This window comes from Lepeophtheirus salmonis, chromosome 3, assembly GCF_016086655.4.
Source record: "Lepeophtheirus salmonis chromosome 3, UVic_Lsal_1.4, whole genome shotgun sequence".
Lineage (NCBI taxonomy): Eukaryota > Metazoa > Arthropoda > Copepoda > Siphonostomatoida > Caligidae > Lepeophtheirus > Lepeophtheirus salmonis.
Window position 1 is genome coordinate 22,947,643 of NC_052133.2, and position 72,089 is coordinate 23,019,731.

A 72,089-nucleotide genomic window follows, 5' to 3' on the forward strand; every position below is an offset into this window, starting at 1 on the left:
CCCACTTAGATCATTGGCAGATAACCAAAAAGGGAGTTCTGGCCCAAATGAGTAAACATGATAAAATTAATTAATTGTCTGGCTCCGAGTATTGTATTTAAATGTGACACTGTAAAACTAATAAAAACAATATTTTCCCCCTTCATATTATGTTAATTGTAAATTTATAAAAAGGATATGTTTCTTCTAGCGTCCCTTGTTACACGGTCTCTATTTATTTAGACTTTGAAATTACAATTGACTAAAAGTAATGAAAGCCCATTTGATCTATTTCATGCACCAAATCCCCAAATAGATCGGGTTTGGGCAAGAGATAGGGGAGATGTGGAACCCACTCCAACGGTGAAATTTCCTCTGAAAATTCAGGTTAGGGCCATTATCAGCCACCAGGCAGTGTCAGATCTTCACTTGATTCCCCGAAACCAAATTGAGATGGCCAAGTACTACGTAACGGGGATCCTCAGCAAGTCTCTGATGTCAGCTTTGTCCCGTACTGAAGAAACTGGAACTCCTTTCAAGAGGAAAATATTGTCTGACACATCACAAAACAAAAGATACATTGACAAAGGACACAAAAGTAGTATTCATACAATTCAGATTCTTCCTAGGGCAAAGGCACATGGCCTACCAACAGTCCTGATTTGTCTCCCATTAAAAATTTGTGATCCTTGGTCCAGATAGAACACAATGAAAATGCGTCAGCAACTTCAGAGGATGAATTTTAAAAAAAAACTGACAAAAGCTTGGGAAAAAATTCTCCAAATACTTTGAATAATCAGTATGAAGGGATGCCAAAACGCAAAAAAAAAAGTATTAAGCTTCAAGGTCGATAATTAATTCTCCCAATTTTGAAAATTTAAACGTATTAGAAAGTAAGGAGCACAATACTTTATTCAGTGATATATTTTAGTATTTATATCGTCCATCAAAGTTGCCAACATATACTGTGCATTTTTCTTTATATTATACACTCAGAAGTATTTAAATAATTTTTTCATCTTTACTTACAACAATTCATATGTTTTCTATCCACAGAAACGAAATAATAATAATGAAAGTTTGAGAAAAAATATATTTCTTCCTACTTCTAAATGCAATTAATACTGGTAATAAGTTTTGTTTAAATTATTTTAAATGTAATTCTCTTATTTGACTCATAAATACATAAACTATATCCCCAAATATTTTCTAACTTTCCTAAATCGTTATTGCCTCTAATGGCTTAAAAAAGAAAAGAAAAGACCTACACAAATATCTTTGCCTAGACTCTCCCACACACGGTAAACCAGACCTTGAGTATATTTAAAAAATAAATTTTTTGTCTATTCCACCCCTAATATCGATTCTAATATCCTTCATTTAATATCAAAATAATATAGCACGATATTCATTAATATAATATGTACTTGTATATTGTATATACAATTTTATACATTTTTTGACAAGTTAATGGCTTAGGTTTCAGTGGTTCCAAACATTATGTACATAATCATGCTTAAACATTAATATATATGAATATACAAGCACGTCTCCTGATATATGTATCCTAGTGTTTCTCATTTACCAGAAAATAGTCTTTGAGCGGTATCCCAGGAAACAAGTTTTTAAATTTCGGGATTCCGTTAATAAATACTATAGGGTTTAAACATTTATTTTCATATTTTAAGAAGAAATAATCAATTGTAAGCTAGTCCTACCCATATATATATATTCTCAATTCTTTTGTTAGGCATAGAGGCATGTTTTTTAGAGCCTGCGGTACCACTTTTTTGAATTCCGTGACTATATACGACTTGCAACAAAAAACTCTCATATAATAAGATAGGTGTAAATCCTTGGTAAATTCAAAGAAGATAGAATCCCTGAATCTCATGTAGTAAACCCTAATGTTTAGCATTATTCCACTTGAAATATAAATTATAGGAAGACGATAAGTTATATTGAATTTATTGTCCTTCTACATTCAATTATATTTAACCACTGAATAATCATTCTTGTGTGCTCATAATTGACAACCTTGACATTTTATGGCAGAGTTATTATTGTTAGTCCTTGTAGGACTCAGAATAGAATTGAGGGTTGATTTCGAAGTAAATCTTATCATTGTTCTTGTTTATTTCCTTCTCCTCTTATGCCACAGCTTAGTGTAGCTGATCTTTGAAACCTCATACTAGCTAAGGTACTTTTCTTAAAAATATTCTTTGAATAGTCTGGGTTCCCATGTTGATTTTTGGTTCTTTTTTTTATCAAGCCCAAACTACACACGATTTTCATCACTTCTCTTCGTCAATCCCTTGCAACTAGTGCAAAATATCTTTTAGTATATTTGTCTTCCGCGAGTGTTATCTCTCATCAACTGTTTTACTATAAAAATACTCTTGAACATAACTCAATAAAGTTACAATTTAGATTTTTTTTTTTTACTTTCTAAAATATAAATATTTCAAAGCATATATGTATTCCTTGTATTCTACATTCTGAGATGGATTGATAGACCCAAGAGTACAAATATTATGTCGTTCAGGACAATTCTTCTCAAACTTCTTTTTAAATCCTAGAGCACATTAATACAAAGACCAAATCTAATCATAAAGTGTAGCATTGAACACAATTTTTGTTCTGTTTCATTAATAGATATTGGAAATACAACTTTAGCAGTGCATCTAGCTATTTTCTGTAGCACAATATTTGAGAAACACTTATCTAAAGTTCTCATTCGATTTTTTGAGGCATCAGTTGGCTTTCATGTGGCCTTTTAAATAAAATATATAAAATGATTTTTTTCTTGGATTGTAATCAGGAATTTTTCCAACTTTGAAGTACCATTTGTGACACCTCCAAAAGATATTTTATTAGCAAAAATAATCGAGTAAATTTCGTAGAGACTATATTCCATACTTATTTTTGATAAAAATTATCCTCACTTCTTGCTTTTGTTCGGATAAATTTATAGGGTGTTAAGAATGTCATTGAGGCCTCATTTTTAGGCAAATATACTTGAAAATTGGCTTAAATTCTATATAAGAATATTAAAAAGAGCTTATTTGATATATCCGCTTCCCACATTAATCACAGCATGGATCTGGGCTCAAAAGGAGGTGTAGGGGTTGATGAGGTAGTTCTTCGGCATTTTGGCTATTGTCTCCTTGATGAGGACAATCAGAGAGTAAGGAGATAACAATGTTTAATTTGTTTTAGATTCAACATGTACCAAAACAAAACTATTCATCCAATTAAAAGCCGCCATGATATCCAAAACTTGACTGAAGTTTGTTGATTCTGCCAGTTAAACGTTATCAGACAGCTACATCATAACAAATTCGCCAGTACACGTAAGCACGGATTTGATTTTAAAGCCTTGTATATTTTTACCAAATCTATCGTTTTTTGTGCCTATAATACTAATCAACAAAAATTTTGCCCCTACATGGGGTACATTCCTAATTGTTTTACCTCGAGAAACAAAAAAATTACCTTAAAAGCCCTAAATTGTGACTTAGAGAAAGCTGAAACAGTTTTCATATACTATAAATCAAACTAGGTAGATTAATAAATATTAAAAAATATTTTTTCTAGCAATACATCATAATTAATTTATAAAATATTTATATTATTAAAAAGTATTTCCCCCCTCTTATGGCAAATTTTAATATTTGTATAGGAATAATCAATAATTGGTCTCAGGAAAAAATGGCAACAGAAAAAATGTCAAGGAAAATATGGTTGTGGAAAAAATGGCAGGAGCAAAAAAAGGAAAAGTGAGCAAGTGGAAATAATGGCAAGATTCTTTTAAACTGATTTAATATCTATCACCAATATATTATATATAATGATAAAAGAAAAATAAACAAACACAACAGCGATTCCAATGGAAAAGGGCTCAATTTTCTGTTATGAATTATAAAATCATTAGATATAATGGATTATTCATATTGGACAAGAATCTTGGATTAACGGACAAGCATTTGCATATATTATATTAATTTAAAAGAATCTTGCCATTATTTCCACTTACACTTTTCCTTCTTTTCTCCTGCCATTTTTTCCTTGACATTATTTCCCTTGCCATTTTTTCCTAAAATCATTATAATTATATTATTGCAGGTTACATTGATATCCCCTCTCCCACTTCCAAACACACGCCTGTAAAAACCCAAGGATGATTAAAATTTTAGAAGTTCTCGTTGACAAAAAAAAAAAAAAAAAAAACTATAATGGTGGAGTGCAAAACCTCCGCCTAAAATCAAATTGAATTATGAATCTCAATTTATTTCGAAGTAATGGGCGGTTATATATTTTTTACGTTTTGTGTACCTGTGGGTAATTCCAGCGTGATGGATGTTACACTCAGAGATAGATTTGGAAACTAAGCTTAACATTGACTAGACATTTAATTGAATTAGATTATTGAATATACATATTTAATTACACTTATTTGTATAAAGATTAACCTGCAATTTTAAACGTTTTGAACCTTCAGATTTTAAGATAAGTGACAAAATACTCAGTGTTATGAATGTTGCAGAAATGGACAAGCTTTTTAAACTCACTGAACACATGATGAAAACTCTGTTAATTTATGTCTTAAAGACTAAAATGTTTACTATCATTTTGTAGGGAAGGGTTTGAGGTACAAAACAGCACATTTAGGAAACCTTTTTTTTTTTTTTTTCCTGTTAAAGAAAGAATCACAAAACATTGATGTTATGGATGTTATATTTTTTCGTTATGGATTTTACATGTCTGAAGTAGACAAAAACACAATCATAAATAGGGCATTTTACCTATTTAAAAGGTCAACCCAGTCTGGAGGGCTAACTCTTGCTTAGTTATATTGCTTAGTTTAGGCATAAATTAGGAAGAAGGTTCTGTGGTTCTTAAGGTGACTGAGCAAATGGCTAAGGTATCCCTATATTTTCATTCCTTCATACAGAACCACACATATCTAGACCACAGACAGCTATCAAACACATAAATAAATTCACATACACATCATCACACTGTCACACAGGGATTAATTTTTTGGTGATTTTTATATATTTTTTTATATGCTAAAAATCTATGCCTAAGCATATAGACATATTGAAAACATATAATCATATTTTAAATAAATATGAACATCTAAATTAATGGAACCAACAACAAACATACTGAATATTTGTAATGATAGTCAGTCCAATTCACTTGGACTGGTTCGCATAAACCTTTTCGTAGGATTTGAATTTCGGGCCTATGTCGTCTTTTTGGGTGACCAATTCCACAAACTGCCTGTTTGATCTCTTTTTTATTAAATAGAGGTGTAGACCATCCCTTGTTTTGATGAAAGTTGAGCAACAGTCCTCCATGTCAGAGGAGACAGGTGGTGGGTGTCTCAGCTCTTCAATAGCAGAAATGAACCCTTGTGTAGAAGATACAGCTGAGATGCTGATGGTTGAAGAGAAAAAAGTGTACTGGTATGATTTCTAACCAGTAGAGTACATCCTGTGTTTGATCCATCCCCATGACATCCCACTATATGATGCACTCCATGTGTGTCATGAAGGGAGGGCAAATCCCACTTGGCCTACAGCTCCTATGTGTCTGTAAAATTGTTTCGGGTACTTTTGTGCAGCGACTCAGGTGACATTGGTAGCAGTGTGTCAAAATCCCTGTCAGCTAAGCATAGCCGTGCTGACAGCCTACTTTACCGTATCTCCCACACCGTCGTCTTTCTCTCTTGCTATGGCTCGTGGCAAAAGAAATTGCCACTCAACATGGAGGTTGGGCAACATGTTGTGGAAAATTGATGACAAAAAGGTCCACAGATCCATAAAATTGGTTCCTAATATGTTCAGATATATGTATCGTTGATGATCAATTTTAAGTAGATTTTGTTAATCATACGGCTAATTTAATTTCCCATGAAGAGGTTGACATTGCCCCTTGTCATAGATCTCTCAAAATATGATGGCCTCTTGCTTCAATCATTTATAATCTTTGATCAAAATCTATCCTTAGCCTTTGCTGTAATCTTGGTGACTAACAAACAAACAGAAGCAAAACATAACTTTAACTTTAACAAAAACATTAACTTCGTTGCTGACTTAAAAATGTTGTGAGAAAAATGAAATGAATTTGTTGTCTGATAATTGAAATTCCAAAATATATAGAAGCTTTATTTAAAACTGAACAATTTTTATTTTATAAATATAAAGAAACGAGATCAGATTGTTTCTACGCCTAAAATGCCCATAAAAATCAGTTTTAAGTATACGCTCTAAGTTATTACAAGGATTAAGAGGACGAAATACAAATATATTCACATTTCAAATATGTATTTGTTGACCGATTATTGAAATTCAAAATTAAGTAAAAGCTTTAACTCTAAAGGAATAATTGTTATACTAAACAAAATATCTGAAAATGGCAAATACTTCTATAACTAGGTATAAAACTCAATGAGAGCATTAGTATGAATATAATAAAAATAACAATCCAAATTAATTTATTGATTAAATAAACTTATTATATATTTTCCGATACTTGTTAAATAGGGTTTTTTATTGTCTGTATTTTACAAAAAGCTGTTTAAAAATATCAAATAACGTATACAAATTATAGAAAAAAGCTGAGGTAATTTTCATTTTTATTGATACATGGGTTGAATGAATACAAATGGAAGGCAAAAATCAAAAGATAAAAAATTGATTGAAAAGGCAGGTATATATACTTATATAAATATATATGTATACTATAAGGTTATGTTTAAACATTTTTAGATAAATTGTGATGGATTATTAGAAAGTTTGTAAGTGACGTATTTTTCCATTGATAATATGTGTTTTTGAGTCGTTGTTTTTATGTCATGTTCTATAAATAGAAGAGGGGGTAACGTGAAACAAATTTATAACATGAAAATATAATTATTTATAAAAGGGTATAACAAAAAAGACTAATTCATTATATTGATTATCCAATTCGATGCTTATGTTTTTTTGTGAATTCTTGAGTCATTTTATCTCCAGAACGGCTTTCAAGTGCATTAAGTATGGGATGCTCTGAAAATATATATTTGAAAAATACATAGAATTAATTTCCAATACTTTTTAAACCCTTTGACGGTATCATTCTTGATATTGGAAACACCAATCGCATACTTTTGATACAGTTCTTTTTGAGCACAAGATTTAAAATATATAAACATATATTTTATTGGTATCTTCATATAAAAACTTATTTGGAAAAAGGTGACCTTTTACACTCCTAAATCTATATAAATTTATTCATAAACATTACGTTTCCAATACTAATATTCCAAAGGTAATTATACACCCATAAAACATTCACATTTCAAATATGTATTTGTTGACTGATTATTGAAATTCAAAATTAAGTAAAAGCTTTAACTCATAAGCTCATTTTTTAAACAATATATGGTTGCCAGAGTTCTTTCTTTCTGAAGATATTCAATACACATACATTAAGTTTTCTTTTTTGTAATCTCATCAATGTTTATAGGGTATTTTTACTGACGTCACACGATGCATAATCCTCCGTTGGAAGCGTATAGTTCTTAGAAAAAGTATATGGTTATTTTAAAAAAATGAGAAAAACTGAACTATTCCTTAGTATCCAATTTAATACCCAAGAAAAACAGCGACATTTCAATTTAATCAAGCTAATAGGTGGTCTGGGCTATAATAATTAGAGATACATTTTCGGTAGATATTAAAAGTTAAGCCCTTTTATTTACAGTTCTATTATGACATCCGAATACACAATTACAATTCACCAGTTTCTTTAATCTAAAAGGAGTTTATATTTTTATAAAATTAGGTTATTTATGTCTCTATAAATTATGAAGATCGTGAAAACGCTTTATATAGTTACTTACATTAAGTATAAAGTTTAATTTTCTGAAGAAAGTTCATCATATATCAAATTACCTTTTTGAATATTTAGAGATCTTTTTCACTTTACTTTCTTCTAAAAAAATATTAAATAAATTGGTATAGTTTTGCATTATTGATTAATTATTTTTTTCTATAAATTGCATATATATAATATTATTATTTATATGAGGAGATAGCTCAAATTATATTTATGTAAGTACTTTATAAGTTTCTTTCAACTAATTTAGACATGAATGTAATTAAAAGACTCACCTTTATTATTTTGGAAAAGTAAGGGCAAATGAATCAATTTGAGTCCGTGGAAATTATCGATTGAGCTATTTTGACAAGAAACACCGGGTATCGTTGCTAAGGACAAATATGCTTCACCTCCAAAGTCGTCAAATGAAAGAACATCATGATCCATAAGAGTAAAGCAAATCATTGAAGAAGGCTGTCGACAAGCTTCTAATGAGACTGGGAATTCAAAAGATTCATCAAATACTGGGTTCAGTGTTGCTTTTTGGATTTGTGTTTGTTGGTACATTGAATGATGTAGATGCTTTGGAAGTAACTCTATGATTACATATGGGTCGCTGAGTCCTAATCGAGATCAAATGCATATTGAGGATGAGCAAGTTTGATAATTTTTAATGGATAGTATATTTTATTACCATTTGTATCTAGTGGAATAACATCTCTAGCTTTGAGAATATCAACATAAAGACATTCATGATTGTAGTGCACTCGTACTGTTAGAGTACCGTAAGGGGAATTTTCCGTTCTTAGAGTCATAGCGAGCCTCTCTCTATGATATTTATCAATGAGTGCTTCAGTGCTGAGTTTGTTAAGACTAAATAGTAAATGAATTTGTTTGTAGTTAGAGCTATGTAGCTTTGTTTGAGGGAGGCCAAGGGTAAAGAACCCTGAGAGGATTTCTAAAGCATCATCGAGTCTATCAAAAAACAATGGCATTTTTTCCTAATCATAATAAAAGGTAGTATAAATTATTATTATTTTCACACTCAACGTTTGGCTTACCCCGGTCGAATTGTCTGCAATGTCTCGAAGCTCTACCAAAATTAACTCCCAAAAAATATCCAGAGACCTATAATAATTTCCTTTTAAGAAACGCTCTGCCAGTATAGCCAGATTGGAATCGAGGAACTCCAGGAGGGGTGAAATTGAGTCAATAGTGGGTAAAGTATCTGGTGACCAAGCTAGATGAAATATGTGTTTTTTGAGCCCATGTCGAAGCTGAAAGTAGGAGTTCAAAATTGTAAATGAGTTCTAAATTGTAAGGTCCATAAAACATATTCCAAACTTACTTTGGCAATTAGATGTTCTAAAATGGAATAAAGCGTATCATCAATCTTTTTTGAAGATGAACATATGGCATTCTTAAGTTTTTCATCACAATTATCCTCTTCTGAGTTGTATCTCTTTATTATGTCAGAATTACTATTACTAGATGTGGAGGAAACAGATTCTTTGATTGTAAACCCTAGTTCTTGAGGTAAACATATAATATGAGCGTGAACATGTTCCAAATTATTCACGACGATCAAAACCTAAGTATATGTTGTGATATGAAATTAATTGAATCTTAAAAATATTGTGGTTTTTTTTTAAATTACATCATCATCCAACTTAAAGCCTGAGTAATCTTCGAGAAGGGTAGAAGTTGAGGCAAGTCTTTCATTCATAAAGTCTGCATAAAATTCGGCTTTTTGAGTTATCATTTCTACTAAGGGTACAATAAGAACCTTTGGGTTTTTAACCGAATTGAGGCCTAACTGTTTCCAGAATTCCTTAAGATAATGAAAAGTAGTTGTAAGGTCTTGACAAGAAGATGATCTGAGTACTTTTTCCATGGAATCATCTTCATAACCTTTAGACTTAAATGGTATAAGCCGATCGAGTTCTGTAATTTTTTCGAAGCGATATTGGAGCTGAAATTTATATATAAATTATTTATTTCTTATTGAAAAAATTGAAATACTTGGAAGAATTAATAAAAGCAGCCTTTATGGCCTACAGTTCATCAATAAAATCAATCAACTTTGTTAACTACATATATATATTTATAACAAATCATAGAATGTCTCCAGATATTGGCAGATAAACTTTTTTACGAATATGTTGAGGAAAATTAAAGGTTGACAGAAGTGACTATGGTTACATTCTGACTATCTTTACATTGTTTTTAAATGAAAGTTTAAGAAAAATATAAACCAATTAATTCGCCATCCTTTCCCCCCCCCCAAATATTTTGTATCGGACTCAAAAAATAATTATTGCTTGGGTTATTTTGAAATCCATGAGTTATTACAATAATAAGCCCAGAAGATTAAATTAATTTTTTAGAGGGGCAACTTCAATATAAAGACCAAATATAGAAAGTTAATTGTCCGTATATTTCTACTTATACTTGTATTAGCAATATCAATACTGCAGGAGAGGGGTGGGCCCTTTGATCTCGAACGCCTTTTGTTACAATGAACTCAAATGAAACGTCTCTTACCTTTTTGTTAGCTTCCTTGATCCAATTGTTATAAATGGGAATGAACCATTCCTGATAGTGAATACTAAAGGTTAACAAATGCAAACTCCGAGAGGAAACATTAGTTCGATGATTATAAAAGTCTCCTAAAGCTAAACAGACTTCTGACAAAAAAAAAGATATATAAGCGTCTTGAACTCGACAACTTGCAATATGTTTGACTACATAGCTTGCTGACGTTGTTCGTTGAATAAGAGGGCAAAGGGACTCAGTGATCTAAACATACATAAAAGAAAATTGATTAAAATACTATTAAAAGTACACACAAATAAAGAAAAGTATTACCAACTTATCATATTGTTTGTATATAATTGTGAAATATCCTATTTCAAGGATGCTATTAATGAAAAAAAAAGTGTATTTAGAAAAATATGAAGAGATGTAATTTACTTAGAATATTATATTTTTTTTAATCTTTTCATGAATGTTCAAAGTTTCTGACAACTTTATGTAATGTATAAATGTATCTATTTATTAGTTCGACCACATAAGATACATGTACAGAAACTTTAATGTTCTTTCAACCATCAGGGAAATTAAAGGATGGTAGTGCAAGTTTAACACATTAGAGAACACGAAATATGTACTTATACGTACATAAAATCATCCGTTGTTTAATGTGAGTACATGTCTATATTGTTCAACCTGTATGTAAATATACCTATAGTGTTGTGTGGGTCCTAATTTGTTTAGTTAAGTACATGCCAGTCTTAAGACCAGTCATATTGGTCTTTTGAAGTGGTCCTTGGGACTCTCAGTAGTAGAACTGTTTAAACAAAGAAGAAATAAAGTTGAGTGACGTCATTAAGGACCAAACTTTAAAAGTTGTAGGACTGAACTAAACGGGATTATATTCTTCAGACCTAACTTAGGACGAGCATAACACTATGTATGCATATATTAAAACAAGCTGTTGCAATTACATCTCGTTTCCCAGAGATTTTTCGGCGTTTTAATCCCGTATTCAATTATTTCATAATATAAGCTTAATTCAATTATAGTAACATATTGAGTTGTATATTATCCAGTGTGTGGGTTATGTATTTCACAATGATACAACTCCACCAAAATTAACTCTTTTATGACTTAAATTTAAGTGTTTTATTGCGGGTTGGACACGTTGACATAATTTAAAAAAGTAGGACCCGCAGGCTCAAAAAAAATTGTGCACTATAAGTAATATCCTATCTATATTTAAAAAGCAAAGTTTGTCTTGATGTCTGTCTGAATATATAACAAGTCACTGGAGGCACGGTATATAGTGTTCCATGATGTATATCATAAACATTTTCTGATCTTAGAAATAACATTGTAGTCGTATTAATCAAATATTGTGGGTGTGTATGTGCATGTAGCATCGAACGTGTTTATAGAGTACATTGTATATAGTGATCCTTGATGTAAATCATGGAATTAATTTTGATGTACGAAATAATAGTGAGGGGGTATTAACGAAATATTGTAGGGGTGTACATGTATAGCAAGAGCACTGTTTCTCTTTGTTTTTGTTATTGTTCTCTTTTGTATATCATAGTTCATGTGTATTTTCAGTATATGTTAAGGATTGAATTAAGTAATAAAACTGGTATGTTATAGTGAATTAACTCGCGCGTTTTGTATTTAGCAATTTAGCATACGGAGAACACTGGCTTGTTTGTTTTTTAGTAAAAAATATTTATTTATTCATCCATATTTATGTTCTCCCTGTCAAAGCAAGCCCCTCCCCCCAGATACAATACATTTGTGCCAACCCTTTTTCCCCAATCCTTGAAAGAGTACTCATAAGCACTTTTCGGTTTAAGCCTTGAACTTTTCCAGTGAAGCAGTCTTTATCTCCTCTATCGTTTCAAATATACAATTTTTCATAGGTCTCTTCAGTTTTTGGTAGTTTCATAGGTGCCCCCCTCGAGAAAGCACAGACAGATTGTATAATCACTTGTAACGAGGGAGGAAGAAATAAACAACGATATTGGTAAGAATTATTCCGATCTCGATTCTTAATTGAGTCTATCAAGGACTTACACTTATAACCCCCCAACAAATATTCAATGATGTTATCTGTCATATATGAGCACACACATTCGTGGTTAGACTTTTAACTTGGAAGTTATCACCTCAAAAAGGAAAAACTAATTATAAGAGCATAGGAAAATAAAAATAAACACTGTTGAGGTTGCCAAGCACAACAAAAACTGACACGATCAAAAAAGCTTAGGATTTACAGCCATAACTATAGGATAACTTCTTGTTACTTATTTAAAAGGTTCAACGATAGAGGAAAGTTCCTACAAAAGATTTGTTCAAACAAAGTATTAGTCGACGATTAGTTAAGCACATTAAGTACTTACAAGATTTTTCTAAAAGGTGGGTAAAATATAGAAATATGGAAAAAGGATGAATTTTAAGTAGTTGAGTGAATTGAGTAGTAGAGGGTGCTGTTACTAACATAAAACAACATTATAATTTAGAAACAAAATATGTACATATATTTGCATATATTAATTTATTTAAATATTGAGCTGAATAAATGCAAAATCTTAATTAAACAAGTTGTAAATAGTCTCCAGTGTGATTAGTAGTATACAGGGTGGGGATTTTAAGTATATTAAAATTTAGTGAATTTAATCACTAAAGCCAACCAACATCAACAACAGCCTCCAACTTGGTCCTGAACTTGCCTTTATAAGAAATATATTGTATAAATATATTTATATTGTCCATGATGACCATTACCTTGAGAATGGAAGCTTGTAAGGAGTCAACAGTGTTATGTGCACGTATATTGTACTCTCTCTCTCCAAGACACGCCACACAATACAGTCACAGAGGCTCGGATCCGGTGAGCTATTTCCTTTGCCCTTTTACTTCAGACCCCACATTTCAGACCCATCAGACTCCATGAAAGCCTTGGCAACATCGTAAACAGTTGATTTGGGCAGCTTTGTACATTCAATAATATCCTTGGGCGTGTGCCCAGAACAGAGGTACACAATAATGCCCGTATGGTGTTCATATTCAGAGGACATTTAAAGGATTTTGTAAAATATTTTATACAGTTTTGTCACCCAATCTGATGTAAACACTTTCATAAATATGGATAAGAGTTGCCAAAATACTGAGGTCTAAGCTTAATCCGGATATAAAATTCGCACCTTTAATATTATGTTATATTCTTTTAATTAATCTCCTATTTTGACTCTCCTACCCCTATAGTATATGCTCATAAATTATCAATAATAAATCCATATGAGAACCTAACTATTCGCCGAATGACAATTTGCCGAGCCGCCATTTTGCCGAAATACCATTTGGGGGACATTTGGCCAAAAAATGAGATGTATTAGTATTATGTTGTTTCTTCTTTATTCTGTCCAGTCTAGTCTTAGGGCCGGTCTTTAACTGTCAGTCCTTGGAATTTTTAATAAGAATATCGATGGCTTATTTAGACAAATAAGATATATGAAATATGTATTGAGATTATTGCACATATCTTGCAAAAAATACTTTTTTTTTTCATTATAATACAAACATGTTATACTGTTAATTAGTTATATAATGTATTCTATTAAATAGAAGGGAATAATTAAAAAAAGGAAAAACACACTCATTGACGTCACGAGGGATCAATTTTACCTTCTGTAAGGAAGGAAAATGGGACTGGATTGGAACGGAATGGACTGGACCGCAATTTTCGGTCCAAAATAATATGTACTATATTGATATGTACGACTGCATATATCAATTCAATTTAAAATTATAGTTTGACAAAAATGTAAGTATTTTTCATTTGCTATATATGTTTTATGGATAAAATGTAATTAGTATTAATTTTACAGAAAAATACTTTTTTATTTATTAGATTAATTAATTATCATAATTTAACCACAGCACAGCAGTAAGTGGTTCGAATGTATTCAAATCTTTATCGTTGTAGTACTTTGAATAAATTATATAATAAACAAACACGACAGCAATTTGAATGGAAGAAGTCCTAATCACTTCTCTGCTATCAATTAATTATCATTCAAGATGATGTATTATGGATATTGGAAAATATTGATGGATAGACGAACAAGCATAACATCAGGCAGAAGCAGTGGTTTTTTCTTAGTTATGATCCACACAGTTTCATAAAAAGAGACAGTTGGCTAACGCGGGGCAAACCACTGATGGGAAACGGGGAGTCAAAGAAAGATCGTGGAGCACAAGAAAATGAGAGACGTAAGGGAGGAAACCTGTAAAATTCAGTACAGTTGGAGCAATCTGGAATCGGAATAGAAAGAAAAGAAGGATGGTCGTCGTATCTTAATAGCATTTATTGTTCAAAGAGTACAAAACTGTTTTAATTAATTAGTCATGCAAGGGACTTGAACCCTCTGAGTTGTATATCTAGCATTGTAATTCATACCTCCAATAGATCTCAAGCCAAGTTATGAAAACTATAAAAAGTGACAAATATGCTAATTCAACGAATTTTTAAGTGTATTTTTCTTATATGATACAATGACATTTGAATGTGTAACTTCATTTTTAATAATTATCTGAAATGGTATTTTATCAGAGAATATGAATATTAAAACTCTATATGTTCCTTTAATCAAATGGACTAATTAGAATGATAACCCAGCTACAACTTCATTAATTTTTAAAACAAGTTAAAGTAAACATTAAATATTGTATTACATCAAGTAAAATTCTAGTAAATTCATTTATCAGAGTTTAATTATATCCCTGATTTTATTTATTGAATAGATGTACATACTTATTTAATGACTGTAAAAACGGCTCCAAAAAAATGTCACAGATACTTCATGTAATTAGGTTAATGATGAGGTCAAATCTATAGGATGGTTTCAGGCCCTCAACTTTCGAGTGCCTTATATTTCTCTTATCGAGATTGTATTTTAAATGTTGGTTTATATTTGAGAAATATGATCTTTTTTTTTTTTGGCAAAATACGATAAATTAATTTACTTATGTTATTTGATATGATAAATATACATAGTATATTAATTATAAATATTTATCATTTCAAATTGGATCAAAATATGCCATCGCATATATCAATAAACTGAATTACATTTTTCGGCCAAATTTCACAAACGTTCCTTTGGCGAAATGTCCTTTCGGCAAAAAATGTTTACGGCTAATAGTCCTAGAACTTAAGAACAATACCTACATCGTTCAATTCCGGAACAAAATTATGAATATTCGTTCCAAATATTTGGGAAGCTGGAATTCTACATTTCCACCCCCAATCCCAAAATTTTGAAATACGTATTAATTTCAAAAATTTATTTTTATTTTTACTTAGTATCCTTATACTTTGTTAAAGATGTATTTTTGAACAATTTATTATCATCTAATATTGATGAGTTAGGTTAAACTATACCAGTTTGACCTTACCACATTTTTTCTATCTCAACCGCAACAACAACGAAAGTTAAAATTCATTATTACAAACTTTTAACCACAAGAAAATGAATTTTATAAAGTTAAGCAAAGTGACGTTCGATACTTAAGTGATTCTTAATTATATAATATTTTAATATATTTCTAGTTCGAGGCACTCCTAAAATTAATTTTACTCTAATTATTTAAGGAAGATGAAAGAAAATGTCGTGAAGAATTAAATAATGAGATGTTATATACTTTAGCTTCGTACCTCGGTCCACAGAAGGACTCCCAGTCTCCCCCAATCCCAAATACTTCATAAGAGACAAACTCACAACTTTCTATAAATAATGATACCATCAATCTTCAAATATTTAAAAATCATTTTTTAAAGTGGTAATAGTTCATATTTACATAAAAATTTAATGATATTAATAATTAATTTAAAACGTCACAGTTATTTGAAGTTTGAAAGGAAAAAATTAAATTAATAACACATGAATGATTTTGATTAATAATCTTCTTCTTTTTTTTTTCTTTATAATGGAGGTATGTAATTTAAACCACTCTGTTTCTTTTATGAGTATATTAAATTTGTTAATATACAAGTAAAAGTTGAAGTAATTTATAACAGTTACCTAAGTATGAAAAAGCTAATGGTGAGTTTCCAGATGTGCGTACACGTATGTATATAAACTGTATAACTTTGAAACGGACTTGTAGGTAACACCATGCAGCAAAAGTTAATTTTTGAAATGCCCTTCGTCTAAAACACACATTTTTTTAATGCTATTCGACCCACAAAACACAAAAATGACTATTAAAACTATCGACCACAATAAGTTTGGCCTTTAGAGCCTTTCTATGAAAGATCATGTTTTCAGATTATAGTTATTATTTAGAGCCTTATATAGAAGAGAAAAATAATAAAGATGAAAATTAAAAGTAATAAAAATTGATAAAAAACATTACAGCATTTGGAAAATAAATTATTTGTTAAGTTATCCGAAATACAGTTCCAATAAAATGAAGGATCTTATTTCAAATCTAATATTTTTTATTATTATAGCAAACACTTAAGAATAAGATTTATATTTCCACATAAAAATATTTGACGTCAAAAAAAAACCAATTTCGGTTGATTTTTTTAGTTGAAATTTTAATTTTCTCATGGAATTTTTAATAAAAAATGAAGGATAAAATAAATATGTTGATTAGATTACTTACGTCTAATCAATAAACACTAATAACATACATTAGATATGAAACATAGTTAAATTGAAGTTAATATTACTACCTCTACAATATGAGTTGCTTATTACGATTAATCAATAATAAAAATAATTATATTTAATTTAAGAACTTTTCACGCAACCTTGAATTACCTATTTATTCAATATTCTATAAGAAAATTAAAAGTTAAACTTAAAAAAAATCAATCCAAATTGGGCTTTTTTATCACAACAAATCTTTTCAAGTTGTAATATAAGGTTAATTCTTTAGTTTTAGCTATAATATAAAACAATTCAAAAAGAATATTTTTCATTTTACTTGATTTTTGTATGGTTCGACCCATTTCCATTAACTGTATTTAATACAACTTAATAAATATTTTATTTTTCGAATACTGGAATGTTTTTTATCAATTGTTATTATCTTTAATTTTCATCTATATAGTTATTTCACTTCAAAACAGAACTCTGAATAGAAATGATACTATTAAAAAATTTGACTCCTAAAGAAAGGTTTTTAGGCCAAAGCTACTGCAATTAAACAATTGAGTTGTCCTTTCCGTGTTCTATTGCTTAAACAACATTAATTAATGTGGTTTCTTGTCGGAGACCGAAAATGATGTAGCATAATATAAATTATTTCTTTGAACTTTGCATATTTATAATCTTCTAACCTCAACCATTATCCCTATTAAGCTAAAGATACTTTGTAATTTAAAAAATACCTAGTAGTTTGTAATAGTGAAATGACATAATAAATTAAATTTTGGAAGCACAAAAATGATTAAAAGTGGTATTTTCTCTCTTCCAAACAAGAAATATTTTAAATCCCAGAATTTCTTTATTTTGATAGGGAAAATGATTGAAGTTAGAAGTTAATATGCAAAGTTCTAAAAAAATATACACATACACCCATGACAGCTGTGGTAACCCAAACTGACTGTTGTACTATAACATAAAACTAATTTGAACTCAAATTTGACATAAAATTTTGAAAACAAGGAACAAAAGTTCATTTATTGTGGATAAGTTTTTTGATAACTCTTGAAGTCATCTTTCACTCCAGCTAATTTATACAAAAGTAATTCTTTCATCCGTTTTTTTTTTTATTGAAAAGTCAGAACTTCGTTTGTTGTGCTGATTTTTATTTAGGACTGCAGTCCAGTTCAACTCAGTTCTGTATATCAATCCTAAAACTGATAAAGTACGGTACTTAATGAGGTCACGCAAGTTTATTTCTTCTTCTTTTAATCAGTTCTAAGGCTGACAGTTTCTAATATCGACAGTCTTAGGTACGGATCCAAAGATTGGATTGTACTAAATAAACAAAGACGAACACAACAATTGTTGTATATATAATTTGCTTTATCTATTAAAATCAAAGGTAAAATTTCCATTTTTGATTGATTTATATTTTTTTTAAAGTATATTACATATCTAATTTTAAACTAATAATTGTAGTTCACATGTTTAAAAAAAATTATTGTAAATGAATACCGCAGCGAACCCAGAAGAGTCAGTGCTGAATCCTGGTGCATAGTGAACCTTATACCTTATTTTGTATGTACAAAAAAGTGACTAACCTTTCAAAAAAAGTATGATAGTATTGCAAACCGATTTCTAAATCCGTGGTTGTAATTATGAGCAGATCCATTATATCTTGCAAAGCCTCTCGTGCATTGCCGTTGGATATCAATCCTTCAAGGGCTGAGAGATCAAAGTTATTACAGAATCTAGATATGAATTACAAAATGAATGGATTAAAGTTATAATATAAATAAATATGTAAATCATGATAAATACACATTATTTATCAGGATACATGTATCATTCCTGGAATGCAATTAAATAAATTTGACATACAAATCAAAGTAATTTTTACTAAAAAAAATCATTGAGAAAATTAATGAATAGATACATAGATAATTTAGGTGAGGTATATTACATAAATCAAAGTCAATACACTGTATTACTCTACGAATTGATTATATTATTGCCATATTTATTTTAAACGCATATACATTTGAATATAGGACCAGCAGAATTAAATGAAATCAAAAGAAAAATTAGTCTATTTGAAATGTTGTAGTCTAATTCAACCAATATTTGATGGTCTCACCATCTTTCAAATAATAGCTATTGGTCACTTGATCTTTTTTTATTTACCCATTGAATAAATAGCTGTGCTCCTTGTACTCCTATATTCAATCCAAGGTATACTCATAGATAAGTATAAAATGCTTGAGTGCTCTGATATTGCATTAACCCCTTCCCACTTTATTCTGCGTAAATCCCTCAATAAAAGCACAAGTGAACTTATGCAATAACAAAAAGTTTCAAGAAAAACTTCGCGCCCACTCATATTTTCTTTAGATAACCTCAATAATACTAATCGGGAGCACTTTGGGTACGTTAAAAAAAATTGAAAATGAATATGGTAACCCTGCCCATTTGAAACATGTGGTAAAGGAGAGAAGCTTAGCTGTCATGACATTTCATTAGATCAGTTAAAAGCAGTTGTGACGAGGAAGGGGAGGGGGAAAGACAATATCAAGAATTACTCCCATGTCGATTCTCAATTCTACTCTGCCATAAATCCTCCCACTTTTATGAGTATACACAATCGAGTTGAATATATATCAATCCTGGCTTGTATGTAGTAAAAAAGAAGTTCACTCCTCAGAAATTAAATAATAGTGACAATATCTTAGGAAAAGAACATTCACCCTTCAGTTTGCAAAAACATATTTGAAATAAGTCATTCTGCCATAAATATTTTAATACTATGAGTATATTTCGAAAACTACTCCTTCTTATTCAAAAGAATAATAACTATACAGACGCTGTGGATACCAATCTGAAAATTCCTATTATACAACAGAACAATCTTCGAATTATGTCTTGCTCTAATTTAAAATTTAAACTCCTTTCTGCATATTCATTATGTCATTTTTTTCTTTCAGTTTTAATTTATAATGTAACTGTCTTTTTAAATTTAATAACATTTATTCTAGAAAAAAAGGTAATATTTTTGCTAATTTATAAATATTCGTTGTTAGACCATTAATTATGACAAGCTCAATTACTTTGTTTTATATTTAAATAGTTTTTTGAGATTTAGAATTTAATCCGAAAATTATCCAGATATCTTTGCTTTTTAATGAAAGTCATAAAATCTCCTAAATCTGAACAGTATAAAACTATAAATATCCATGTAATTTGAAACTGAAATTACTTTTGCCAGGTTTCGACATTCAATAAGTTAATAGGGTATGAGAAGACAAAATATCTATTATCCAAAAAGTGGTGTGACAGTCTGTAGCTCGTTGTTTAAAAATGGCACATGCTCAAAAGAATTTTTACTGTACTTTATATATGAGAAACATAGCCTTTAAACCAAGTAGCGAAACACGACCATTAGCGTGAGGAGATATAATGGTATTTAACACTTTTTCACAAGATGTCACTTTTCATATGACGTCACTCTATCATTCTTACTACTCACTTAGGTTGGAATGTAATAAAAACAGTTATTGATGAAGCACGCCGAGCTCCCATTCTAAAATTACTGTGGGGAAAGAAGAAATTATTTTATTCTTTGATTTTTCCTTTATTTTTTTAATTTCTCACCAAAGAGAAGAGACCAAATTTTTAAATTATACTTACACTTATGATTAATTCAATGTCAATATAAGAATAAATGTACAATTTAAGTTACAATGGTAAATTATTGTCAGAGGTGGTAACTTGGACTCGAAACTTGACTTGGCCTCCATAGTTTAATATAGAATATATTTTTTTACATTAATTATAAATGAAAAATTTTGGATTGAAAAAAAATTGGGTAGAGAAAGTGTTTCAAGCCAGGAGTGCTACAGATATTACCGTTAACATTTTTTACAAGTCAATTCCAAAAAAATGAAGTTTAGATCGAAAATTTTATCCATTTAAGCGAGTAAACATCTTTTTGGCAAGGGATGTACAATATTATATAATGTAAATCTTTAATACATAATTAAGTTGAGAGAGGATCGAAGGGATTAATAATGATTAATTGATTAATAATATTAATATTATATTAGACAGTACTGTGTCTGTCCCATTTTCATTTCTTCTCTGAGTTTTATTAATTAATTTTGCTTTATAAAAAAAGAACATAATTTTTAGTATACTGGAAAAGATTACATTCTGTTTTATATGAATTTTTTCACATCTCAAGGTAATTATTAATTACCTTGAAACTTGATTCACTCCAGATATTAGTAGAACTCATTGAAACAACTTTCAAGCTTAATTCCTTGTCAAATGCATTAATAAAAACTATTCGTGCACAAGAGTGTTGCTATTAGAAATGTGTTTCTTTACTTTCTTATCATACTGAAAGTGAAGGTTATGTATGTTAAAAGAAAATAAAAATATTTTCCAGTTTATTAGGAGACTGAATTAAAAATGCATTTACCAAAAAACTAAACCATATATTTTTTCTTAAAATTCATAAAAATTGAACATATATTTATAACGCAAACATCTGTTGTTGTGAAAGAGAAAATAAAAGATCATATTTGAATTAGCACCCTCAAAATAGTATTAAACTATTCTGTAAATTCATTAGAAAGAATAGTTTTCTTTTTCTTTTATTGAATCAGTTTAATCATCATCATTCGTTAAGAATTTTCCTATAGAGCAATTTTACTAACGTCATACTTTGCATCATAAATAAAGAAGACGCCAATTTGGGGGCTCAAAGTTGATATTTTTAGCACATAAAATATACAAATATCCAATAAATTTTAATTAAATTCCATCATGTTACTTTATTAATAAAAAAAGACTTGACACCTACATTGAATACTACTTTATGCCAATGACAAACAGTGATATTTAATTTCAATAAAAGTAATATGTATTGATAATCGCTAAAAATGGCTAGATTTGTACAAATATATATATATATTTTTAGTTTAATTTGTGTAGAGAAAAGTAGGATAGTTTCAGAAAATATTTTATTAGTTCCATAATAATAGTAATTTGTAAACACAATACGGAAATAAGATTGTGTAACGATGTAATAATATATTTTTAATACATTTTAGAGTCAGATGTATAATAAAACAAGGCAATAAAAGGATAAAATTTTGATAATAAAAAGTCATGGCAGCTAAGCTGCTTTCCTCCAAAACATTCTTCAAATCGTCAATTCTTGATTTTCGGCTTCTTTTTTACATGCTCAAAATGCTTACGATTTTGACCCTTATGATGACAGAGTTATCCGTCAATATGTCTAAAAAAAAATAATTACGTGACTTCCTGATAATTTGAAGAAAAGGGCAGCTTATATGTCACAACGTTTAATTAAATAAGTTGCAAGCAGTCATGAGATGAAATAAATACACACAAACCTCACTCCGTATCTAGCAATGAAATTACTTTGCTGTCGATCCTCAATTCTACTCCGAGGCCAATAAGGACTTACGCTTATATATCGTCTCTCAGACTATCTTCAAATTAACAGTAAAGTTTAAGTCCTTCTATTTGTTGGTTCCATTTTGACATCCAATAGTTCAAAGCTTTCCTTTATATAAATGAGAAAAGGCTTTCATGTTTGGCTTTTCGGGCCCCAAAAGGGAAAAATTAAAGTTAGTTTGAGAGACGAGATATAAGTGTAAGTCCTTATTGGCCTCGGAGTAGAATTGAGGATCGACAGCAAAGTAATTTCATTGCTAGATACGGAGTGAGGTTTGTGTGTATTTATTTCATCTCATAACTACTTGCAACTTATTTAATTAAACGTTGTGACATATAAGCTGCTCTTTTCTTGAAATTAGTAAAGAGAAAATATTTTAAAAGTTTCTTGGAATTAAATATAATGTTACATTAATAATATCTGAGGTAACTATTCCAGTTAAATAAATAGAAAGTTTTCACAGACGTCACATATTATGTTATAAATTGAAAGCAAAGTCATGTTGAAGACTTAGTTGTTGTAATAATTTATGCCGTATTATATATATACAACAGAATGTTCGTTTTTGATTTCCACAGGAAGTTTTTCATATGAAGACCCATTTTGAAATTTATAAAGTCTTGTTAGGGCCATACGAAAAAGTACATTTCCATAACTATATTTATAAGATCATTTCATATTTGTTTAAGATAGAACTAAAAAAATAGCAATACAATAAGATCACTGACTACAACTTTCCCTAAAAATATTAAGAAATTTTATCTAATGAGATTAATAATGAAGAAAAAAAACTAAACTAAACTATTGTGATATGGAGGAAAGGTTTTTACTCTTTTAAAATTTGATTACTTAAATAATTATTGTTTTATTGGGTTGTTTAGATTATGTGTTAATAAATTCCAAAGTATTTAAACTGTAAACCAGCCAGTATAATGGTATTAAACATTTAGTGCTATAGGAAAAACATAATAACCCATAGCTACAATATTTTCTTTAGAATAGTACTAATGAAAGGAGAAAAAAAACCACTTACAAGTCTGCTGTACTCCTCTCGATGGATCGAATAATTTTATTCTTCAAATCCATATCAATTGAAGAGCAGCAAGTAGAAACGAGCTTCATTTTCGAAATTTGTGATAGTGATTTAAGCAAGTTTTCAAACTTGACAAAAGCGGGTTTATTTCTTGGAGGGAATAGCTGACGATGATAGCGAATGAGAGTAATTCCATACTCGATATATTCAACAAAAGACTCAGCTAAAAACGTTTCCTGTAATATTTTCATTTCATTATTTATTTTCTTCCTTTTTTTTCTTCTCACCTCTCGCTTAGTTAATTGAATAGGATCGCTCCATTTTTTCTCAAGAGACTTTAGACATGAAAGTATGAGATGAAATCCAATGTTTTTTGTCTTGATTTTTTCCAAAAGTACTTTCCAACGAATAAATTCAACTTGAAATTCGGAAAGGTCTCCTTGGATTTCATGTTGATGAAGTATTGCTTCTGCAGACTCATCAAGTTGCCCATCCCACTTTTGAGCACTGGAGTCCTTTTAATCAATAGAGTAACATATAAAAAAAGAACAATTAATCCTTAAAATATGTACATGTATAGTGTTGTGTCGATCCTTATTTAGGAGTGAAGACTGCAGTCTTGTCTAGTTTAGTCTCGGTCCGGTCAAGTTCAGTACTGCATATCAGTCCTAAAACTGATAAAGTTTGGTCTTATATAATTTCAATCAACTTTATTTCTCCTTTTTTTTTAACCAATTCTAGTACTGAGAGTCCAAAGAATTCAAGGTCTTAAGGACCCACCCGTCCTAAGACTGGAATGGACCGAATAACTAAGGACTGACACAACAACATTCATATATATTCACTTACCGAGTAATGAGATTTTAGTCGATAATCAATAAATATACTATAAATGATTTGATGTTGCTCTATTTCGTTCCAACGGTCATCCTCATCCGACAAACCCTTGTTTTCCCGTGTGGACAACCATATTTTCAACTTAATAGAACCAGTGATTTTAGACTTTGTTGATCGAGCCTCTAAATTGTACCATTTTTCAACGACTTTACAAGGCAAATCCTTAATTAAAATATTAACAGATCCAAGGAAATCATCTTGACTACCCGCACGAGCAGATTGAGCAACCTGTTTGAAGTAGCGTCCAAGACCCCTCATTCCTTTTACTTCATTGAGCTTTTTAACTGCATCAAAAACGGAGGATTCGTCATCATGATCCCTGTTTGAAGATTTAAAAAAACATGTACTCTTTTTAATTCTTCATTCACAAGTTTCAATAAATACTATTCACCAATGCCTATGTTGATTTCTTAGAATAATAAAACTTTATAAACATTATAGATAACGTAACCAACACTTATTGTTAGAAGAATAATTAATTCTTTGCTTGGTTTTGCAAATATGAAAAGGGAAAGGGGGAAAGCCTAGTAACAAAAGAAATACGCGTTGCTGATATATTTCTTAGGAAATCCAAATTATTCTATAAATAATAATGATTCTATTATATAGTTTAGCTTTGAGGAATAGTTTTTTCAAAATAATTTTGTTTAATGTACTTGTAGAAACATTGAACCTAACAAAAACCCAATTTTTTTTTTTTTAAATCCGTCTTCAGGATTTTTGTTTCGAAAAAACAGGGAAATTTTATTAATAACAATAAGGCTAGATGAAAATAATACTATGTAGCCATTTGTCATTTTTAAAAGAAACAAAAAATTAACGTGTTCATCCTGACAATTTGAAGAATGTGTTGTAGGTGAGCAGCTTAGCTGTCAAGGTGTTTCATTAAATTAGCTACAATCAGCATGAGATGAAGGAAATAAACATAAAACCAACTCCGTATCTAGAAATGAAATGGGTAGAAATTACTCCAATGTCGATCCTCTATTCCATAGCGAGTCCAAGAAGGGCTTAGAATTATTACTCATCAGTGTTACTCTCCTTCATCACGAGTAAACATATTGTGGTTTCATTTTATGGTTTATACGAATAATATGTTTTCCCCTCAAGAATGAAAAAATAATGAGAACTGCTTTAGAAAATAAAAAAGCAGATATTTATGTAGCAACTACAAAAAGCTTCTTCATAATAGTTTTTTTATCTATGACAATAAGTCAAAATTTGAGATACTAGTTGTAAGTTTTTTTCTTGTTTTTTCTTCAATATAAAAAAGAATGTGTACTCTTCTTCATATCTACAAATATTGGATTAAAACTGATTTTGAAAGTGTGAAAGTAATTTTTGTAATAATGTATGCTTAATAACAGGGTTCTAAATCTAATTATTGTGAAAGTAAGCTGAAAATAACATCGAAAACCTTCTATAAAGTGTTAGATTACAACTATAGATCATTCTATATCTTAATCTTTAAATGCTCGAATATTTTGAAAATTGTAATGAAAAGTAGAAAAGTCTAGTTCAATATATTAAAAAATATATTTTTTGAATCCAATTTTCTCTATTTCTATATCAAATTTATTTCATTTCTCATCTGTTCAAACTGTCTCAAAAAAGACTGTTTTAATTGCATCCTCCTATATGAACAGAAACAACATTTGAACGCCAATTTGTGAAAATAATAATTTTATAATCTTCAAACGAATTTAATCTATAAAAAACTGATGTATCTATCTTGAATAAAATTTTGGCATATCTAAGTCAATAAAAGTCCTAGTTATTGAGTCAATACGAAAAAAAATTTTCAACTCTCTTCGTCGATGACTCTTTTTCAAATCTATGTTCACTGAATTTATTTATTGTCTTAAACATATATGTGCGTCGATCTAGTATATAAAGAAGAAAAAGTAATAACTAGCTTACCAAATATCTAAATGAAAAATATCTGTTTCTGAGTCCTCAATATCCAATCGAAATCGTTCGTTCCATCTTGGAAAGAGTGTATTTGGTTTTACCGTAGTTGTTTTGACAAATTTTGCAGGTATTGCAGGGATTGCAAGGCTTGATAAATCGGTTTTACACAAAGAAGACTGTATGGAATGCTCTTCTTGTGAATATGATCCAAATCCGTCTGGTGAATCAGGAATTGTTGGAGATTTTGAGGGACTTTTACGTCTGATAAATTTTCTAAAACTACTGCAAATACAAATATAGGACATCGAATAAAAGATTGGATATGCTAATAATTTCCTGAATAAAGTATTATTTATAAAATAAGATATAAGTTGACTATTGAAAAAATAATAACACATTTGTTAGCTTTTATTTAGTTTAAATCATGTATTAAGGACTAAAAAAGATCCGAAACTCTAATAATAATCTATAAATACTAAACGTGACAAATATAGTTTAAATATAGATAAATGATTTGAATCTACTAACTACGGTAATGGAATTGCATAATTATGTTCCTGAAAAACGTATAAACTGAATTGTACAAAATACATAATATTTATTTTGAATAACAATAAATGAATAAATACAGCTAGTGTTTATTAAAATTAATATGCTTTTCAATCTAAAAGTGATTTTACCTGTGACGCTTTTTGTTTTTTTCAATTTGAATTCGATTTAATGTAAGGGATTCACTTCCACTACTAGATTCAAACTGATCTGAATATGGATCTAAACTTGCACGTCTTGTCAGTTGACTAAAAAAGATTCATATACATGAATAAGAAAATATTTTGTAGACAAAAATCAAATCACAATTTTGTTTAATTAAAATATAATTAAGAAAAGTTTTAACTAGAATTGTGATGAAAACATCACATACTTATTCAAAATTTTATTTTGTTAATTAAAGAATGTGATATTTTATAAACAACTTTAACAATTGCAAAAGTATTTGATTGTGGAGAAATTTTTAAGAGAAAACAGATTTGACAATATTAGCAGTAAACTAACTCAAAACTGAAATTTCGTATCCTTAACCCAATACAACTCTAAGTTCTTTAAGATGAAAAATTAAAATTTCAATGAATTTTTTATTAGTGATATCTCGGAAACCAAAGCAATAATTGACAATCCATCATTAAAAAGCTATGAATTACCAATAAAATTATATTTTTTTTTTATTTGTTGTTATAAAAACACTATGACTATGTTTTTGGCCTTTCATTTATATAGTTTAAAAAAAAGTTTTCATGGAACATAAATTTTCCACTCAAAAGTTTTTTTTTAAACATTATCAGGGTTTCATTTTTATATGGTTTAAAATAAAAATAAAATTGAAAAATTTAAGATAAAAACAGGGTCTTGGGTTTTTTTTTTTTTCAAGACCAAAATAACAAAAAACCCCTAGGTTATGTTAAGCTAACGAACAAATTATTAATGCTGTATTATACTTGCATTATTTTGGTTTACATTTGAGTAATCAAAAATTCATCAAATTGCTTATTTCTTCATCTTTAAGACATCAAAACTCAAAGTTGGATTGTAAAATAGATCCAAAATTTCATTTTTGAGTTAGTATACCACATACAAAATTTTTGTTTGCTTGTGAAAATTTATCATGGAAGATATATTTTTATTCAATTTTTAGAGTGTACATATACTATAAAATGATTTAATTTAAATGAACTAGCTTGATTGATTTATAAAGCGAAGAATAAATACTCATGAGGAACAAAAATTTAATTTTATTGTACGGATCACACTGTTCAAATGTAGTTAATTAATTTACATACATATATACAAGGATGATGACTATTTATTTTTGTGCAACCACAAACAATAGATGAACATTTATATACAAATTTATAAATATTAATTTCACCTTTACAATTTAAAAAAAAAAATCCCCTTCATGTTGATTAAAAAAACTGAAAAAATAAAAAGGAGGGAAAAAGGAGGAAAATGCAAATTTTGTCAACCAATTATTGAAATTTAAAATCAAGTAAAAGTTTATGGGTTTTATAAGTGTAAGAGTATTTTTACAAAAATCAATTATCCAGTTTGAAGAAATGTTTTTACTTGAATTTCAATAATCAAACAGCAAATAAAATATAAATGAAAACGTTTCTAAGGGATTTCATTTGTTAAATCCAACAAAATGGCAGAAATAATAATGTATACTCTGCTTGTTTTTGACTTACCTTTGAAATTTATTCAATTGTCAATGAATTTCTTTTTACTTACCTAGGACTTTTTACTGTAAGGTTATTTCGATACAGTTTATCATGAATCAAATGCTGGGTTGAATCACCTGGACAAATACCCAACATACAATAAGGATCACTAAAGCCATCAGGGTCTTTTGCTTCCAAAGAATCTGCTTCTATGACAACAACGTTTAAAACAACGATAGGGGACTGAAAAACAATGTTGAACCAGATCAAATAATTTACAAAGATAGTTTTTAAAACCTTTTCTTCTGAGGCCAAACTCAGTAAGTAATTGTGAAGCTTACGATCAATATGAAAGGCGGATTGTGCAAAGTTATAGAGATCCTCTTGTTCACACCCTCCATCCATATCATTCCATCCTTCAGTCGTTCCTATTTTATTTCTTATGGTGTAAAGGACTTCTTTGTAAACGGATTTAAACTTAAATATAGGAACATATAAGTAAATAAGTTGTTAAAAAAGCCAAATGAAGGGAATATCTCACTTCTTCGACTGTTATTTGGTGGCATTGGGCCTTAAATCCAACTGATGATTCTAATGGTGCATCATTTGATTCCAAAGAGTTTCGCAATTGGATAAAATATGCATGTTTTTTCTCATGATGGTGCGAGGAAAGTCCTCCGTAGAGTTCGAAGAATCCGTCATCAACATCTTGAATCCTAGAATCCAATAAAAAAACACACAAAATTATGTCTTACAGAATATAAACTTTTCATCAAAACTAACTTTGATCCAGTATCTGCAAATTCAGGCCATTTATCCTTTTTATTATTCATTTTAAAAGCTTTTAACCCAGGAAAATATTCAGCTATACATCTTCCATCTATTAACTGCTTCTTAGAATCAAATATTTCGTCAATAGAGGTTCTTCTTGAGCAAAATTCATAGTCATCATCCCAACTTTTATCCGTTGATGAGTCTTTTCGCCTCCATTTTTTACTAATTTTTTGAATACTCTCTGATGTGTAACAACTAATATCTGGGTTACTTGCTATGGTGTTGCTTCTTAACTGTTGCCACATGGGCATTTTAGGAGTCACTGTCTTGTCTTTAAGACTGCGGACTCGTTTAGTTTTAGCATTACTGGAAGGGCAAGATGATGATGATTTTGATGAAGGAGAAAAGAAAAACTGGTTTTGTTTTGTGGGGCTCGTTGAAGGAATAGGCGATGGTGTTTTTCCTAGAAAGGAAAGCAAATAATTGTTTGACTTATGCATAAGTGTTCAATGGGCTTTTTAAACTGTGCTTATTATCTATTTACATAAATATATACAGGGTGGGGATTTTTAAATCCATAAAATTAAAGATAATGTACATATATTACAATTTATTTCCCATCATTAATTTAGCAATTCACAAATATTTTGCTCTTACATGAAGTTAATCTCTCCGGCTTTAACTGCAGCCTGGCCCTGAACCTGACACTGGCCTTAATGATGAATTCCTCGTCCATGTTGAGCATTGTCTCCAGAATGGAAGCCTGCAGGACTCAACAGTGTTATGTGCACGTTTATTGGACTCTCTTTCTATGGCATTCCTCAAATAATAGGGGTTCAGATACAGTGAGCTAGGATGCCATATTTCCTTTTCCCTTTTGCTACTGGTGGTATGGAGTGCATTTTTTTAAATCTCAGAACCATCATGAATTTTCCTAACAGGTGTTCCCGGCCAATCTGACTCCTTGAAAGCCTTAGCAACATCATAAAAAGTCGATTGGAGCCGCTTAGTAACCTCATTAATCTCCTTGTGCGTGCGTCCTGAACGGAAGCGCACTTTAATGGCCCCAGGGCGTTCGTATTCAATAATTTATTGTTTCTTCTTTTACAATTTTGTCAGCAAAATCTGATGAGTACACTATCTTCAACATAGATTTCATTATTTCCAAGATATTGAGATCTTAACTGGTTCCGTATTTGCATCCGCACCCTGCATATAGGTGCATACATAGAGTCCTTATAATTTAATTTGCATTTATAAGAAGAAATTACTTTGATCTTCACTTAAAAGTAACTAAAAAGTATCCTAAAAGCTAGGCAAACATTGTTTGAACGTACAATATAAGTCTTCTTAACTTATAAAATTATTTTTGTATCTTTCTCAAAGTGAAATTAAATATTTAGAGATACCAGATCTAAATTATGAATAACAAATTCATTTTCTTTACAGAAACCATCACAAAATATGTTGCCTAACAAAAATGTAAATCTATCTTTTTAATGTTGCACATATTATATTCATTGTCAAAAAGTTGACAATGGATTTATCGATCAGAAGGCTATGAATAATATTATTGTATAATAATTATATATTACAAAAAGCATTGTTATCTGAAAGCACAAAAAAACAACTAGAGGAAAATGTATAAGTTTAAAAAAATGATGAAGGCAAAAATAAAAATACACAAATTTGTAATAATATATATATATTTTTTTAAGTAGCTTGACTATACTTACAGTATATTATGTATTAGACTGGTTCTTTTCCAGTCTTTTGCTTTTTTTTTCAAAATCTTAGATGGACATATTGTAAAAATGTTCCTTCTTATAAAAAAAATTAAGACATATCAAGTTTAAGCCATATTAATCAATAATTAGAAGCTGTTTATAGTTTTTGATGTTGTAAACTTCACAATTTCATGAAAAGAATAGCACTCCTAACTAAAAAAATAGTCAAAACAAGTCAAATATAGCTTTACATATAAGGTTAGATATTTTTCTCTTTTTTTTGTGTGTGTATTTCATAGTGAATGAGCGCATACTGGTATTTTCAAACGTTTATGTACTGATTTGAATACGTTATTGTAAGGTTTTTAGTAAATCAATTCTAAAGTTCCTCATATTGTTGGAAAATTTAGTATATTAGCTGCCGAATGATATGCATTTTTTAAAACAAAAACAAGTAGTTCAACATCATGAAAAAGAAAATAATTGAAGCGACAACTTTACTTTGCGCCAGGCATCCCATTTCTGATGTAATAAAGATTACTGTTATGTCCAGAATGGTTAACGTCCAAAAACAGCCGCTGAATACCTCAATGACCGCCCCTACAGTGGTAGACCAGCCAAGTTAAGATCCAAGGACGTGGAAGTGCCTTCAAAGGCAATTCAAAGATGAAGAGGACGACTTTTGTAAAGAAAGGAAGGTCAGTATCCAGGGTGGTGAAAAAGACGGGGGGCAAGTCTCTCAGACATGTGGAAATCTAGCTTTTAACTCAGCAACTGCAAGAAGTCCGCCTGGATTGTTATAGGTGCCTTTGGAACAGCTTGAAGCATAAAGGTAGACGAATTCTCATCTTCAATGATGGGAAGACCTTCATTGTCAATCAAGTGATAAATAAGCAGAATGATAGGCTCATTTGCTTTAACAAGACCAACTATGGCTCAGGAAGGTATCAGCCACCAAATACCCGGCATCTGTGATGATGTTAGGAGTAGTGGCATCAACTGGGAACAAGATGCCGCCAGTGTGGTTGCTGATGGACTACAGACTGTTTTCATTCAGTTGCTTCAGAGGACGCCTGGAGCATGATTTGTTAAGTCACAAAAAGGGCAAAGACTTTTGAAAAGACCGGTATTTCCATTAAAATAATTCAGTATAGATCTTATTTTATGCGCAAATCACAAAATAATGGCCACTTTACCGGGTTTTATTTGTCATTTTTGTACAAGAAAAACAATTTTGTAGGAGAAAACTAGTTTGCAACTTTTGATTTTTTTATTCGTTTAAAATAGTTACTCTTTATATTAGGCTAACTAAAAAGTTCTGAGAGTTTTTCAATTATCAAGAATAAAAATAGTTGAAAATATTTGTGACACTAATACAATGATGAATTTCTTTCTCTATGTACTAGTAAGACAGGTTAATGAGGGAGTTCTTTAGTACTGGAGTCTGCATTATATTTTGCACGCTTTAATATTCAAGAAGTTGTGTTACATTTTTTAAAATGAGTGTATAGATTATTTTATTTGTGAGAACATAATTCTTAATTTATTGTTAGTTAATAAAATTTTGGCAGCAAAAATTATAATCAATAGTCAATAGAATATTCCTTTCTACGAGAGTCATTTTGACTCATAACTGTTAAGAAAAACTTCATTCTTAACATTCTATGGCTGAATATAATCGTATTCACCAAGACTATTAATATCAATATTCAGTGTAGAAAAATAATTATTTTATCTCTTGTCGATCATATAAGTTTGTCAACTTATAAAGATTTTCGAAGAAATTGAGGTCTGGAGACTGGTCACGCCACTCCATGACCTTAACGTCTTTCTTCTTTTATGGTTAATCCTTTTTTACCATGGTCATAATTTTTGGGTATTCTTATTGCTGTGCTAGAAGATCCATTTTTAGTTCCCTGCCCTGAGTTAAAGAAGTTGTCACCCAAGATTTCCCTGAGGATAGTCCATCCTCCTTTTGATGTAGTAAAGTTTTTATCTCCCTTTCGGAGTGAATACTCCCAAAACATAATGTTTCCACCCCATGTTTGAGGGTGGGGATTTTTCTTTCTCCAAATACTTTTGTTTTGTTCATGAAATCAAATGTTCCTCAAAGTATTTACAGGAACAGCAAATACATATCTTGGATACTTAAATCTATATAATGTGTTTCTTATAGTATCTACTTGAAAAAAAATGTGTAATATTTGATGAAGATAAATTGTAGTCAAGTTCATTACATATGTTGATCTTTTGAGCCCACCTCTATCCATAGCATCCAAAAATGAATTTAATATATAATGTGTCCCAGTTTCATCAATATAAATAAATCATTTTCAGATGAACAGACCAATTCAACACAAGATTGTTGTTGTAAACATTTCATTATTCTAAAGGCTATAAATCATCTGACGTAATAAATTGTATTTTATATTCTGGTAATTTCATTTAAGTCTGTGATATTTATACGAGAAATCATTCACAAAAATGTTTAGGAATCATCTTCAACGTTTTATGTAGAAGAGTTGAATGGAAAAATTTATTTTAATTAACTTAAGGATCTAATGTACATTTTCAATAAGGACCTAATTTCATTTTTATTTTTTTTCGGTATCTAAAAAATGTCTACAACTCAAAAAGTAATTACCACCACCAAGTTGACGATACCATCCGAATCTCCTTTGAATAGAGCCATAACTTATACAGTATCTCAATGTTCTCAACCTCGAGGCGTGTCGGACTTGAGTTTTGGATATGATTGAAAGACTATTATGTGTACACAATATCTCGAATGTATGAATATATCTAACTTTAAATAAACAATGGCTGATTAATATCCTTTGAAAAAATGGAATCTATTTACTAGGTTTTTGGAAAAAAAATATGAAATATATACTAGAGTTTAATAAATAATAGACATACAATAAATACTGTTGATGCAATGTTCCTTAAAAAATCATCTACTATAATTAAATGTTAGTTTAGAATAAGGAAAATTAGTGGGCTTTCCCTTCTTAAATCCCTAACTGAAACCATAGTTTTCTTCTCCAGGAATTATATATATAAAAAACTTCTTTATTAATTCAACCAGCAGGTTACAAAGCAACTCATTAATAGGAAAAAGCGAGTTTCAATTAATGTACTAAAGGCACGCTCATATATGAACTTATATATTAAATTTTTATCAATTTATTCAAAATTCACATTTATATATTTAAATTAGTAAAAATTAGTTAAAAAAACAATATAATAAATTTTTTTAAAGTATTTAATATAATATTAGAGGCGTTTCTACTTCCTCGAAGTAAAAAAAAATTTTCCCAGTTCAGTTTCATGGACTCTCTCAGTCAAGGATTATCAAGTGAACTTCATAAGTTTATATTCTTCATTTTATTAGCCATGAGGTATGCGATTAAATGGTATTTCGCCACCTCCCAATCTTTAATTTACTCATTTTTCTTACCTACATGTATCAGCTTTTTTAAAATGCCCTCTGAATCGTCACTTTTCTTCCTGTCCCGCGTGGGTCCAAAAGGAAAGTCTATTCTTATTCTTTTCATTCCGATATATCCAAACCCCTCTACGCCAACACCCTAACTTCTTCATTTTTGATATATATTTAACTGCAACCAAAGTGGGATAATTTATGTTTGACCGCCTTCCAAGTAAAATAGATACAGGAAAGGCGGTCTGCTGTTTATGTGGGATTCGACCATTTTTACCCATCCTTAACATTTTTCAATGATCTCTATATGGCTACGGTGTTGCTAATCTACACCCATTTCTAGTATATTACAATGTGTTCTGATAAGAGGATTTTTAATTATATTAATACAATAAAGCCTTAAGATCTTAAAATCTTGTGTTTCATTGGCTCTTCTAAAGAGTGCATTTCTAAACTATACTTGTATAGGGCTTTACCAAACTCTCTTATGACATTTTTTTGAAAGTTTGAACTAAATAAAAAAACTCTTCGACACATACAGTACCATTTTAAAATCTGAGCTTTGCTCCAGATCTACCATACATGAAAATTTACTAAAAAAATTCCAAAGTATTTTAAAACGATACGTTCTGAAGAGTTCATGAATTACGCACATGAAAATTGTTAATTCTACTTATAAATAGGATAAGTTAATAGAGTGAACAATTTTCTTGTCTGTAACTCTAGTACTTACTTAATAAAATACAAATGATATAGATTATTTATACAGTTATAATTGGATCTTGGCTAAATAAATTACTTAATAAAAGTAATAATAGAAATATATTATAACCCATTAAATTTTCGGGGAAGATACAAAATATGGGATATCTACTTTTTTTCATCCATGTTTGTGACATTAATATTTCATACAGTAATATAATATAAGGTAATATATTTGTAGGTTTTAATAGTTTTTGTTTGTTTTCATTCGCTATAAATGACTTATGAAAATGTGTAACTGATATTAAATTGAATAATAAACGTAGCATGAAACGGCAGAAATTGCCCAAAAATCTATCTCTGAACAAATAAAAAAACGACAAATAATGATTATGTATATTTTTCCATACCTGACTTATAAATGGGTAAATAGGATTTATTTGACCTCTGTGTGTGAAACTGATTTGAACTTGTTGAAATGGGACTTGCGGGTAGAGCACGATCATATTCTTGAAGACTTGCTTGAGGAGAGAATGAAGATGTACTCCCTGCTTTTGACTCTGTCCATCCCGTCTCATCTGTTCTAGTAATAAGCTTTCGTGCAGACTCTGGAAAGTTAAGCTTATTAAGAGTATTTGAGGCACCGGATACGAGATTTTGAAATGAAGAAAAGAAACTCATTTTCTAACTTTTTTTTGGAAAAACGAAATCCCATACAACATTCAGCTCCTGAAAAAATAATAATTGAAAGAAAAAAAAGGTATATTAATTAATAAGCTGGATCTATGCTCTTATATGTATGACTTTTGAGAACTCCTTTAATTAATACATATATTAATAAAACTACCCAAGAAGATTTATTAATACATTTATATATTCATATATTTATATCCTTCTTCCAATAAAAAGAGATTGAGGTTTTTGATTAAAGGTGATATAAGATCTTCATTCAATTAGTTTCTCAGAAGGAGGTTCCAATTAACTTTGATAAACAACAGATTTAATTAAAATGAAAGATATAATGAGGTGTAATTTAGTCTTGTATTACAACACATAATTAATTTAATCCCTGGTTCAATTGTGTTCTAATTAATTACGTCTGCGCGCCTCTAATTACAGCCAAGATACTAAGAGACAAGATAATTCAGTCATCATTTTTTCTACCATGTAGACTTCTAAACTTGACATAAGGAAAATTAAATCAAATATTTTCATTCTTGGGTTGAGTGGAGGATATGTTTTCTTATATAAAAGTATAATTTATACTTTTTACTCACCAAAATTAGACTTGCTTTTCAATCTTTGTTCATGAAAATAGCATTTTGATTTTGGTTGAACCAACAGGCAAAGTATAACTATACTTTATTGGCCTATGGGTCCTTCCCTATAGTCTCTATCGTTATTCCTGGATTTCGTAGAGTATGATTTCATAGTTCTACGTTGCCTATTTTTCCGATACTCCGCCAAAAATTGACTTAAAGACTCAAAGACAAACGATACCAACAATTGTGATGGTTCCAAAAGTCAATTAGGTATAATTATACTTTACCTGTTGCTTCACCAAAAATCGACCTAAAAATATAGCATTAAACTGGCGTGAGGCTTGCAACCGGGAGAGTGTTTTTATTATTTTCCAAAGATGTTGTCAGTATTTTTGAGTGGATAACATCTAAGTATTTTTATGGACATATAGCCCTACTATGTACGTTAATTACGAAAGCAATATTATGTGTAATCAAATATACCAAAATATGCTATAAACAATAATATTATGTAAAGATTCAACTCAGTTATACTAATAACTAATAATTGTTGTTTTCGGGATATGTTAAAAATTATTCCTGAAAAAAGAAACAGTGTTTGAAAAATGGTTTTTTTTCATTTTGACGAATGGTGTACACAAAAACTTGAATTATTAAAGTATCTAGATAAAGTTTCAATTCAAAGATGGGCCTCTGCCGGGGACTGTTTTCAAACAAAAGAGGGTTTCTATTATCCAGTTCCCGGCTATTTTATTATCAGAAAACTTATTAACTATTATTAAGGATAAAATAAATCCAATTATGATGGATGAACAGTTTATAAGGGGATATTTAAAATTCAGGATAAATTACGACTTCAACATTTCAAAGAACATTTTGATACTAAGAAATTTGAGTGGGTTTGGAAAATTACAAAAATATCGAGTTAACGCTAAGTGTGAAGCCATAAGCCATAGAAGGGAAATATGTTTTATAATGTGATATCAGAAGATGTTTTATTTGGAATTATGATCCACTTTTCCGAATTTATGTAATAATCGCATACAAGAAATATATCATTCTAGATACATATATAATTATGAATTAATAATTAATTAGTCATAATTAAAAATAGATACATGTATTATACATATGTATAGTAATCGATTCATAAAAGCTACATAATATAAATACACTTTTTTATTAAAAAAATATAATTACAATAAAGAAAAGAACAAAAAAATTCGAATATGTAGGAGTATCAATTAATTAAGAAGTACTATTACATGCTAAATGGAATATAAATAAAGAGCGATAAAGTAAGTACATGGATAGCTGGAGATCAAAATTGTTGGATTATGAATCATTGAGAAGTCCAGTCTTAATAACGAGTCTAATTTGGGAACATATGTATATTTATAGAATGTAAATATCAAGGAAAAGCTCTTCATAAAGGCATATAGAGGTGATGATTGGAAATATAAAACAAATCATGGAATGTAAAAGGATTAAATATTGGAATACAGATGATAATTCTGGCTTGTGTAGCTATTAGTGAAGATAATATAACAAAATTAGTTTAAAAGTTCTAGATAAATAATCATTCATCTGATCTAGAAGATCTCAGAAAAACGGCATACCAAACCTTGGCAAGAATTAGAATTAGAAGATAATAAGTAATCTTAAATGATGAACCAGATATTGAACCTGAGTATTCCTTGGTATATTTTATTCGTTCTCGCATATACAAAGAGATTGGAAAAGAGGATGATATAGGAAGAGTACGTGTTTGAGTAATCAATTAAGACCCGTAAATATTTTTTTCGAATACTGAAATACATTTCAAAGGAGAATATTAAGGATATAATTCATGTGCCCACCTCATCGGGCATTGGAGTAATATAAATTTTAAAGAGAAATTGAAGATAAAAGGAAATAAGAATGATATACTCAAAAATATACAAATCCCTCTAATATCATCTCACTAAAGGTGGTGGGCTTACTATAGTTTGATAACTAACTCTGCACCAACCAATAGTTGGACTAGACAAAATGGAATTGATCATTGTAATATAAGGCATAGAGAGAAGATGCTATTCATCATTTTCAGAAGGGTATCTACTTGGGAAAAACAAGAGAGAAGATAACAAAGATTTCCGGACGCCCCCTTGATGACTGTACAGCAAATTTAAAGGTAGAAAATGCTCAAATTCTAAAATACACAACAATGTTATGTATGATTCTCTCAAAAATAGAATACAATTGAATACAAAAAAAAGTATATGCTTTATTCATATAATGAAAAAAATAATGATTTTAAAACTTTTTAAAAATAGTATTATTTTATAAAAAACATGGTTGAATCATTATGCAAGTTTAAATTGGACATGAACACATATCAAAATCTTTTTCAACCCCATATCATAAAAAAATATTTCCGAATTGGATATTTTACAAAATGATTAGATTTACCCGTATTACTGGAAGAATTAGATATATTTTTGTCACATATGGCTTGTTTTGTTTGCCATTATATCCTAAAGATGTCCCTTAAAATAACCAAAAGTAGATATTTTTTTGTACCTTTTTAGTGACAAAATATATCTAACTATGAAAATATGTAATATTTCAATTAACTAATCGGTCGTGAATAACCAGTATTGATTTTTTATACTTAATTTGTGTTTGTATCACTATTTTGATAACTCATGAACAGTTTTGAACAAAATTTAGTAAATAAGAGTTTTAAAAATTTTATTAACCCTGATAATAAATCCATCTTATCTTAGATTTTTTACTAATTGTATCACATAAAATACCAGAGCAAATGTCGAAATTTCTAAGAATGTTCTCCAATACGATGGAAAATCTGGATATTTTGCCCGACATATCGGGTGTCCAATTTCGATCCAACTTATCAACTTATGTCTAGTTTATGCCCAATTATCTATTCGTTAGAATGTTTTGTTTGGACATTATTTTAATTGAATAGTAACATAACATTTTCGAAGAATATACTAATCTTATAAGAAAACTTTTTATTTTCTTTGCAAATGAATATATTATTAAGATACAAAAAAGAGTTATAAATAATTGTTTTTGAGGAAGCCATTTTATACATAAGTTAATAATAAATTATTATTACTTTTTGGAATATTTGGAAACGAACTGTACCTTAATATTAATTAACTCATAAAAGTATGGAGGACCTTTAAAAGCAAAATATGTTTTAACTATGAGTATGGCATTTTATTGCAATGTAAAAACAAATATCACGAATATTTTTTTCAATCACAATCATAAGACATTTAATCATTTAATAAATCCGCTAAATTTTCCCCTTGCTGAGGATCTACAAACTTTGCTGGTGTGTATGGTGCATCCCAGAGAGTAGCCAAAGTGGAGTATTATTTTCCTTCTGCATAAAATATATGTTTAATTGTTGTCCCAAATTTTGTAAATAAGTAACAATCTGTAAAAAATTGTACTCATTAGAAGTCCATTTTAATACTTTTTGTGCTTCCTAAACAGTTGTTTTGTATGAAAAATGTAAAAAAGGATTGTTCGTCATGAAAATAATATTAACTGGCTTTTTTTGTAAAGGTTTTTTTAAAGCTAAAGCCACATTTAGGACTTTCAGATGTTTTCATAGCATTATCATTACACTCAAAGGGTTTTTCAAAAAATTGTGAGTGTGCTAGTGAAATAGTAAAAAGTTTGAGCTATCTTCACAATTAATATTATTTCTAAATATATATTTTAAATATTCATGATTGGGGCTATATTTTATAATACTTAGTCTTTTTAATTTTCGTTTGTCTACATGTTTTAATTGTGTACAGTATATTGTGTTATATTATTGTAAATATTTAAATGCATGCTAATAAAGGCATATAAAAAAATCTTTTTTGTGCCACTGTTTAAGCATAACATATGGGCATCACACATAGATGGTGATATTTTTTTAAATAAGTTCATTTTGAGTTAGTAGTAACCTCTAAAAAATATCTGTCTAAATTGCATGACAATCTGAAATTTAGTTTGTGATTTATTGTATTAAGTTTAATGCTACTTTTTTTGTTAAAAAAAACAATGAATAAAAAATAACTTCATATTTTAATTTTATTCTACTTCTGAACAAGAATAAATACCGTTCAAGCTAAGCAATGCTAGAAAATTGTTATGCAAACTCTGCTCCGTAAAACGAATAAATATAATAGTATTTTTATATTATTTGAAAAAAACCAATTTGGAATGGAAAATAACTTGTTTTCTTTTGCTAAGACCGCAACTTTTCAGCCCACGTATTAAAGAAACCAACTGCTGTTATCTTATGATCATATCATGATGCTTACATACAGTACTTTACTGTCTTTTTGTTCATCTTGGTGAATTATGTCTATAAGGTTTCCAGCCTTGAACCCATTCAACTAGTGTAAATTTCATCACATTTTTGTACCTATTATATATTTTTTCTTCATTTTTTTAAGGAAAGCTCAATTTTTGCTCTTTTTTTGAGCGTTGAAGACTTAATCCTGATTTAGTCCACCTTTGAAAAAAATTGTCAAAATTAGCTTGTAAATACTTTTTCTTCACTTCTCCCTTTATTCAACGTAGATCTTTGATATAATAAAAATCATAATCATAGCCTTATTTAAGGAGATTACTCACTAATTATAATGCACACACTTTATTTTTAAGTTATAATTAAGGCTAAATAAAGCTTCATTTGGGCAACTTTATAAAATAAGTATAAATACTTATAGTACATTTTCTGAGAGCCAAACTTAACATACTATATTATTTTTATACTTTATAGATCCCCCTCTAATTTTTTGAATATGATTGACTTATGAGTCAAGCTTAGAGCTGATATTGGGATCAAGAAAAATCCGTGATATTTTTAGTTCTGATAAAGGGAGAAATTATTTTTCAAAGGTCCACTTTTTTCCATTTTTCATGTTTTTAGTTTGGTTAGGACAATAATCAACATTTAATTCCTAAATAATTATATAAAATAATGTATGACAGACTATATACTTGTAAAATTTAATCCTAATTGGGTATTTACTTGATTTTTAATCCAGTCATTTCTATACTGTAGAATTTAAAAATATAAACTTCACCAATACTTTTTCATCAACCTTTTAATTACAATTTTGAATAATAAGTAATAACTAAAAAGTTTAGGTATAACTAGAAAACCCTCTTCCCTCCTCCTGTGCAAAATTATACACTTCTATGATATGAATTTCTAGGCATATTATGAAAGAAATCGTCGATAATTACAAAAATTCTTGTTTACCTAAATGTATAGTTTTTTATAATTAATTATCATAACATAAAAAAATGGTATATGAGAGGAATATACCGCAATATACGGGAATTCAAAATAATTCCAAACACTGGAAATGTGATATCCTCAGTTTTTGAAATTGTGTTTATGCAAGGATCTCTTGTATTCTATTAAAAATGAGCGAAATAAAAATGTCGGCATGTATGAGGCGGCATTTTGAACTTTTTGTTAAAATTTGTCAATACCATTTTGATCTTAATATTATTCTATTTATAATTCAAAAATAGTCCTTGATTTTACAAGAAATTAATTTTAGATGAAGTTATGGCCTTTTAAACCTAACTTGGCCCCTGGGGTCTCTCAGACCTAACGTTTTGGAAATGAAGTGAATAAACTGACAAGAAAATATCAAAATATGTGACATGAGTGCCGTGACCATATTATATATTTTACCTTCTTAAAATTGTGTACCCCTCATATCTTCAGATGAGCTCATAAATAGACTCGTTGCACTTTTTTTAGAGACTTTGTATTACTTTTTGGTAGAAAAGTCAGGAAAAAAACTTTTAAAAAAGTGCAATATGTCAAGTTATAAGTTACTCTTAAAATGTTGTTCCTTATTTTTTCTTTGAGACATTTTCGATTAATCCTGGCATCCGAAAACTATAATTAATTATTAAGTACAAAATACATATCCTAATAAATAAATCATCACATCTAAAGCCAAACTTAGTGCATCTTTTAAGTAACCTAGTAAGGGGGTCAAAATATAGTATACAGTATGTGAGATAAAATCATGAACTTGACTCTACATCAATCTAGTTTACTTTAGGGGGAATATTTTAAAATACTTGTTAGCGTTATTAAATGTAGGGACTATCTCAGTTAATCAACAATAATATAAGAACTTTCAAAAATCAACAGTTGTCAGCAGAGGTGTTTTATTTTCTCCACGCCCAAGTGAGTGTCTAGGAAATCATGAAGGTCATTGGGCGCTCCCAGAGTCTTGTTTACATAGATTAAAAGCATAGCTACTTTAGGTCAGAGCCTTGAGAGGTCCCTTGGAAGCAGTAGACACCGTAAATCGGGTTCATGAAGGAGGTGAGCTCTGAGATCACCGAAAGTCTGGCTAAGTCGATAAGGGAGCATGTCAAGGCTCTCAATGTCAGTGATCGAAGGTATGAGAAGGATTCAGGGGACGGCAACACTGTCAACTATTTTCAACAGTTACCTCTGTCAAGCAGTAGTGGGCGGCCATGTCCACAGTTTTCATCGAGAAACGCTGAGCTGCCTTTAGGCTGTGTTTGAGGCCATGATAGTAGCCAAAGTAAATTATTTTGAAAATAGAGAGATATATCAATAAAGAAGTCTGTGATAAAGGTTCAATAATTGTACTCTTTTTTCATTTTGGTAAAACTTTACTCTATTTGTTCGTTATCAAAAAGTCCACGGAATTACCAGGCCAACTCTAGACTCTTATTTGTTTTTATTTATATTCTTAGAGTTGTTATTTAAAAGTAATCTAATAGATCTGTAATTTGTATTTCAATATTTTTCCTCTTTTTCTGTGTGTTTTTTTTTTTTTGTTTTTTATGAAGTAAATATAAATATTTGTAATCCAACTTTTCCTCCTATGTCTGTTTTGTTTTTGTGTGTTTATATGTTCCTCATAAACATGCTTGTATATATGTACATTGTACACTGACAGAGTATGTGTGGAATTATACGAGAAACAATAATACTCTAACAATTCTATTGAGGAATGCAGAATATGTTTTAATAAATAAATAAGCTCTAATCAACTGAGCAATATTAGTTCCTCCCTTGTGTACTTATTATTTGGTATATATGAATATAAGACACAAAAAACTAACCTGGTAATAATGGCAATTCTTATTCTGTTAAAGAGGAGAGCAGTAAAGCTATATTGACGTTGTATTAAATTAACTGCAAGCGGCTGTGAGATGAAGTAAATAAATACTAGTCCCACTTCGTATCAAGCAAATACATAAAGGACAATTGAGGGGGGTTTTAGAGGCTTAGAGACAATGTAAATTGTGACATTAACAAAATGTAAGAATACCAAAACTATCAATAAATTTGGATTCTTATTTATTTTGTCAACTGATATATTTTATATATTTATATTTATTTTGGCCCTTTTTTTATTAGACAGTTATTTTAAGTAAAATATAATTAACCTACAAAAAGTGGAAGTATCATGAATTTATAAAAAAGGCTTTACAAGCTGTAAAAGTAAATATTCGGAGAAAAAAGTACAATTGATCATTTGTACTTTTTTTCAAAGAATATTTTATATGTTTTTAAAATATCGGAAATCCTGAAATTGTATGTTTATAACAAATCTAATATATGAAATCTAAAATATCACCTCATAAAGAAGACCTCGTACTTATAATATTAATAATTTATTGATGGGTGACGGTAACAAAAATGATTTGCTTTTAATGTAATTATGTATCTCTCATACAATCTCTTGACACTCGACTAGTGATATGTGTCAGTCCTTATCTATTTAGTTAATTCTAGTCTCAAGACAGGTCCTAGCAGTCCTTGGGACTGGTCCTTCAGATCGTCGGTCTTTCAGACTATCAGTACTAGAACTGATTAAAAAAGAAGAAATAAAGTTGAGTGACATCATCAAGGACCGAACTTTATCAGTTTTGGGGCTGATATGGAGGACTGAACTCGACGAAACTCTAGTCTCTGTCCTAAACAAGGTCCGACACAACACTACACTCGGCTCCTTTCATATCATTAAGTCATCAATATCTAACTCGTAAAACATGTGATATTGGAATGATGAAAAGAATAGGCTCTACTACCCATAAAACCAAAGTTGTAAAAAATATGATTATTTTACTTTGAAAAACGCTTTTCAATAAAAGTGTTCTCTATACAGAGTATAAAAATAATTTCCATGTAATTTTTTACAACAAATAATCGTTTAAATTGAAAACTATATAAACACTTTTTGCAAAGATGATGTATTCAGATAATTTAGCTTTTTAATATAAAATTCTCTTTTTTGACTCACAATGACTATATTTTGAGGAATAAGTGTAATTTAAAACTTCAAAGGTTGTGCACAACTTATAAAATTTGACTCATATCAGTGAATTTTTTTTTATAAAAAGGAACATTTTGAACTACGTCTACCTGATACTTCGAGAGAAAAAAATATGAACCAATTTAATACTCGCCTATTTAATCTTTGCAATAAATTGAATTAAAATATCTGGTCCATTGCATTTTAATATTTTTAAAATTTTAAAAGCCGTTTCACTTCTAAATATTTTTATTTTGTACCATTTTAATGGAAAACTTTTGAAGCAAAAGTTGATAATTCAACAATTTTCTACACTTTTTATTCAATATGACGAACAGAAGCACAGCTGGCTTTGTTGAAGTCAAAGGACAAGTTGTTCTACTCTTCTATGATCACAGTCTTCAGGGCATCGACAATCAGATGAGAAGTTGTATTCGGTCTGCCCTCCAAACCCCACCAAACAGTAAAGTCCAGGGGGTCACGTCGGGTGAGGACGAAGGCAAGAAGTATGCAAGCCAGAAGGCAGCCAGCTCTTCCTGCAGAAATACTCAACCTTCTTGGACGTGTGTGCCGGGGTGCCGTCTTGTGTAAACACATAGTTGTCTCTGGGGAGCATACTCTTTAACCATGGCGAGACATGGTATCTAAGTGCCTTATAGTAGACGTCCGTGTTGACTTTCTTGTTGTTCTTCAAGAACTACGGAGGCATCTTGCTACTTTCAGATGCTGCGACGCCGCCGAGAATCATGACCTGAGCTGAAGGTTTGGCCCTGAAGGTTCCCTTGACCTTTGCTCTTGATTCAGCCAAGAAGCGATCATTTCTCCTGTTCAAAACAGCGTTCATTGTGAAAATCTTTTTGTCAGAGATTGATTTCTGCGCCGAGGAAATCGAATACCCTCTGCTGTTGTCTTTGTTGCTTGAACAGTTTTGATATTAAAAAACAAAAAAAGCATCAAATTGTAGCTTCTTGTCAGTTTTTCGAGTGGTGCCGTGTACAAAATTGTCAGACTTTTAGAACTGAGGCTAGACGGCCTCGAAGAGGATTCTAATTTTTGAGTCCTCAACTTGTATAATATTTACTTATGATTAATCAGTGCAACTCCATTGGACCAATCAAAGGAACATTAAAAAAAATGGAAGCAAGAAAATTAATAATATGTCATTTTCTCTCTACCAAATAAAAAACATTTTGAATGACAGAACGAACCTCTTATTTTAAAAAGACTGAATTATTGAGTTTTGTATTATAATACAATATTCAAATTTCTTACAAATAAATTGCGTGTATGCTCATGATAGATGTGATAACCCGCCTTAAAAAGGATTTTTGTTTATGAGCACAAGACATTCATTTTATAACATGCTCAAACCTTTAAAAGTATAATGATTTATTCTCCGATATATAAAGAAATTTATTTTTTATTTTTTTATAGCCATCAAAGACTTTTGAAAATAAGTTTTTTTTAAAATCATTTTGCAAATGCATAACTGATAAACATATAGTAAGTATACCTTTCTTCCATTACTAAACACTGACCACATCCATTCCTACCCGACATCTTAAAATATACATGCTGAGACTCATACTGAGATTCGTTAGGAAGCTTTTAAATATGTGATATGATATATATGTACAATATTACATGTCAAATGTAGGATGTAGAATTGATTCCCTTTCACAAGATCAAAGAGATTAATTTCTTTCTAGCTAGTTACGTATCTCATTATTATTTTGGCTGCGTACTTTTGACTTCGATAAAAGTCAATTTTTCTCTTAAAAAATGATTGTCGAATGATATAAAAATGTTGAAAGTACATACATTGATTTTTCATGTATTGAATTAGTTATTTTCACAATTTTCCCCTTTGTTTCATAAATATCGTTGAAAAAAAAAAAAAAAATAATAATCGTGGGACCAAGATTTTTGTTCGTTAGAAGCATTTTCTCATCACCTAGCTTGTTTTGTTTGTCATCTTTCTTGCAGCAAGTGTACTATATAGATATTAAAACTAAGTACTATTAAATATTACTGGTCTATATTGTATATGTACATATATCGTTCTTAGATATATAAAGGTTTTATTAAGAAGGGGGGAAATACTCACATACCTTAGGCATGCCAACATAAAGAGAAAAAATTATATATTTATCATCATTTCTATAATATATTTTCAATAATATTTATTTATCCCATAAATTTGATGTATAAAGACTTTTTAATTAAATTTACACATGAACGTGAACGAGGGTTATGATAAAAGTCCTCACAGCCAATTGCATTAAAGGATTGTACTAAAAAAAAGATATTATATTCAAATTCTAATATTAAATATATTTGCACTCTTTTAAATCTATTTTTGATAACAAATTTTGAAAAAACACATTTGTAGATAAATAAATGACACTTTTTCAAAAAACCAAGTAGTTCTTCCCAAATATTTTTCAACCAATTTTGGAGTGATTTTTAAAAATTATATGTACAAAAGAGTACTTACCTCTTATTATACGATGTAGTCATATAATACAAGAATCACGTATAACAACTCGTGTGTATATTTTGCACTCAACAAGTACCTTTTTTTTTTTTTAAATATATATTTAGCAGCGCACGTTTCCAAATGGAGTCAGGCTAAATTACTTACTATATAACTTTTACCTTCTTTTAAAAAAAAATAAATAAATAAAAATTCTCTTATTTTTTTTTCTCTCTCTTTCTCTTCTTCCTTTTCACCTTTCTCTCTCTCTCTCAGTGTGTTTGTCAATAGTGATGTGCCTTCAAAACGAATATTCCCTAAATCATTGTAGTAGTCGTAGTACAAATGTTTTTTTGTTGGTTGGTTTCTTTTTCTTGTTGTATTAAAAGGGCCTTGAAGCGCAAAAAGAGGAAGAAGGAGAAGAGTGGAACACCTTTGTTGGAGTATTTTTAAACCTGTTGAGTAGGTACCTACATACATATGTACTATTATGAGGAAAGAAAAAGCACCAAATTATAAAAAGCAGGCTTTCTGCGTACGTGGTTTCTACATATAAACTCCCTCTTCCCTCCCTCTCTCTTCCATGTATTTCTCCCTTTTGGAGAAGGTTCATTAGCTGTTTTCTTAAAAATATATGTATGTTTTTAACTTTATTTTTGTGTTGAGGCACTCATGAAAATATGAAACAGTGTACATACATATTTATTTACCTTCTTCTTCCTTCCTTCCTTTTTACGATGATTCTACTCCTCTTGGTTCTTCTATATTCTACATATACTAAACATTTAAAAATTAAGAGATAAAAACTTTTTTTGCTTTCTTGATTTTACTATTAATCGAATTTGACTTTTAAAAAACAATAAATCAACTCAATTTTTTGTCAAAATATATTGAATTTCCCTGAAATACATTTTTGATAAAATTTGATTTGAATTGAAGTCTTGTAACTAGACCGTAGGATCCATTTTTTGAAGTAACTCCCTTTATCTTTCCAATGATGGGCGATGATATGAAATAACTAGTACATATACAGGATCTATTAGCTATATATGTCTCCCCATTGGCGTACCCTCCTGTGGAAACAAAGGTACTTAGGCAACTGATTTTTTTATTAGATAGATTGTTAAAACCTGTACTAGTTTGAAAAAATAGAATCAATTGACGAATTCGTTGTCACAAATACTTGGAAAAGGAACAAATTCCTCCTTAGAATCTGCGCTGGGAGCAACAACATAACAATTGCTCAAACTCTGGGCCTCAGCGAGACGTTCGTTCGCAGGGTTGGAGGGAATTTGAGTCCTCTAAAGGACTCATCTCCCTGCCACGCCTAAAAAATAAATCTCAAAAGGCTCCAAGACAATTTTATTACTTCAATCGACGGACTTTTGGTCTCCAAACTAACCAGATCTGAATCTACTAGATTTTTTTATGTAGGGCGCGATCAAAGGACAAACCAACCGAACCCCCTCCACCGCCAAAGACGAACTTATCAATTGGATCAAGAATGAATTTCAACATTTGGCAAGAGACAAGTGGCAAAGACCTTCTTGCAATTTCGGTCTCGTATAGAGACTGTAATTGAGGGGGGGTTGTGATATTATTAAATGAAATAAATTAGAATCTATCAAGCATGCAGAATCTGGTTTGAGAATGTTATTTCTGATAACTGGTTGTAGAGATAATTGCATTTGGAAATAAATATTTTTCGTAGCACAAATGGCTTGCACACACTGTAGGTAGATAGGAATTTAATGAGAGAGTCATTCTCGCCCAGGGAGGGAATGGCTTTATTAAAATCCATTAAAAAACAAATCATGTTGTTGTTAATAGAGGTTGTACCCTATAGTATAGCTAAGAAATATATTTATTTATTTTTTACGCATTTATAGTCAAGTATAGTTTTATAGTATAGTGGTAAAAAAATGACCCTCTGGTAGTTTGCGTGTTAGTTACAATTTATTGCTGAGGGGTTAAAACATTTTTTTATCAGTATCGTGACTTGTTTTTAGATAGCATTTGAGCGTATTGACACTCATTCATTCATTCGAATGAAATAAATTTTTATTTCTTTTTGATAAAAGAAAAAGTTGACATGTCTTCTTTCAGCTTCCCTGGAGTTGCTTCAAGCATCTTGTATGGAACGAGCCCCACAGTTTCATAAGTACTCTCAAAGATATTCAGTAACTAAAAAATGATCCTCATTTTGCTCTCAAAACCAATAGAACATGTATTTATTAATTATAATCAGTCTCTGAAAGCAAAAAAAAAATCATTGCTTTAAAATATAGTAGCGAAACAAATACCACGTGATCAATATTTTTATTAGGTAATGGTTGTAGGTAAATCTTTTTGTCCGCTAGAATCGTTGGATATGATCACATTACTAACTACATAGTCTCCATGAATTTACCCTCTTAACTGAATGAACGAGGTAAATTCTGTGGAGGGAAGAACAAGTTACACACTACACAAGGGAAAATGAGAGAAAATTAAAAAAAGATGTCACCGGTAGTATATTAAAAAGCGTATGGAAAAAACTTAGCTTCACGACCATGTATCTTCTCAAGCTATCAGCCACGTTTTGCTACATTGTTTTAAAGCTTTATGCCAAATAAATATTACAAGAAGCGTTCGTAGTATTTAATCACAAGTCATAATATGCTTCTTTTTTTTATTGACTAAATAAGTAAGAACAAATCAAATGAGAATTAAAAGCTCATTATTTATGTTTGACAAGAAACGAGATAAAATAAAACCAAAACAATATGAATTATATGTATGCTAATTAATGCAAAGGGATTTTTGTTTTTGAAGCAAAATTGTTTGAAAAAGAAAAATCCTCAATTTTCATAAATGATGTTGACTTAAGTATATAAAAGTAGGTAATGAGTAAATATGAAAGTTAATCAAGACAATATAGTATATACGTGTATTAATTAGACAACTTATTCTTTTGTAATCTGAAACCCCTGACATATATTTAAGTAAAAACTTGTAGCGAATATAAAATATGTATCTTAAATTTTTTGTTTACAAGTTTGGATTTTGTACTAGATGTCAACGAAAAAGAAGATGATGCATTGGGAATAACCTATTTATAGTATCAGAAACCGGGGCTAGGGAAAAATTGCAACTATTTTGTTTTAGACTCTAAAATCACCTCGAGACTAGATTTGCGCACAAACTTAACTCAACATACTTATATTCGTCTGTTATTCATTGAATCTGTTTTAAATGTATTTCAGTGAATAGTTTTCCTGTAAATACTATTTTAATTCGACCCGTCAAATGTTGCAACAATCCCGGCAGTAGTGAACGATACAAAGTGTGACGCATTCGAGTGCGTGGGGTTATTAGTATAGTTGTATAAAATATGACATGCTGTATGATAAAACAAAATTAACCAAAATTAACTTGATAATCCTGACAATTTGAAGAATGTTTTGTAGGAGAGAATGCTTAGTTTCATGACTTTTCATTATATTAGCTGCGAGTAGCAAGTACTCAGTGTGAATCTTCATCTTTCACGCACTAATGAATTTATATTTAAATGTTCTTTCATCAATAGTAAACAATCATGATAACACTTTGGAAAATACCAAACACTTTTCAGATTGCAACTAAAAAATATCTAGCGCTTGTCTAAGGTTATATTTTCTACAAATTCATTTTAGTGCTCCCTGCTATTGCTATCAGTCATTGTAGGGATGATAGTCATGTGTAGTTTTGGCAGGAGAAAAAAATTGAAAACCAATATGGTAACCTTGGCCATTTGAAGAATTTTTTGGAGGCTAGCTGTCATGACGTTTCATTAGATCAGCTGTGACAAGGGAAAAGTGGAAGACGGAAATAAACAAGCCCATCGACAAGAATCCCTCCGATTTACATCTTCAATTCTACTCTGAGTCCAAAAATGACTTACAATTATAACTCTGCAACAAATCCTGAAGGTTACTCTCCGTTTTTATGAGCAAACACGAAAGTTCAATCAGTTTTTGAATGTAATAGGAAAGGAAGTTCACTCCTCAGGAGTTAAATAATTATAACAACAGCTAAAGGGAAACAAATCACTCTTCATATTACCAATTCCAAAAAAACGGGCCAGCTAAAAAAGGCACACGATTTACATCACTAGTCATTTAAACATTTTTCCTCAGATGCTCCCTTTAGAGAGGTCTATGAATAGACTCCAATTCAACTCGAGTAATTTTTTCCACGCAAAATATGCTTCTCTTTTTGATTTAGACCATTTTCTGATCCTGTTCAATTAAATGTGGTAACTTTGAGAGACGAAATATCTAAAGACAGAGATAACTATAAACTATAGTTCTTCTTCCTCGCTGATACTTTAGAATGATCAGAGTAGGGATGAATAATTAATAAGGGCATTCACATTTTGCTCGTACCAATAAATACTTTTTATTTAAAGTTATGCTCACCACAATTTTGTCAATCCTCACATATCTACTTATGAGTAATGAAAAAACTTAGTAATGCGATAGAAAAAGGAAAACGGTAGATGCGCGTTCTCTTTCTTCTTTTTCTTTCATTATTTAATAAGTTGTGGGTATATTTACATCTCCCTCTAAAAGAAGAATTCACACCTATCTTTGTTGTAAATTGTTTTAAAAATGCATAATATAAATTTAAATAAAAATATAATCTTTTCCCTACACTAATGTTATTTTAAATGTAGAAGGTTCATTTTCTCCCTCAAAAATCATGAAACAGACAATTGATATTAACAAGGTTCTTAGTTCAGGTGTACCATATGTCTTGCTGCCGCCTTCTCTTTGCGCTCTTACAAAAAAAACATCTCTACAATTCATCATGAAAACCTCCAGTAATCATAATTTTAATTAAGTTGCTTTTTAATATTGAATAACAAAGTACAATTTATGCATATATATTTATGTTATTTTGGACTACAAGTTGATAGAATTAAAATGCTAACCATGATTTGCCAAGTTTCATGAAGGAACCCAACTTTGAATTGACAACATGGACATGTTTAAGCTCTTTGTTTAAGACATTCATAGTTCAATTGAATTCAGGGAAGCATATATACTATATAGAGATAAAGTTATCTACAGCCGTCCTTCGGTTAGATTCTTCATAAATGTAACTTTGAGCCTCATTTCAGATCAAAATGACTCAATTAAGGGAAGAAAAAAAGTAAGGTTTAAGGAATCTAGAATCTTGGAATTATTAATCCTATTTGTTTCCGTGATTAAAGTTACATAGAAACATTATAAAATAGAAAGGATGTTAATACTATTAAAGAAAGATACATGGATTAAACTTTGGCTGTGGATTGTAGAAGTGGACAATACAATAACTGGTATTAAGAAGTAGAGTCTCTAATAATCCATGGTAAACTTTTGAGGTCCATGTTGATAAATTTAATAAAGCTGAAATATTAAGAAAAATGGAAACTTGACATTGTATGTCTTAAATTTAATAAATATCATGATCACAAATTTACCTACCCTTAATTTTTGGATTATTAGAGGCAGTGACGGAGTGGCAGGAGAAATTTTTATAGGGTGCCAAAAGTGAAAAGGAGCCCCAAATTTAAAAAAACATTAAGAAATGGAAATTAGTTGAAGTGAAATATTCTTTCAAAAAAATCATAACCCATAAAACAGGGATTCTCAGCAAGAGACCCGTGGCCAAGCCCAACCTGCAAGTGAATTTTATACTGGCCGCTAAAATAATTTTATAACAATAATAAGTGTCCCCACTCATGATATCATACACGCTCAAGCGTAAAAAAAGGTCATCTCCAAGCTAACCAACTTTTTTAAATATAAAACACAAGCAAACAGTATCACAACAATCTAGACAACAAGAATTTAATGGAATGAAATGAAATTGATGGAAATTGTGATAGAATTGATATACACTTCAAGGGGTTGTAAACAAAGAGACGTGATTTCAAACCCGAGCTTTAGTTACACACACTAGTTGTTAAGAATAAATCCTCGAGAGATAGGCAAAGTTTGAATTATTAATATAGATTAATATACAGGGTAGGGCAGCAAAACGTGGACTGTTAATTAATGTTTATTTTCTCATTACTATGAAAAGGCTTAGTCATTATTTCTTGATACTCTGTTTCTGCCGTCCTTTTTACATAAACAAACTATTCTAATTATATAGTCATTTTATCATCATGAGCAGGTTAAAAGGCAGGGCATCTCATATCTCCTAGATAATGGAGATGATGTGATGAAGATTACAGACATATAAAGTGTTCTAGGAGGCTGTTTTTTTAAATTATGCAAAATGAAAAAAAATAAAAATAGAGAAAACCTCTGTATCATGTCAGGGAGTGGAGGGCATAATTTAAAGAGGGATATGAAGTTCTTGTTAAGTTCGGAAAATAATATAAAGGAGGATCCCACTGAGTCGATGAATCACCTCGCCAACGACTTCTCTGTGGCTCCTAGACCATCAGGAGGGGTATAAAGCACAACATTGGATTATTTTTATTTTTTTCATAAGGACCCAATACTACCTTCTGAAAGAGGGCATAAAAGCCAGAAGGCTCGACAGGTGCAATAAAATCCACACATGGATCAAGTCAAATGAGTCAATTTTGAAAAAGGAGCTTACCACACAAAATATAAAGCCCAAGCAATGGTCTTTGGCGTTGCGGCCTCTGATGGAAAGAAGATGCCTCTATTCTTTTACAAAATATCCTAATAAAATAATTTATAATAAAAAATGTTCGGAAACTGAGAAGAAACACATTGAACGTGAACTAGTATGTTCTAAACGCATGCAGTCGGTGCAGCAATTATTATTTTATGGTACTAAGTTTTGTAAATGTAATGCATGTTATCTCATAAGATGTAAGAAAGCTCGCTTTTGGAAAATTTGTCTGCGGAGAGTTTGCCGTGGGATTACTCGCCCTGGAAAATGTACCTTGACAAAAGCTCTCCTGGCAGAAGAATGGCCTTCCTTTATTTAGTTTATCAATTGTAATTCTTAGAAGTTCACAGCAAAAAGTTACTTTATTCAATAGTTTTTGACATAAGATATATTTTTTCTATTTCCCTATTGAAATTATAAGTGTAAATAATTATTTTATATATATTTTTTTATAAGGTATAAGAACTCAATCATTATAAATTCACCATCAACAAAAGTTTTTTTTACTTAATAGTACACTCTATCTTAATGTTGGAAAATCCCCTCTTTTATGTGAATTCAATTAAAATTTAATTGGTTGACAACGAAATTATTGTATAAACTTTGTTGAAGAAAAGGATTATTTTTTTAGAAAATGATTTTATACGCATTATAATTAAAATTGATCCAATTTATATTTTAAAAAAGGGAGAAATGCTAAATCGGTTGTAGAGAGTAGTTTAATTAATTAAGCCTAACAAACGTATACATATATGTATGAAAATGCGGAAATTAAAAAGTATTTAATGAAGAAAGAAAATATAAAATTTCATTTTGATAACTCCATATATAAACAAATTTTAATAATTATAATCATATTTAATTAGTTAGGCTATGTTATTAAACTTTGTTTTTTGATTCATTTATAAATAATTAATTAAATGTTATAACTTTTATTTAAAGAAGAAGAAACATAATTAATACCAAGAGCATGACTTCAAGTATAATCTATCAAATGATGTTCACATTAATAATCACCTTTATTCAAATAATAAACTATTAAATATTTCTATTTGTATGTATAAGGATTTATCTAAAGGAGATCTCCTTTTTCTCGGGGTTTTTGCACATACAACCGGGAATCACGTATTTAATTATTTCATAATATAAGCTTTACTAAATATTATTATATGTTGATATCCATTCCGAGTTAACTTTTAACCTGTAGGCAGGTTGTATATTTCACAATTACTCTAGTCTACCAAAAATTAACTTTTTCATAAATTACAATTTAAGTTTTTTATTACGAGTTGTATCGGGTTATATCATTCAAAATGCAGAACCTATGGCCTCTAGAAAACCCTTCATGGGCTAAAAAGTCCTAAGCTTCACATATAAATGGGGTTATTTTTTTAATTCACCTAATTTTTAATTAGTATCACTTCAAAAGACAGTTTTCAAAAATTCATGACAATCTGTTCTTTTGGTTTGTGAGTTATTTTGCTAATTGTGAGGCTACTCTTTTAATTTTCAAAACATTGCATCAAAAACAATTTCATATTTTAATTTGACAATGTTTTTTAATGAGAAAAAAATACTGTTCAAGCTAAGAAATGGCTTGAAAATTGTAATAAAAAAAAATAATTAAAAAAAACAAAAACAATTTAGAACGATAAAAATACGTATTTTCTTTGTTAAGCCCGGGACTTTTCAGCTCAAGTGTTTCACATTATAAGAAATAAGTAATGACAATATAGTGGAAATACTAGCCTATAATTTGTTCATTGTTTGGAAAAAATATAAATAAATACTCAAATTCCCCTTTATTTATTATGCATGTAGTCCCTCTAAAAACCCATTTATCCAGAAATAAAAACCCTCATAAAAAACAAAATTTGCTCGTCTGGATTTGCTTTAATAATTCTAGTTAACTAAATTTTACTTTTTCAAAAAACTACAATATTTAATTAAAGAAGTATTTTTTTTTTTGTATAGCTTGCTTCAATTTTCCATTTGAAATTTTTGGAGTATTTTGACCCTATCTATTTATATGTTTAAGCCAACTCTCAAGTTAGACAATAATTAGTAATACATCATAAATATAAATCTATATTCTGCATCCAATAAATGTATTCTCTCCTAAATTTATTAGAATTACTAAAAACTTTACTATCCATTATGATGTGACCTGCTGATTTTTTTAGTTATTTCCACCCTAAGTAATATTCTGAACGTTGATTGGTTGAATTCAAATTAGCTCTTGTTTGACCCTGAACAATTTCTAACAATACATATTTACCTAATTACTAACTTATTTTGGACATTTTTTTTCTCTTTCTTTCTTAAGGAAATGTTTTGAGATACAATAATAAAAATAAAGACATGATCTATGATCAAAAGTTGTCTAAGTACTCGTAAATTTGGCTGTTGTAACTTTGTTGGAACGAAAAATTATTGGATACTCTCAAGCGCGTAAGCCCCAGATAAAGTATCAATTTTAGTGATATCACAAACTTTCTCAGATGCAACTAATCTTCGTATGAGAGTGGTAGGAAGATTTAATTTTGCAAATTATACAATTTACTTCATTTTTCCTATTATTAAATCATACATGAATATTTAATAGTTCATTAAATCTTTCCCCTCACGATTTATTTATCCAATAATTTAACAGAAATATTTTGAAAATATTTAAAGAGATAACTTTTATAATCAAGTAAAATATTGTTGAGATAATTTATAGGTATATCAAAGGGAAGAAAAGTTAATTTTTTGTATCTAATGCTACAAGAACTCGAACAAACTTTTACCTCATTTAGATCTCGTATGAGTGCGTCCCAGCCAAGTTTGTATGCTCATACAAGATGTTAGGTGACTAATAAAATAAGTTTTTGGTTATTTTCATTTTTTTAGTTAGTTGTCGAGATGGAGTTGTCCCTCATCATTTAGTGTTTTGCTAATTTGAAATTTCACAAATTATTTGAGTACGAATAACTCTAGAATTAACTACTCTAGAGGGTTTTAAATATTTCCATCTCATCTCCCGTAATTCAATAATTTCAAGTCTCATTCAAAATACATCTAGAAATTAGAACCAACTCTGGGACCGTTTATGGAAGATTCAATTTGTTCTTTATAAAGTAAACTGGCTACAATCTTTTTTCCTTCATATTTATATAAATGTAAATATGGACATGTAAGAGTAGTAATAGGATAAATGTCCGTATTATCAACGGTCTCAAATGGTACCACACGGACGGATATTGTTTTGAAATTTCTTGTTAAGAGTCTATACCTAGAAAAGTGCAACACTGAGAAAAAAGGACAGCTAGGCCGGATAATGAAAACCTTGTTTTATTTCAAACATAGTATATTTAAAAATCGAATTATGCAAAAACTATAATTAGAATGTAAAACCAATATTACCAGCTATAAGACCGTTTATGCAAAAATAATATTTTTTATTGAAGTAAAATGATTACTCTGCAGGAGAAACGGAGGCTGTCATTGAGGGCCGTTGAGGTCATATTGAATATTTATATGCTATTATCATTTATGCAATTAAATAAAACCAAAAAGTTCGTCACAATTCATTTTTCATGATCTGGATAAGGTCAAAGTTTGTTCCAATTGTAGTGCACGACCCCTGTATGTATATTGAATTTAAAATAGGGTATATTGGAGAAGTTTGTCACCATATCACCCTTTCTCTTTCTATCTCGAAATTGGAGACAGCAGCAGTGGATAGTTAAAATTCAATTCTTCCACCTTTTTAATTATAAGGAAATAGTTTCACGAAGCGAAGAATATATTATTGGACTTGGATGAGAAGGTGTGACTTATTCAAAATATTCAAACAATTCTCACTTTATAGAATGATGAAAGTAAATGGAAGGTCTTATTATATGGAAGAGGGTCTTATTATGGTCTATAATCTATATTTCAGTTTTTTTTTAAATATAGACAGCGCGGGGCCTTGTCTAGAGCGTCCTTAAGCACGTGTTCCACATGCCCCTTCTAAAACCGGCCTGGTAATGCGAGTTTAAATCAACAGATGACATATTTGTTGTTGTTTTGAAGATGATATTACGTGATGGTGGCACCGGGGACATACAATCCCTCCATTTCCCACATTTGCTGAATTTTTATAGCTATATCTAGCGTGTTTAGTCCTACTAGATGACGCTGTTCAACACTTTTGAAATTAAGAAAGTTGTGGATCATTTTCGTCTTTCAATATTATCAAAATTCGTTGAAATATATTTTTTATTTCATAACTTTTTTTATTTGAATAAGCAAGCCTATAAAACTATTTATAGAAAAATACCTATGTGCATATCGCTTATTCTTTTTTTCATATTTTTTTCAGTTAACCAAATATTATCAGCATAAGTTTAATTAAACATCATAAAATATGATTTTTAGATATAGATATTTATATAAGACTTTTTTATGGCTTTATAATCAAAAATAAATCTGTAAATCTCTTTTAATTATGAATTATTATTGAATCGTTAATTTTTAACTTTGGTTTTAAACAAAACGTAAAATAAATAATATCTCCATATACAGGATGGGGATTTTTAATCCAAAACAGATTTAGACATCAATAACTTGGCAACCCTCAAGTCTATATTAATAAAATTGATCTCATCCGATTTAGCAAGCAAAACTCTATAAGAAAAATTTCAAAATCCTTATGATGTCCTCAGTATACAAGCCATTATTGCAGGGCACAAATAACTTCATATATTATTATGTAAGGGAGCTTAAATTTATAATAATATATCCGGTGTAATGCTAGAATTTTAATTTGGTACAGTTTGTTGAAATCGAGTAATTGGAAAAGGATTTACTCCCGAAAAATCAACATTTTTAAGATGTTTTAGGCAAAAGGAAATTTTGCATCATATCTAGTTGGATATGAGCCCCTTGAACTTCTTTGTGTAAAGGGCCTTGTCCCTTGGTGTTAGAGTCCAATAACACTATTGACTCCTTGTATGCTTCTATTTTTGAAGTAGTGGCCAATATCATCAAGGCCTGTGCCAGGTTCAGGACCAGTTTGGAGACTCTGGTTGAAGGTAGAGGTGGTTGGGTTGAGTGATTGACATCACTAAGGATCCCAACACGTAAAAGCAAAAGATTTTTAAGTTGTTGAATTAATTTTGGGAAATAAATTGTAATATACAATATCCTTAAATCTTTCGGATTTTATTTCCTGTATAAGTGTAGTTGAATGATCCCTAAATAATACTATTTTTTCATTTTATGATGAATTACAGAACAAAATGAATAAATTCACATTGAGTAAAACGAACAAAAAAAAAAAAAAATCTAATGTTGGCTAAATTGAAAATCTAGGGTACAAAACACTCTATAAAGTTTTGAAGGTAATAGAGAATATACATGTTTGTATATTCTCCTGGGTATTATATAATTATAATTTATACCAAACAGCATCAGATAAAGATAATTTAGAATTGTTCTATATATTTATGATAAGTATATATATAAGTATGAACAATATGTTCTATTCCTGACATTTATAATTTATATACTATTAAATAGTATGCCATAGCCTAAAGATATCAGACAGGGATTGTTTTTAAGATTTTTTAACGACACATTGACTTTGTTTGATTTTTATCCAATTTCTTTTTATTAAATTTTCGTTTGGGATTTCTTTTATTTTTCTAAGAGAAAGTTTCCAATTGAAATCAGTCCATCAATTTTAATAAAATGAGACCATGACACGTATAATGCATACTTTGTCCACCTTAAAATAATTAAAAAACATCAATAAATACATTAATATCTACAAAAATATTCACATAATATGTATTTAATTTTTTGGTTTGATCTTTGTAAAAAGTAAAAAATGATATAATTACAAACTGAAGGAACATGACGGTACTTAACATATATACTTTTTTCAAATATATTCAATTAGGTAGTGGCTTGTCATAAAAATGGAATAAAATATTTTGACATTTATCACTTCTAGAAAAATATATAAGTAAATACTTATCTTTTTGTTCCACAATATTGAATAAAAAAGTAAAAAAATGACTTATATAATTATAAAATCATAATAAAATAAAAATATCTAAAGAGAGGTGGATAAATGTTGTGGCTCGTTCCGATATCAAATTATATTTCGGTTGGGTCTAATATAGTTTTCTTTTACCGATCTGGACTGAAATTTATTTTACCAAATATCAAGACAGAATTTTACTAAGAGACGAATCCAGACCAAAGTTCAACCTAAAATGTTATCAGTCCAGAATTTTAATACATAAACCTAATACTAATATGGATGTCTGACTTTTTGGTAAACACAATTATATGATACACCCGCAACTAAAAACATACTCCATCTGGTATGCTTAAGTTTACATTTAAAGAAGTGTTCACAGCTCGACTTCCAGATTTTTTTTACAAAATTGGGGTTACATTATATTTTAATAATCATTTTCAACTTTTTTTTATATTTATTTATTGGCACTATCTTCTAAGATTACAAAATGGAAGCCCAAATAATTATTTTGCTAAATAAGTTTGTGCACCAGAAGACCCCAACTGAGATTGCCAATAACCTCAGGATCAGCGGGGAGATCTTGTATGGCATTAAAAACCAAGTTGAACCCCAAGAAACAATCACCAAAAAGTATGGGCAAGGTCTGAAACGAACAGTAAGAACAAAGGCCATAATTATGCGAGTCAAAAACTGCCTTGCTAGAAATCTAGTGAGTACGATTCGTAGATCAACGTAATTGCTCTTTGAAATACAAGATAGGGTAACAAAACGTGGACTTGAGAGATGGATTTAGAAATACATCAATAATTTTATGTTTTCAATAATAGGCAAAAAAATAATGTTAACAAAACATGTAGAAAAAGTTTTTGCAAAACATTTTTCACTGAATATGACCACCTTCATTATCCATCACAACCATTACACGTTCGCCAGTAGGCCATCGAAGAGTTGATGACAAACTCCTCTGACAAGTTTCCCAATACAACCCCTTTGGAGGGATACAGTTAGTCCACATTTGGGTGAGGTCCTGTTGGTTTCAATCTCCAAAGTGCCCCATATAGAAAAGTCCAGTGGGTTCAAATCTGGTGAGGAAGGGGGTCATATCTCTTTGGAACAGAATCGAACTATAACTTTTACAAGTAGGCAGCCATGTGAGAGGGGATACCGTTCTGAGTCCACAAGTAGTTACAACCCGGGTAGTTGGGTTTCAGCCATGGCAAGAGGGTGTACTTAAGCAATTTGATCAACTGTGAAAACCGCCATGTCCAGAATATTTTTACAATTGGTCCATTTGCCCTGACCCATAGGAGGATTTTCTTGCACCTCTCGAGCCTCCTGGATGTCATGCCCTCTATCAGAAGAGAATGAGAAAATAAACATTAATTAACAGTCCTTGTTTGCTGCCCCACCCTATATAAAAAATAGAATCTTCAAAGCTTCCAAAAAAATTATAGGAAATTTGCGAACTTGGTTATCAAATTCATGGGCTTCAACGTAACCAAGAACACCGTGTACCGTTTTTTTTTTTTTTTTTTTTTTTTACAACAGAGGCTTCAAAGGAAAGAATTGCTTGTGTTATCATCGACTATTGTCTTGTCACAAAAAGAAGACAATTGAGTTTGGACAAGGTATTTACTCTGGGACAACAAGGTTATCGTCAATTAATTGATAGGTACACTAATTTTCACGGATATCAAGAAATATTTTAACTTTAATATATCTTTAGCTTTAGATGGACATCGTGTCTGCAAGAATGAATGAATCCTTTAGCAACATCTTCCCAAACTCAAATCAATATTTTAAATAGAAAAACATTTAGCTTTGAAATTGTACATCCTGTAGTCTGGATTTAAATTAGATTGCAAAAATTCTGTAGTTGACTGACCCATAAGATGTTTAGTAGTGGATGCTAATTTCACGAGTTCAAAAACGCAAGCAAAATGGACACCCTTGATAGCAATTTTTTTTAACTATTGTTGAAAATATTAAACAATCGGGATCTGTATTTTTTACTATACTCGCATCGGAATCGGAATTTTATTTTTTAATCGTCCCAAATTGCATTCAAAATTATGCTTAGTTGATACTGATGTTAAAACAAAGAAAAAATGTTTGATCGGAGATTAAATACATGTATGGAAAGTAAATAATAAATAGATTAATCCCATTCTCTCAGGCGTATAAATGAAACCTGTTTATGAATATATGAGCGTTGAACTAAGTATACTATGTCGATATATATTCTAATAGTGGTATTTACACATAAATATGTATCTGAGTACACACAGTATTCATATTGAATACCCAATTAATATTTGCTTACTACAATTAAGCTTATAATTTCTTTGTTAAGTTTATACTCCCAACTTCAAACTCAAAAAGTATTTCATGGCTATACTAATCTACATATAATCATATTAATTCTGTTTCTGTGGGAGTGTTTTCCTGATGTTTCATTTCCTCAAGTAAGAAAAAATGACAAGTGGATTTTGTTAGATTGACGAATGTTAAAGGTTCTTTGTGAATGTTCGACCAACCATCGATGGAAAGAGATACTGATTCATTATTCAGAATATCTGTACATTTTTATTCTCATTTTTATAGACACACTCAAAATACTTATCAGCAATATCTTTTCTGGACTGAGGATTATAGCCTGGCCGGAGGGTTTCAAACATTTTGTAAATCTTACTCAACAAGACAAAAAGGTAAATTTTTCTTCTTTATGTAACTTGGAGGCGTCCCAATAGCAAACTGGTTTTGGAATAAGTACCCTTCTTTGCAAGATGGTCTGCAAATTCATTTCCTGTAATATCAGAATGTCCTTTCTACCATTCTACATACATATTTTTATCATTAATTCCTTTGATGATGGTTTTTTTACATTTTAAAACTTCTTTACTAGAAGTAAGTCGATTAAAGATTGCTGCAATTGCTGATTGGGAGTCGGATCTGGTTATTACATTTTTCAGTATTTTTTTGTACTTAAGAAGAGCTTCTACACCTTGTGCTATGGCGATAAGCCTCTTTATTCAATGGAACCATTGAATGACAAATTGATGCATCACCTTTGGTGATGGCTCATCCAGCCCCAGTGTTTTTGTCTTAGTATTTAGACCTGTCCATATAGATGATTGCGTCAGGATTCTTAATCTGACTATTATCTATCCAATTGCAATTACTTTTTATGTAGTCACTTGGTTGATACATTCCAATTTCTATTAATATTTTATCAAGTTATGGAACCAATACCCACAACGTTATGGAAAATTACAATTTCCATCCCAGGCATCACGTTAGAAATGCTTCGTTCTCCAACTTGATTTCGTCGACTGTTCCTTGATGTATATGTCCAGAGGAGTAATGCCCAAAATCTTATAGCATAAGAGGTGGATAGCAAATTTAAGAGGCGTTTTAATTTTCTTTTGGAAAATTAAAAACTTTTCTGCAAGGTTGTGCTCTTATCGGTCTTGTGGTTCAAGCAGTTCCAATTCTTGAACCGCAAGAACTGGAACCAACAAAGTTGGCCTGAGATTGCAATATATCGCATATCGGTCTAGGTTCTTGTGCTTATTTTCGTTTGCTGCATTTTTTGATAGATACATAACCTTTAAATATTCCATCTACAGAATTTTATGTAATGAAAACCCCCATTACTTTTAATGTACGCAACCCAATATACTTTTAATGTATATATGCAATATAATATTTCTTAAGCCAGGTTTTCCCAAGTGTCACTATACCAAGGCCCTATAAACTAATACATTTTTAGCTGAGGCCCCCTTTATACGAAACATATGTACTATGTATGTGTAGACTCAAAGTAATCCTCAATTATCCATCTTCCTGCCCCCCTCTCGTAGCCACCCCTCACGGTCCTCACTTTGAAAGCCAATGACTTATGCAACAATTTTCGGTAACCCTGTGTGGCACTACGAACTCTGCGTATAAGGTAGCTGCGGCTCTGTTTGTATCTAATATCATTTCATGAGCCAGAATTTTCTAGCAGCACCCCTTGTTTTAAGTCGCTGTTAACAAACTGAGACTGTATAAATAAGAACCGATAAGACCGATAAAGCTGAACCGAGACCGAACCCGTAGAAATTAAAGAACTGAGACCAGAACTGATAGAACCAAATTCAGCTATCTGAATTATAGAAGGAAAAAGAAAAAGGATGGGCATGGAATTAGTAGTTTCCTCAAACTACGTATATGTCAAATTGCATAAATTACAATTAGGATTATTAAATATTGCAATCAAATTTCCTAACCTGAATAGGGAAATTATTTTGTTTTCTGAGGTGGCCTTTGACATTTTCGAATATAAGATATTAATTGCAAAACTATACCCTGTAGTTCTTGGTTACAGTCTTGCATTTAGCAAGGAATCCTTTTCCAAAAGTTGTTGATAACTTTTGATATAGTTCCAAAAAGAATTATTTTTTCTACCAGGTCCAGAACCAGAAGACATCCTTTATTAACCAATGTAAAATGGCAACTAGATATTCAACGAAAAACAACTTCAAAAAATAAAAGAAATTATATACTATATACGTAATACGAACGATAAAAACTACAAAGTATATTGGCCCCTCAAGATGTGTCCTGTATATTGCCTCAACCGACTTCAAAAGAGAAGAAGTACCGGAACATAATCATATTAACAGTTACTTATAAAAGCTCACTTCATGCCCATTCTAATTTTTTCGAAACTTCTTTCCCCTGCTCTTCATCATCCTATTTGATGCCACAAATCAATTACTGATGCAGGCTTCTTTGCGATTATGATCATCTTCTTAGCATCATTTATCTCCTCAAAACTTATAGGGCAGTCACTACGACGCTTATAAACTGTGTATGTATCAAATGTTTTTGTTGTTGTTTTTTTCATCTGAAACAATGATAACTCTTCCAGTAGGTCCAGATTTAAAATAATTAAAAAAATATTTCCAACAATAGAGATGGTTTTGTTTATTGATGTTCGTTAGGATAGGTGTCTCCAATATTACCAATGAGTAGAGATTTTTTTTGTAAAAGCACGAGGAGAAGGCGGGGGAAAGAGATTTGGTGCATCTGAATTGAGACCCTTGTTAATATCAGCTACTGGTTATATGATTTTGGTGGGAGAAATTGAATTACTGATATAAAAGGAGAATCTTCTACATTTAAAATAACATCAGTGCAGGGAAAATATTATAATCAAATTTAAGTTCATATATATATATAATTTATTATGGATTTTTAAGCAATTTATAGTAAAGATAGACGAGAATTCATCTTGAAATCAGATATTTTAACACACCACTCCATATTAACTAATGATCAAAGTTCAGTTGGAGTGTAACCCACACGAATTAATGTCAAAAATTTAAGCTTTGTTTCCCACACTGATGACATTTTTTCAATAATGAAAAAATATATATATTATGCAATTACAGATGTATAAGAGCAAATGGACAGATTATATTGATAAATAAATATATTATAAATATACCTATTTTATACTTTTTTTAAACACACAGTTAAACTAGGTCAAACAAGGAACTCCTTTTTCAATTATCGTATTTTTATTTAACCCTACAAATTGTTTCAACCTTTTTATCTACGCTTCAAAAGAGACGGAAAATACCATTAAAACTATTGTAAATTAAATAAAGAAAATATCTTATTACAAACAAATAGTTTTGCAAATTTTTTATTTGTTTTCCTAAATGTCTTAGATTACATAATATACCTATATAAAAGTACAGTGTACTTATATTAAGAATGCTTATTTTGATATTTTGTAAATATAAAATTAAATTTGATAAAAGTAAGATTCTAGTCTTTTTTCCCAACATAAAAAAAAATCTGAACATTGCTGACCCCGACGTGATGCCTCTTAAAAATCTCATTCTGATGTTCAAGAACATGCAGACAATGTTCCTCCGATTAAACGAAAGTACGTGGCGGAAAAGGTCAGGAACTTAACTCTTGCTGTAACAGAACTACGTCTTCCAAAATTCTCGTGGATGGATCCGGAAAATTGGTTTCCAAGAATTGAGATGGATTTTTTGATGAGGAAGATCAATGAAGATTAGACAAAATATTGTTTAATGGCTTCAGCATTACCTGGTGAAGTTTTTAGGTCTATCCCTATTAAAAAGGAAAGTCTCATGTATGATGGTGCAAAAAAGGCAATTTTTCAGAGATATGGTATCTCACCTTCAAATAGAATTTTTTTTAAATTATGATATGTTGTGCAATTCATCTGGATTTTCCCCTGGGGAAGTTATAGATGAAGTTGAGCGTCTCTTTGACGAGGAATACATCCTTGATTTGCTTCATAATTTATTAAGGGATGCCCTCATCAGAAATGTGCCTAAAGACCAGCAAGGGTACATGAGAGCACAGTCCCATTCAATTGAAGGGTTGAATCAAATGTGTCTTGCAGTCAAAGAAACTAGCAGTTCACATATTGCCACTGTTGAAGACTCGTCCACTTCGTCTCCTATCAATCATGTTTTCAAAAAACATCTTCATAACACGTCCAAATTTACTAAATCTAAGGAGAAAAAAGATATCTGATATTATCATTCTAAATTTGTAATGAACGCAACTACCTGTTCAGGAGCTAGTTGCCAAGTTTTTGTACTTGTTTCAAAAAACTCAATTGCCATCGGTTGCACGGGACCGAGGTTGTAAATAAACCATCAAACTTCTTTTTCATCAAAGAAAGTTCAAATTTGATTAACTTTCTGGTAGATACAGGAGCGCAAGTGTCTGTTATTCCATTTAAAAAATGTAAAAGTCTTATTTGAGAAAACTTTACCCTATTATTGGATATGGAGGAACTTGATGTTATTGGTACAACAACTTTAACTCTCAATCTAGAAAATCTAGGAGATTTCCTATGGAAATTTATTATGGTACAAAGTGGTCGTCCAATTTTGGATGCAGATTTTTTATATAATTTCAGATTTAGAATTAAAACTTTCAATAAAAAGTTATTCAGAGATGAACCGTGCTTCATTTCAGAACTACCGAAGACTCAAGAAATCAAAACGAAATATAATTATGTCTTGGATAATAAAAGTTAAATTGAAACTTATACAGCTCACGGAGTTAAACACCATATCGAGACGAAAGGTGCTTTCTTAGCGAAATCATACAAGTTAGATGGTGAGAAGTTAAAATTTTGTAATAGACGAAATCAACGAATTGTTGAAGAAAGGAATCCTACGATCGTTTTCTTCTAATTTTTCTTCCGCTATTCACGTCGTTCCAAAACCCCAAGGAAGCTGGCGAATGTGCGGCGACTATCGTCGATTAAATAGGATGATGGACCTTGATCGGTATCCCCTCCCAAATCTAAGAGATTTGGTGGCTAATCTAAAAATTATGACTGTTTTTAGTCAAATGGATTTACACAGAGCGTATAACCAAAAACCAATGAATAGCACTTCTATAAATAAAACTGCTATCATTACGCCATTTGGTTAATATGAATACTTGAGGATACTTTTTGGTCTTCAAAATGCTGCTCAGACAGTTCAGAGACTCATCGATTCAATTCTACGAGGAATCCCAAATGTGTTTGTGTACCTTGATGATATGCTTGTCGCTTCTGAGTCGGTAGATGAGCATTGGAAAACGTTGAACGTGGTTTTATCAAGGCTTAAAACAGCTGGTATAACCCTCTCCCCTGCCAAATGTGAGTTTTTCATGAAATTGGTATACTTCCTTGAACATTCTCTTTCATCGAAAGGTTTTAGGCCTCTATAATGTCAGGTACAGGAAATCCAAAAAGTACCAACCCCAAAATCAAAAGATGAACTGCATATATTTTTGGGCATGCCAAAATATTATTATCCGTTCATCCAAAGATTGGCACCATGGACAGTTCATTTGTACCCCCTGTTAAAGAAGAATGTAAAGTTTAATTGGAATACAGAACATGAAACACGCCTTTCAAAGTATTAAAAATAGTTTTTCTAAAAGTACTCAACTTGCATTCAGAGATATTTCATTGTCTTTAGCCTTGACAACTGATGCATCTGATACAGGGATGGGAGTTGTTCTCTAGCGAAAGGTAAATGGACACTGCCAACCTGTAGCTTTTTGGTATCGGGCTCTTTCAACGACACAACAGAAATATTTTAAGTTTGATAGGGAATTATTAAGTGTTAAGAAGGGTTTCACTTTTTTATGCTTGGCCTAATTTGCAATCAACGTCACAAACTTCACTCCTCTAAGACACTTTAATAAATGAGCCATTAACAAACAATTTAAAAAAAACCGAATTCGTTTTTGTTAAAAATAAACCCATAAAAGAGTCTCTTTCTCCAACATTCTTGGGCCCGTTTAAAGTAATTGAGAGGCACGATCGTAACTATAAATTGGACTTTGGATCAAGAACTGACAATGTCTCGATGGATAGACTTCGACCTGCATTTGGAGTTCCAAGTATTCTTCCAGCGTCTCCGACTATAAGATGCACAAGATCTACAACTGGAGAATGATCTATTTGTTTATTTATCTATGTTTTATGATTCATTTAATTGTGTATTACTAACTAGACGATCTCTTTGCTCACTCTGCAGTCTAGGGGAGTAGTTTAGATTATACTTATTATTCATCATAGTACCTTATATTCTTTTTCGTGTCTTTTCCTTTTTACTTTCGTATAAAGGAAGGATCATTTTTACTCAGTTGAAATTAAGATATTTAAATCTTAACATAAACTAGAGTAGATTTTCTCGATGTTGCCTGGGACACTTAGAAATTAAAATCAATTATCAATTGTCAGTCAGATTCCAGAGCCCAATTAAAGGTATTTTGTTTGAAAAGTTAGTATTAAATATTAAGTCTTGATTTTTTGAATTATTGTACTCTTTAGATATGAATATGTTAGAAACGAAACCAAATAATTGAGAAATTACATAAAAAAGGCTTTGGGTACATTTAATCATTTCTAAAATATTGGATCGAAATTATTTTTTAATTATATCAGATCGAATATCGGATTAGAAAATATTTTGACGTCACCTCATGTTTAGTTATAATGAATATAGTTAAAACATTACAGAACAAAAGAACACTGATTAATTTATCAATATAGGGTTGTATGGCAAGAAAATATGAAATTAATTTTTAATAAGCAATTAAAGTAAAGAGAGTGAGCACAAAATCAATCATAATACCATTTTATTGGAATATAACATGTAACGACTTCATTATTAGATATAATATATCAAACACCTTTCATACCTTAAATGAAAACTTGGGCTCCCAACCCTGCGTCCTTTGTATTCATTTCTAATTGTGGTTCTTTCAAGATTACAATCTTGAATCCAGGAATATTTACATATTTCATATAGAAACTCATACTTTTGTCTGACGGGACTCTTTCATCTGTTGTGGCAATTCATAGTTTATTAATAAAGCATCCCCATAAATCAAGGCATGTTCATTGCTCGTGTACTATCTTAAAAGGCACGTTCTTTTATAGTTATAAATTCTAAGCACTTTCAGTATTTAATAAAAAGAAAAAAAAATGATATTTCCTAAAAAACTTCGCACTAGAGAAAATACTTAGAATTTACAACTCTACACATGCTACAGATGATGCATGTGTTTGGAATATCAGTTCATAGAAGAAGAAAAAAACTTTTGCTCTCCTTGCAAAGAAAATACTATTTTTCAACATCTTCATTTAAATACTACTGTATTTCAAATATAATACAATCACACATAGTCGATAAGGTTCATAAAATTATTTGATTGAAAGTGTATATCAAACAGAAATTGAAATTTTCTATGAGTAATTTGAGTAATTTTTAAAACTTTTTCTATAGCAAATTTTCGAATATTTATATCATTATGAGTTAAGCCTAGTTGTAGTCATGATGGGCAAAAAAGGCATTTCTTTTTAATTCTTTTTGAACTGTGCTAATAAGGTCTATATATTTTAAAAATGTTATGGAAATTGGTTGTGACTTGAGCCTTGACTACAAAGAAGATTAACTCTTAATCTACACAATCGTGATCTTCGAGAACTGAGAGGATTTCCCTGGGTTGATCTTCATCTTGGCCACTTTTTATACAGCACATGGTAGATGTATTCATGACTAGGTTCTTTAAAAAATATATCTATAGTTTATTATTTCTTATATTAATTGAAATCTAATTTTAAAATATGTAATCTCAGCTTGCCTTTAATTATTACTGAATGTTCTTATTTTTCTGTGCAGAAAATGTTATGACATTGTGGTGACTTTTTTTTATATTGATTTTCATCGAGAGATTTAACCACTTGTGTCTTGTCATTCCTTGAATCGAAACCAATACATCTTAATTTCAGACTTTCTCTTTTTGAAAGTTCATAATTAAGCTTCCTTGTTCTCTGCCTCTCTCTTCTAACTTTTTGCCAATCATGGGTATTCTAAGGAATTAGCAAGTTCATGTCTTCCAATAGAGAGTTGCAAATTGCAGACACTATTGTATCAGACAGTCTTAATCAGTCAGCCATATTTGTTATATTTAGATTGTTTATTCCTCTTCTTGCTCATCATTCTCTTTTGTTGATAAGTCCTGAAGACATTGGTTTTCTTATTTTTTAGTTTTGTTGTCGACGGGTCAAAATCCGTTCCTTTTTATAAAAAAATACAATTGCCAAAGTTTAAGCAAAACTGTAATTGTAATTAAACTGCAAGTTTTGAGTCACCACTCTGCACACCCAAAAAGTCTCACTAGACTTGGTTGAATTTCAAATGTAAAAAGTATAACATGACAGTATTATTTCAATATCTGATTTGAGATTTGATTCAGTTCCGAGTTAGGCAGTTGATCTGAGGGATAATTTTTAACCTAATTACATATCTGCATATTTGTACCAATATGAAGAAATTCAAGAATAAAGAAAAAGGATCGGATATTTTTTTTTTTTTTTTTTTGTCTACACTTATATATTTAGCTTGAAATATATTTTTTCAAATTATGTAAGAGTATGTATTGTACACATTGGAGCAATCCGAAAAAATGAAATAAATATTCAACGTATTGTGTAGTAATATAGTTTGTTTGTTTTTTTAAATGACAACAAGGAAAACGTAATTCTTAACAACTTTAACATTAAAGGGGGAAAAAATTATAACTTTTATAATAGAAAATATAATTAATTCAATCTATATATATGAAAAGTGTTCTTTTAAAAAAACTTTTCCTTAAACAATATTTACAAAAAAAAATGTATCATACCCTTAAAAGTTAAGAAAATTCTCGCTTTTTTTCTTCTACTTTTTTCATATGATTCGTTATCAATTGATACTCTTCCTCTCTTTCCCCTCTAAAATTATTTTTTGATTCAGTCGTATATAAATAATGCGATTCAAAATGTATCTAAGATAAATTGTAAGAAAGTGAATGATCCTCAGAGTTTGATGAAATAAGATATTTTTTTGTCTTATTAAATTACTCTTTGATTACTCTGGATCCATAAGGAGAGGGTTATTGGTTCAAATATAGATTATTGGAAATCTCTTATATGCTAGTACTAAATATTTGCATATTTTTATAACTTTGATTTAAATCTGCCCAAACATAGAATACTGTTGTGGTTGTATCAAATCCAGTTTAAAAAAAATATTAAGTCAGCTGTTGCTGATAGTATTACATATCATAAAAATAAAGTTTTATACTAGTAGGTAAAAAATATTTGAATTTATACACTTAATTCATTCTAAAACTTATCAAACCAAAAGAAACTCCTAACTTTTTCAATTAAATATTAATTAAACCCACTCTTTTCATATGCTCAGCATTTGCTTTATATTTAATATTTAGAAGCTGTTTATGGAACCAACTGATAGAAGTTATTTAAATAAATAAAAATTATAATAAGTAATCGATCAATCATCTGTCAGTTTTGGAAAATGTAAATATTTAATTTATTATGTTAATTGAAGCAACATTGTGTATATTTTTAGTGACAAATGGTTTCACCCACTTTTATAAGTCATGAAAAGCAACCACATATAAAAACTACAGAATCTAGGAGCATATTAACACAGTAATACTTCAACAAGGTACCATTTACCTTAAAAATAAAAAAGTTTGAAATATTGGTG

General features: G+C 30.1%; 1 protein-coding gene across 2 annotated transcripts; it reads right to left on the minus strand.

The window, feature by feature from the left end:
• Nucleotides 1-6,483: 6,483 nt before the first annotated feature.
• Nucleotides 6,484-47,601, minus strand: unc-13-4A (BAI1 associated protein 3). 2 transcript variants are annotated; one of them, XM_040708727.2, is made up of 20 exons: nt 47,331-47,601; nt 35,637-35,955; nt 29,365-29,818; nt 29,123-29,297; nt 28,879-29,058; nt 28,652-28,824; nt 27,046-27,162; nt 26,375-26,647; nt 24,407-24,773; nt 23,845-24,072; nt 23,558-23,793; nt 18,644-18,793; nt 10,720-10,771; nt 10,396-10,650; nt 9,509-9,823; nt 9,200-9,442; nt 8,913-9,128; nt 8,546-8,852; nt 8,145-8,474; nt 6,484-7,037 (listed from the first exon to the last, which is right to left on the minus strand). In XM_040708727.2, exons 2-20 carry the CDS (start codon nt 35,905-35,907, stop codon nt 6,949-6,951), a joined length of 4,431 nt encoding a protein of 1,476 aa, XP_040564661.1. In that variant the 5' UTR covers nt 35,908-35,955; nt 47,331-47,601; the 3' UTR covers nt 6,484-6,948. The 2 variants fall into 2 exon arrangements, with proteins under 2 accessions (XP_040564661.1, XP_071743280.1); XM_071887179.1 differs by lacking the exon at nt 27,046-27,162 and having other exon boundaries at nt 47,331-47,577.
• Nucleotides 47,602-72,089: the final 24,488 nt, after the last annotated feature.

What these genes read in the sequence shown, in the direction of transcription:
- unc-13-4A (XM_040708727.2), bottom strand. Translation starts at nt 35,907, where the DNA reads ATGAGTTTCTTTTCTTCATTTCAAAATCTCGTATCCGGTGCCTCAAAT. An exon ending in ATTTTTCATTTAGATATTTG is followed by an intron (nt 24,774 to 26,374) that starts GTAAGCTAGTTA and finishes ATCTTCAAACAG; the next exon opens with GGATCATGATGACGAATCCT. An exon ending in TTGCAGACAATTCGACCGGG is followed by an intron (nt 8,853 to 8,912) that starts GTAAGCCAAACG and finishes TATTATGATTAG; the next exon opens with GAAAAAATGCCATTGTTTTT.